We start from the raw sequence: 72089 nt of genomic DNA on the forward strand, positions 1-72089 counted from the left end.
TTACAGCCACAACGTGACGCAGTCTGAAGCAAATATTTCCATATCTTTGTACTTCGTTTTAACCTTACCTGTTGCAGATCGTCTTCGGCAATCTTACTTGCAATTTGGCTGAATAAAATTCCCTCATTTTTAAAGCTAAAGCCGCAAACGATACATTTTTATCGCATTTCTTTTTATTGATTTTCAAAATCCGTCTGCCATTTTTAGGACACCCAGGCATTTTCATTAAGGCTGTGATTGGCGATATTCATTTACAATATTATATTCTCTAAATGTATTTTAATCTAGAGTTTACGAAATAAAGGCTTCTAATGTACGAAAAAAACTAATTAAATCTCTAGCTGTCAGCATATTAAAAAAATTGGAAATCGCGAGCACAGCGAAAAGATAAAAAGTTGCATCGTGATTTTTAACAACACTACGGCTATTTTGGGATGAACCTCGCCATTTTGAACCACGATCAGGTAACGAGGGTGACGTCTGAGACGGCAATCTCTCTTCTCCAAACTCCCACACCATACCACGGAGGACGTTTGGCCCCTAGGATTTAACGTGCACCAGACCACTCACACGACGGTTCTTCGATGGAATCGGGTATCCACCCTGAAACCCTCCGGTTTCCGAAACTCTTTTTTAATCTTGTTTGTAACAGGACATGGTCCATTCCCTTCTTTTCTTCATCGTTTCCATTTATCAGAAGACTATTGCTCTTTTGGAGAAGTCGGCGATCCCATCCACTTTGCGACATCTTGCCCGTTTACTCTTTCATAGCACCGCCAAAAATCCTTATCCTCGCTAGAAAGTGTCTGGTACAAAAGAGTCCTTAATAACTCATCTTCCAAAAAAAAGAATCATAAATGTGATTAGATTATTAATTGATCAAGGAAAACTGCTTCAATTAGATTAATCCTATTCATTTCTTAGGACACCATTTAATTCACCTCGCATTTTATTCATAATTTATTCTTTTAACTCCCTCAAGTTACTAATATTTATAATTCCTTTATATTTTTCACTCATACTGTACATTATAATGCTCATTCATCCAGTTTTTTGTACTCGAGATATTTTTCATTCTAGTTTTTATAATTTCTTGTTATATCGTTTGTTTATGGTTTTTGTCATTTGTTTGTTTATTTCCTTTTAATTGTAGTGAAACTTTTTAAAAATAAAGTTAACCTACATCTATACCAAACCGGAAAGGGGCCACATGAGCTCTAGAAACGGAGGTGTGGTGTTAAGTGTTAACCGAAACTTTAGCACCAGGTCACCACGGTTCCTAAGTTGTACCTTGAATATTAAATAATAGTGTAAAAAGAAGAACCAATAAATATTTATATAAAATACTTTTATTGTATTGAGAAGGAAATCATATGAATATTCTACAAGTAAACTCGACTGCTAATAGTATGGCACACAGTCAAGTTGTAGCTAGTTCGAAGCATTCGGCAAATTCTCAAAATTCGCCAACAGCAGCACAATCACAGTACATGATATATAAACAATGACCTCAGTCTCAAAAATGATACAACTATAATTCTGAAAATGAATTATCAACCAAGGAACATATCCATTCTTAAAATGACTTATCTACAAATACTGTTGGTATGTAAATATATATGCAACAAACCAATTCAACAAGTTAAATATACTTTTTTTATATACAACAAAATTTAAAATGTCAACAAATATTTCGAGTCAATTTTATCAACACATAACTCAAACATTTGAATATAAATTCCACTACTCACTTCAACTCAGAGAGCTGCTGGTCACCAAATGAAACTCAAATGAGAAGCTCTTTTGTATTATTACCAGTTCGTGGGATGATATTTATTTACAAATGATATGCACATACACAATTCACACTCTTCAGAATATTTTTCTACCATCATAAAGTTATGAATTCCAGCAAATCTTTTATTTATCAGACTTCGGTTTCGGTTTAAACTATACGATGGCTTGTTTAAATTTTTTAAAAAAGAAGAAAAAATGACAAAAAGCTGCTCAGGAAGATGAGAAAAACTGTTCCGATGCCTTCTCGGTGAATTTTTCTCAACTTATTGATTACTAATTATCAATTATGAAAACTGTTATGCGATACTCACTGGCTCGCATTACTAGCTTAAAAATCTAAGCCATGCCAATTAAAGTTATGAGTTTATGCATGCGCTGAACCTTACAAAAATTAATAACCAAAAACATGAGAATTCTTTTGCAGTCCATTCGCGAACAAATAAATTACCCCATGTTTCTGGTTATGAAACAATTTACTCTCTTTTATAGGTCCCCCCCCCCGGGATGGTGAATTTTTGACTAAAAATAAAGGAATTTTTCTTTTCATTTGGTATAAATACCTCTTAAAAGTTTGAAAGCATTATTATTATTAATATTTCTTGAACATAATTAAGAGTTTCTTATTTCAAACCAATGTTCGTGACCTCATTAACAGGAAAAGTTTCATCTTTTTCCAGCCAAATTCTTTAAAAATAACCAACGCCCTGAAACAAAATCGATCGGTCTGTAATGCATTTATTTCCAAAAAGCAGATGTGCTTGAATTAAAATCCGTCAATACTTTTTAACACAGTATTATAATGATAAGAGGCAAATAAATCATTTATTAGCTCATTATAGTACTGTGTTTGCAAACAATTATTTCATTTCATTAATTCTTATATTACATTTCATATGTTAATGAAAGTGGATATTTGATACAGATGTTCTAATTGTATAAGCACGTTTGAACACATATTATCGATAGTCCAAAACTAAAAATGATCATGCATTTATTATACTGATGGAAAACTTATCGGCACTTATACCAGTCTTTTCAATTGCGTGTTACCAATGTAAATAAGAATGGCAAAACGCTAACAGTGGTATAAATAATGAGGTGCATATACAAATAATCACCGAATAGTTAATCAAACACATTAAATGGCTGTTTAGATTTTATTTTGACAATCACAATTTGCATGCATATTCATTCATATTTTAATCACTCAAATCAAAGCTGACAGCTTTTCAAAAGTACAATAGACATCAAAATTCAAAAGCAATCACTGAATCTGCTTGAAACCAAATATCTAATGAGCACTTGGGGGGGGGGGGTGTCTTGTTTTACGCGTAAATTTCCTCCTAATTTTATTCCATGCTTCTCAGAATACCAAACCGATTCTATCTAAAGTAGATATAACTTCCCACAAAATTAACATAACATTCTATCTTATACGTGAAATGTACGTAAAATTGCTCACTACTTCCGGAAATATTGATTCTCTTATCAATCAACCTTTGTTTAAAAAATTCAGAATGATCCTGAGACTATAAAAACTATATAATTTATAATTAAATACTTTAAAAAAACAAGTGTTGCTTCATCACCGAAAATATTATACAAAAAAATTACTTCCCAGATTTACAGACTTGTTACAGCTAATTTTTTCTGTATAATATATAGATATTTCTTGAAAAATTAAATAAACCGAATTAACAATTCAGGATCTATTGTTTTTTGGCAAAATTTAGATGGGCCTCCACTCTTCCTTACAATAATGGTTTTCAAACATATCAACTATTATTGTGAGAAAAAATAAGAAGAATAATCAATCTAATGATAATTATTCATGCTATGAGCTTCAAATAGAATCATTTTTTTCAGCTTATAGCTGCTTTTGAAAATTAAGTTAAAAGGGAGAAAAAATCATAAAACAATTCCTTTATAAATTTTTATAAATTCCGGCCATAAAACTATTTGTATTACAAGAAAAATTAAGTTTCGATTCTTGTATTTTAAAAAAATAAAAAATATTTAAAAATGCGCGATAAAAACTTTGCTCATTTATCATTGCACTTTTTAATTTTTCAAATATCACTGCAAAAATTTATCACATTTATTTTACAAAGAATAATTTTATTCTTTTAGAATTTCTAGAAGCTTCTCTTTATATTAATAAAAACACTGAATGAGTATTTAAGAAAATTGTTTTAGATTCAGCCAGGTTTAGAGATATCAATTCACAATTCAGTACCACTAAAAACAAAAAAGTAAACGAAATAAACTTCATCCTATAATTTTTTTTTACAAACTTTGCACAAAATACAAGTTTCCATAGATGTTTCCTTCAATTTTAGAGCCAACAATTTATTCCATAACGAACTTCATAAATATTCTTAAACAAATTTTTAAATAAAATTATTTGTTTTAAAAACATAAGATGCTTTTGTTTACAGGGATATGAATATAATAAATAGGAATTAAAAAATCAACATTTGAACAATTGTATATACACAGCATGAATTATTATATTATAATAAATGGAACTTGCTAGTATTAAATATTGAAATATTTTGGAAGTTAAAACATGATTATTTCTATTAATCTTTATGCGCATGCAATCTTCATAAGAAACGCTTCAGAATATATTTTCGGAAGCATTAAGTTATCACTCCAGGTTCGTAACAACACATGGATATTAATTACTACTAAATTCTCCTAAAAAGTTCCCTTTAAAAAAAATTTTTTTAATCTATAAGAAAAGGGGGTATATTTTAAAACAAACATCAAAACAGAAGCCCAAGCACTTAAAAAAAATTCAAATTCAAACGAATGAACAGCCTTTTTCCATCACACCTCAGCATCTTCAAACCAGGCGCTGTTTTATGAAAGATAAAAGAGATTAAAACATCTTAAAGTTTTCCAAGAGTTTCAAGTCTTGGAACTGCTTGCATTGCATATGTGATAATATAGAATATTTCAAAATATTTCAAATGGCTTTTCTATAATCTGTAAACGATAAAAAATGTCACAAGAAAAAACTGATTTGAAACAGAAAACATCAACAATGAAAGAATACAAGAAGAACATATTCACAGCCTCCGTCATTTCTTTCGTACTTTTGGGGAGTTCGTAAGATGCATAGATCTTGTTTCTGGAGAAAGATTTAGATGCAATGAAAAAAGTTTTTTTTCTCTTCTAAAAAAAAAAAAAAATATGCATTGGCAAAAAAAACTGGTTCCTTTAATTGTTAGCCTGATACCAGACAGACATCAACCTTCATTCTCAGCCAGCCAAAACATGAAAATGCAAACAGCTGGATTTTTGACATTTTATCCTGTAAAGAAAACAATATATCAATAAATTACACGTATTTAAGGAACGGCAAAAAAATAAAAATGAACTTCAAGAAATACTGCATTAAACCAAGGAATTAATTTTTTTTTTTTCTTCAAAGCATATCAGAGAAATTCAAAAATATTAAATATAAAATGAATTAAATTTCAAAATAAAAAGAATAAATGATAATGTTAAACACTGAGCAAACAAGGAAATAAATTTGGCATTGCGTGAATTATTGTCACCATTTTTAAAACAAACAGCTTAATATCGATTAAACGAATTTTTTACCAATTAATTTCAAAACGAATACATTTTTCTAACTCGACGAATAAAAAAAGTGTATATTTGTGTTTCTATCAGTAGAAGCATAATTCTGAATTAAGAATCTTCATTAACTTCAATTAAAAATGTTGCAAAGTTATAATATTTGAAAAAAAAAAGGATTTTGTGAAAATTTTGTGTGGAATAAATGGGGATAATTTCGCGTACAACAAAGAAAGCTCAAGACAAAGGTAGTATTGCTATGGTAACCATAATTGTAGCTTCGTGCTACTGCTACAAAACAGACGGTACTAATATATTTTTTCCCATAACAGTAACCCACTGTTAAAACCGATTACGACAAGTCATTAGGCCAGCAAACTGTACCTTTAGGGGTTTATACATCTTTTTTAGAATAAGAAAACATTAAAAATAAAGATCCATTAATTTATTGGTTAATACTGAATATATTTTTTTACCTACATCATATCCAATTGATTAATAATTTATTTTTAAGATATCAATGATATGTAAAAAGATCATACAATACTCCTCACAGGTTTTTATTATTAAATTCAAGTTATAATGTGTCTAAGTTATTGCTACATTACACGCGAGTATGTAAATATATGTACCATTTAAAAAGACTTGTTTTATTAAAAGAATATACAATGTTACTAACTGATAGGCAGTTAAATTGATGTGGAAGTCGTGAGTATTAAAATTGTTAAGGAAATCGATTTTATATTAATACGTACAATCTGTCAAAAAAAGTATTGGAACACACTACAAGTTCACAGATTTTTACAATATTTTACTTAAATGTACAAATGAAACCAAAACAAAGAAATGAATGTTATTTTGACATATACTAATCATAATAATTTAAACAAAACTCTCATATTGATATAATTACGGTTATAATTGAAAATAAAAGAAATTACGTAAAAAAAACTTGCTCAAAAAAGTATTGGGACACTTCCTAATAAAATTAGAAAAACATTGCAAACTTAAAAGTTAATATCTTTTTTGGCCATATTATAACCTCACAGTCTATTTGACATGGATTGGTTCAATTTTTTGCAAAATGATCCATCTTGGCCCACTCTTTATCAAATGTTTTCTTAAATCCTGCTTTTTAGAAATTTCATATTAATACAGTTTTTGCTGCAAATAATCCCATGCATGCTCAATGGGATTAAAGTCTGTACAGGAGTCTTAATAACACCAGGGCAGTGGTAGAGGACCATTACTTGCAAATATCAACAGCAGGTTTCGGATCATTATCTTGGTATAGTTTAAAATGTCTTAAGATTTCCAGCTTGCTCGCAATTTGCTTTAGATTTCGCTTGAGAATGGCACGATAGACATATTTATTCATTGTATCGTCCATAAAGTGCAAGCTCCCGACACCAGTGCTTGCCATACAACCCTAGACTATTTGATTGCCACCTCCATATTTGACGTTAGGCATAAATTTTTGACATGCATTTCTGTATTTGTTTCCCGCCAAACTTTTTGCTTGCCATCCGATCCGAAAATATTATATTTACTTTCATCAACAATAATTACATTTTTCTAAAATTCTTTTGGCTGATTTACATATATTTTAGCAAATGCCAGCCTAGCTTGTCGATTTGCTTTGCTGATGTAGGGCTTGGAGGTACTCTGCCATGATAGAAATGTTTTACGAAAACATTTCTAACAGTTTCAGGATTTACTGATTTTACGAACTTAATTTTACATTGTCGAGTCTCCAGCTTTCGAATTAAACTATACTTGGATTTAACAATCCACTTCCCTTCACAATCATTAAATGTCCTTGGATGCTCTGCTCTTTGCTTGTTTTTAATACTATTTATTTTCTTGAACCTGTGAATAATGTTAAAAACAGTAGACTTACTCAATTTCAAGATATGTCCTATGCAGCGAACAGATTTTCCATTTTTCCAATGACTTATTACAAGATTTCGCATATCAATCGATATATCTTGTTTCTCACCATTTTTTTCTATAAGAAATCTTATCTATTGAAATTTTTATGTTTAAAATTATAGTCTTAAAAAGTGGTAGTAAATTCAATTCTGTTGATGTGCCATATGTTTGTTGAATTTCTCATTTCAAAAGTGTCCTAATACTTTTTTTTACTTCTATTTGCTTTTGAATTATATTTGAAAAGCTAGATCAAATTATTTCAATAAATAAATCAATAAAATTTTCCTTATAAATTGCACACCAAATGTTAAAATATTTCTTGATTCATTTTGATTACATTTTAATATAATAAATAGTTTTATAAATAGCTTTGTAGTTATTCATGCCAAGTGTCCCAATATTTTTTTTTGTGTGTGTGTAACTGTATGTAGAAAGAAATCTGGCGTTCATCTAGACGAATTTTTGCTTTATATCGAACTATTTCAATGATTTAAAAGTTAAAAATAATTTGTGCTACAGAAAAAAAAACTTATGTCTGAAAAAATTCAGTGATATTAAAAAAAAAAAAAAAAAAAAAAAAAAAAAACACTCTCGTTAGCCAATGACGAGGAATAAAAGTTTACAAAAAGTTATGTTTAATCTCTGTACTGCCATTAAATCTTTACAATCAAATATTAATACGATGTACACAATTTCTTTATTAGCCTTTATTATCACCTTTGTTTCTATGTTTGTCCATTTAACCAAATTTGCAACTTTTTTCATTTTTTTTAAGAAAAAAAATGTAAAATTTTTATAACGAATGACGCAGAATGTATGAATCGGAAAAACCAATGTCAATGCCGAAAAAAATAAAGCAAATGTTAAAAAAAAAGTTCAATGCTATAAGAATATCATTTATTTTTTACGCTGATACGATTCTAATTGTTCAATATGTATTCATAAATTTTGTTGATGAGTTCACTCAAGATGGAATATAGTCTGTAGAAACCGTTGACATCTGAATAAGAGTTAAAAATTCAGACAATTGGTTTGTCTATAATTAAGTAGAAGTTGGAATTGGTCAATCTTTGCAATCTTAATCTTATTGTATTATTATCAAAAACGAATCGTTTTGACCGTGAAATAAGTGCAGATGTACCCAAATCGAAATTGTAGAAAACAAAAAAAAAAAAAAAAAAAAAAAACGTTAGCCATTTATAAATTTAGTCACATGTATAAATCTGCATAAATGTGGTTCGAATATTTCATAAAATCCAATGACTCTCCAGGCATAAAAAACAAATACCATTTAGAGTTTTCCTGTTTAAATTTTAAAGGAAGCTAAATATTTGGCATTTTATTTTTATTTGCAAGGGCAGAACACTTTAGACAGTTCAGAATTACTTGCGCAAGCGGTTATCTTAATCGGTATAGATAAAAATAAAGACATAAAAAAGTCGCAAAAATTGGATCAAAGTTGTATTTAATCAATGCAATGGGGTGAAGTGATGAGGCTAAGGTCAACTGTAGGACATGAGCTCTTTTAACCCATCGTAATCAGTTTCAAGCATTTCATCCAATTTATCGTATTGTCACCCGGTGCTGATTGACAAACACGTGTTGGATGCCGGCGACTCTTTTATCAGTTATCCGTTCCCTCTTACAAGGTCGGGATTCCTTGTTTTCATTTTTTAAGGCATTTGCACAATCTCACATGGGTCATCAACATGCAACATCGAAACGGAAGCTTGCGACGATCACAGAGCAGATATTCAAATATAAGAATTATATTTGACGGCTTATCATCGATTTTTAAATTATATGACAAACATTACAAAGCTGTGTATAAATGAAAGGATCTAATAATATATTTTATGACTTATTTATATTTGTCCAGCTTTTTCACTCCCTATATCCGGATGTTCTCTTAAGCAACGCCAAAAAGGAAAAAAAAATGCAAATTTATTTTTCCAATTTGTTCTTAATGTCTTAAAACTGAAGTATTATATTTAATATGACCAAGAGATTTTCTACGGAAGTCTAAATTTAAACTCAATATTTGTTGAATGTTCAAAATTATATATAAAAAAGAACTAAATAAATCCTTATAAATTTTGTATCGTAGAATTAAATGGAAGATTTTATTCAGCATGGTGTTTTTCGATTCGCATACTTTCTACAAATTGATAATCGTAATCACATGCGTTAAACTTAAAATGGAAATCTGTACAGGATCTAGAACTATCGATTTTAGTATGTGCTCAGAAAAAAAGTAAAAATTTAAATTAGATTAAAAATAATTAAAATATTAACACAGTCATTTCTTCTACTTCAGGGCACACTATCTTGAAAAAAATACGTTTACATTACTTAGATTTTTTTTAAAAAATAACCATTTAGTAATACCAAATTTTGATGCAATTTTGTTTTTATTTCAATATTTTTTTTCATAATTAATCACAATTTGTAACAATATTTTTTTTTTGTTATAACGAAATTTATATCAATTTTATCGTTTCATCCAATTTTTCCCTTGAGCACTTTCACCAGTGTCAAAGTTCTAAAAAAAATTGCTTCTTGAAGACATTGATTCCAACAAAAAAGAATTTCCACTATTGCTTCTCACTGACTTAACAATTTAAGAACAGAAAAATCAAACCTAATTATCGAATTGAGGATGATTGACTCGAATTGAGGATGATGAAAATTACCTTCGGAAATGGTTCTTCAGTGACGAATCCACTTTTCATGAGTCAGAAAAAGTGAATAAACATAATTGTAGAATATGGGGCTCGGAGAACCCGCACGGTTATCAAAAGTCAAGATTTGTTCAGCGAATTTACGAATACATAATCGCCTTCAGCTGAATGCCTACAAAGTGCAAATTGTGCAAGATTTACACTTTAATATCATTAATAAAATTCTTTGAGTTGTAATTTACGAATACTTAATCGGTTTTCGCGTAATATTTTTTATTCGAAAGTTATGAGGTACGGAAACCCCGACAATAATTAATGAACACCCTATATTATGGTATAAAATTTTGAACAAGAGGTACGAGAATTTAAGGAGATTTTTAATTATAGATCTCAATTAGATGAAAATACTATGACAAATATCTAAAACTTGATTGTTAAGTAGTTTTGACGAAAATATTATAAATACTAACCTGAAATTACGAGTGCAAAGATGAAAAATTGGTGTTTCCTTTTCCATCATGAGAACAGCTTTTCAAAAAGTAGTTTTCCTACCATAGTTCAACCATCCGAGTAAGAAAACTTGGAAGAATTTGAACAGATGATGAACTGACGCCTCGTTTGGCGGCAAGAAGATGTATAAAATGGACGATTTAACTTCACATTTATGCTCTCCTACAGGTGCTGATATGACAACTGATTATTTTGGCATTTTATACAAACATATCATTTGCCCGCAAATGGAATGCATAAATATAACTTGGCAAGGTTTGTAGGTAAATGAATAGCAGTCCGAGATCTTAATATTCGGTTACCAATAAGGTCCTTCAGTGATCAAGTGGTTCCAGCTCGCGAACTCTGACCACGAGTTGATATTCACTTGCAGAGCATCAGTGACTTTCTTCGTGTAAGGAGTGGGCGAAGGTGAATCTTTGGTGCTTACTGCAGCAAGTTTATAGTTTTCACCATCGTTATTGTCCCAGTACTCTTGTCCATTACACTTGAAACACACGCAGAACTCAACTGTTTCAAATTTAGCTGCAGATGATGGTATGCACAATGTGAAAGAGAAGGTATCGTACTGTGAGTTGCCGGACTGTATACCACTTGGGGCGTAGGAAGCAGCTATATCTTGACTACTGCACCATTTGTCGAAAGTGACCCTCACGAAGACTTCTTTATCGAATGCGATGTTCCTGACCTTGATGGTCCCTGTGATAGTGTCATCACCTTCTCTGACAATGACATTTTCCAGGGAGACATTGTTTTTCTGAATCTTATCTCTGAACGCCAGATAATCAGATGCTGGCTGAGCAAATTGAACTGTCCACTGGATGTCAGAAGTGGGATTTGGTTTCACACCCTTGATAACTTGTGCCAAGAACTCGTCTGTCCATTTGGGAGGACAGTTTGAAGGTTCTGACATAATCTTAACTTGTGTGAGAGCCAGTCCTTTGTCGTCTGCAAACCAAACACGTTTCTTCCCCTCTCTGCCATTGTCAAAATTGGACTTTTCCATCAAACAGGACCCGAGGTCCCCTAAATTGTCGAAAGCAGAGTTGAGGGTGTTGTTGTGTCTATTGTTATTGTGAAGATCTCTGAAGTGACCGTAACCAAAATCCATAAAAGACGGTGTGTTGAAAATGGGAGGACTGGCAGACAGAATCATCTCCAAATCAATTGGCATGATTACGATTCTTCGGCTGAATGTCGGTTCAATTGAAACCAAGGACGAAGGTCTTCGACCATTTCAAGGATACTGTAAAACGATAAGAAAAAAAAAGATTATAAAATCGAAAAACAGTAACAATAAAAGATATGAAAAGTTCAGTATCCAAGTGTGAGATATGATTTAAACTTCACCATACTAAGATCACTATTATGTCTTAAGAGAACTGATAATAAGCTCCGGTAAAAGGTAAATTTTGAAGTGTTTTCTAATCGAAGAGATGAGATGTCTTAAAGAATCGATTTATTTTTTATTAATATGTTAAGTTCCGATTAAATCATGTGATTCAAATATTTATTCCCAGCACTGCATAAACCAGAGTTGGATAACTTAATGTCGCGGTGGTCAATACATTCATGCAAATAAAAAATAATCAGTTTTCGAAGTGAATGAAGTTTTCAGAAATATAGTATATCTTAGTTACTCATTCTGGTTTCTAATACACTTATTTAAAAAAGAAATACATATAATATTAAAGTATCACATAGGCACAGAAGTATTTAGATTTGATTAGCGAAGGATTCATATCATTACTACATCTTTCAAATCCAACTATAAAATTAAAGAGCATTCTCAATCCCCGTTTCGATGACCTGTACTCGTCTGGAGAGAGACATTTTCCTCTCTTGTGGCTTTCCGGGATTCTTTGAAATCTGTTTAGTTGCCAGATTTATGACCAAATCCGTAAGGCCACAGGTCTTCGGAAAGCGGCTTTAGGGTGTTTATAAAAGGAATTACAGACATAAGATAGTCATAAATATTCGAATGTTTAGTAATTAAAGTCGTATGCTATACACTATATGTACTAAATATATTGGTATAATTAAAAATGAAATTTGAACGACATTCGCGATTATTCTGCAGTTCATGATGGCAAATATATGTATTAAAATAATTAATATTTCCTTATATGAAAATCGAGATTTATTCTTTACAATTTATGAAAGTATTCAAATAATGTACAGAATTTCTTGTGTTAACTTTTTCAGTCGTCTAAAGCTTTGTGTTCTGCAATATTAATTTCAAAACAATCAAGTCAATGTTCTCAAACTTCTAACAGACAATTTCACCGAGATTATATAGTAATCGGCATATCTTCGGGAAGTGTGAAGAAAGCGGAACGCGATGATAACTAGTAGAGCTTCCGCAGTTATTCTTGGCGGGAAGAGAGCGCCCGAGTCAGGGAAGTCCTAATAAATAAGCTGTCACACCACAGGAAACAACCCAATTTTCTTCCTTATCGAACGTCCCACATTCATCAGGAATAGCTCTGCTTTCCTTTCTGAAGATATACAACAAATATATCCGAAGAGGGGGGGGTATATATTCTTAAAAAATTAGATCATTCGACTGAAATCGATTTTATTAACTACAACGATATAAAAAGACTATTTGGATGCATCTCTGCAGCTAAATTCTTACGTTTTGAAACAAAAACTTTACACTTATGACCCGTTACATTATTATATAAATATTTAATATTTCTATGGAAATATTTATATATGAAATTAGTATACAAGATTATTTAAAAGTTTGTTTTTCATTCTATTTCAAACTCCGGGCTCGTGCAAAAAAGCACCAACTTCAAAATCGTTCTCGAAGTAAAATCACACGATCTTCAAATGTTAAGAACTACATATAAATTAGGTTTAGTTCAGTTATATTAACGTCCCGGTTTCAAAGCATTACTAGGGCTATTTTGGGATGGATCTCAAAATTTTGAATCACAGTCGAAAGACAAGGACGACACCCGATATATAAATTAGGAATGAAAAGTATTTAACACGGAAGATATTTAGCATATTAAAGCATTACCTAGCATAAAAAAAAGGGCTAAAATATGAATGAAGAATTTAAATAAAACGTTTTGAACCACGAGATAATTTTTTTTTCGAAGCGCAGAAGATTACAACCCAAGCATGCACTGAGAAGGGGGAGGGAATTATTCAAGAAAATGAAGCAATTTCTTTTCAGTTCCAATTTTACCATTAAAACTTTAATGAATCCTCAAATATACGATGTCTCGTATCCTTATTATATAAGGAAAGGCATTCGTTTTTTTTTCTATTAGTCCTTAAAGTATGTAAGCAAAGCTTTGTATGATCCTGCCAAACCAATGAATAAAAATTCACTGCATCTTTCATAAACTAACAGTTTGGAGAATAAATATATTTCAAAAATTTTAAATATCACTATAAGGTAAAAGATGCCTTGAAATTTCCAAATAAGCTAATTATGTATTTAAAAAAAACATATGTAATACAGATTTAAATTTTTGTAGAAAAAATATACTAGACAACTAGATATTAGGGCACGCGCATTATCATTACAGGTGTGTCACAGCGGAGTCTCATACAAGAAGCTACCCACCGTTTGAGAATGTTATCACCAAGATGTTTCCGTTTCATTCATCGAGTTCAGCTGAACAAAGAGACCGACATCTGGCATTTATCACGAACGCGTTTCGCTTTCAGATGCACTGAAACGAATGAAGAGTACTGTCAAATGCAGATTGACATTATGCGTGTATGCTGGAACCGCGATTTTAACACTATGCTGTCCAACGATACCACGTTGGTGCCCCACGAATTTTTATTTCATTTTAATTGTTTATTATTAATTATTATTCTTATTACATGGAAGGTATTATTATTTTATTTTATAAATATGATATTCAGAAAATCTCAAAAAACGATGACGGCAGCTCTAAACAAAAGAATCTACCCAGATCTGCGAATGGTCTAGTGTTAAACTCTCTTTGAATCATGGAATTACAAAAGAGATAAGCATTTCCAGAGGACTCCGTGCGAAATTTAAAAAACTAAAAATTAAAATAGGTATCAAGAATTAAATAAAATTATGCGAGATTAGACGCTCAACTTTTATTTTTAGAATAAAAAAACTCAAATTTGTCGATTCTAATATATTTTAGCTACGGGAAATGGCGATTAATCGGTAATTAATAATAACAGCTAATTAATAAATAACCGATCAACGTGATAAATCGATTCATCATTTTACCAGTCATTAACAACCGATTAATCCCATTAACCTTAACATATAAAAATTTAATTAAATGAACTAGCATAAGATGCGTAGTTCAACCCAGTCTCGTCACATTAACTGCATCGCATTTGAAGTGAGCCGAATGTAAATTTATCAGTTTCATTTAGTAGTTAGGAAAATAAGACAGTTTTAACAAAGCAGTTAAACAATTTCGTTAGAATATTCGAATCCTTTCTGCGAGAATCATTCATCATAATCAAGATTGGATAGATCAATAGGTTTTAACGTATTATCAGTTCTCAGGAAGAACAAACACTACAATTGTCATTTCCATGTTCACCAAAACCACCACTGCGTCATTAAGCTATGCTCATCATATCTATTTTCAACATATATGAGACAAATGGATTCAAAAATTAAACAGGCAGGGCACATTAGATGAATTTTACGCAGTAGCGGATTTCCGCAGTAGTTGCCTAGAGCCGCTGGAGTGAAAAGACGTTTGACCAAGTAGGTCCATTAAGAATATATTAGCGTAGTTGACGAATAATTTTTTTTAATTAAAAATTAAATTTTTGGATGTTTAAAATTAATTATTAAAATCTTTACTGCACACATTAAAATATAATTATTTATAGTATACTGATATATTAATTATTCGTTTACTGGTTATGTTCTATTCCATTCGGCAGGTCCTGTAAAAAATTGAATTTAAAATTTATTATTTTCTTATAATATATCAAAAATTAAATGCTTTTATTTATAAGTAATGAAATCATTAATAATTGCGATTAAATTTTGTCTAGTATTTTATTACTTTAATTCATTTTTCCGATGATACACGTTAAAAAAAATAAAACATTTTTACAAAATTAAAATAAAATTTGTAATTTAAATATATTATTAACATGTTGATTAAACTAGAAATAAGTTGAAATGTAATATTAAATTTCCAATTTATTAGAAGAAAGGCCACATTATGTGCATTGTATAGGACCTCGAACTTGATCTAGTGAAAGCATTCTTAAGTTTTAAAACAACTAAAGCATTCTTTAAAATTGTTATGCATCATTCCGCTATGGATTAATTCGTTTCTATTTTTCTTTCTTTTTTTTTATATCTTCCTATTAAAATTAGTCTTGAATAGTAACTTTTTTCCTCATAAACCTCAGATTCAAAACTACTGAAACCAAATTGACACCTAGAAATAGAAACAATAACTATCAGAAATATACACTGAACTTTTAATAATTTATGCATTATCGTTCATTCTGACAAGAATCATACCTACTTATAATTAAATCTTAACGTTTTGGCCGAAATATAATGAAATGATTTTGAAGACAAATAATCTTGCTAATTTTCTGTCAACTTTAACACTCCAGTTGTGTATCCCGCGATTTTCGCGAGTTGCTAATCGGTCCATTTTTCTACTGCATCTAGCGTTTTTTGCAGTTTGGAGTGTTTATTTTTACGATTACAGATTATTTTTTATTATATCATATTGTCGTGTAACATATAGTATCACTTCACTTTCTTTGAAAAATATTTGAACTTATTTGCAAACGCATCTAAATAGTAATTTTAAAAAATTACTCGGTCAGAGGGTTAACTCGACAAATATTAATATTCCTTGCCATCTGTATTAATATATCTTTGTTTTTAGTTTCGAATTACCAATTAATTTGTTCAATGAATCAAACGAACAAAATTTCAAAAGTCAGAATCGAGCAAGATGTTTATATGGCACGCATAGCGAAACAATTGCAACACTCAAAAAAGCACGTGGTGCGATGGATCAAAAGACAAGTGTCCAAACGGTTAATTGAATCTTTTCCCGATAAAAAGATTACACCTATAATATAAACTTTACCGATAAACAAGATCTAAGAATGTTTTCTTTTTAAACTTTTCTCCAGCCGCTGCGGAAAAGAGGGGGAAAAAGTCATTGATAACAAGCAATAGATAACTTATCCTATTTTTTGATTTGGAAGTTTTGTTTATTTCGATTGTTATAGAATTTTTAGGATAAACACCAAAAAAGGTAATTACGATATTTTTGTTGACTGAAGGTCAATTTCGTGGATTTTCTTTTAGCAACACATTTCATGTCCAATTCGTATTTTTATCAAAGTTTCAACATAATTTTAACCGTTTTTATTTTTAAAATTCCAGATTTAACCTTTTCATAAAATCTGCAAACTTAAGAAATCGTCAAAAAATTTAGTGCTTTTAATTTTTCCTCAATTGAACTGCAGATTATTCTATAAAACAAGTTGTGAAAAATGGTCCCTTTTTTACCAATTGTTTCCGATTGTTTCAATTCCTTTCGAATCTGTCATTGACATTTAAAATTGTTTTAGAAAGCTGGAACGATATTTCTTTTACTGCACTTTTTTTTTATCAGAATTAAAATAATTACATTTTACTAATGTGTTTACTCGTCAAGCATGCTTACATTAAAAAAAAAAAGATTAAAACACTGTAATGAAACGATGGTTAAGAAAAATGAACACATACACAAAAACACGTTCTGGCGACTGAATCAAATGTTTTGAAGTTGTTTTTGATCAGCACATTCACCTCAATGGTTTTAATTATCTTGACAATTACATCCGAGTTTAGCAAATTATTGGCTGGCAATTTAACGGCGACATTATCATGCAACCGGCCTATGTTTGTAATTTATAAAAGTGAAAGTTAAGAAAACACGAGTTAACCCTTATAAGACTATAACGAATTAAGTATTTAGGAAACATCAGAAATGAAAAGTGACAACGAAATTTTATTGAACTTTTTCCAAATAAATTCTTAAGCATCAAAAATTAAGTAGAATTAAGGAACATATTCATTTCATGAATGGTTAAAAACTACCGATTCTAATATTTTGCAAACAAAAAAAGCCTTAAGCTATATTTCTTTTAAATCTCTTTGTATAGGGCAATGATACAATTCTATTTTGATGCGACGCTTTTTGAAACCTTAAAATTAATCCTTATTACAGCGGTTGTCAAAGGCTAATCCTTTTTTCTCTTTCTTCCTCTCCTCGTGTATGCGAAAACTGCGACAAGAACCGTTTCTTCTAGATACGTACTCGCCTGACCTTTTCAAGGTTGACAGTGGCAGCGAATTGAACGGAGGAAATAAACAACTCACTCCAATAACTGAATGGATGATGAACTGACTCGATTCCATCAGTACGGGAAATGCAGCATCAACTTTAATTCAGAAATGATTCCAAAAGCGGAAATGTTTGATGTACTGTCTTCGATTAAACATTCTTATTTACGACAACACCATTGCATTGCAGCGATATTTTTCGACCTTATTTCACGTTTTAAATGGTTTGTTTGGCTTTTTCTTTGCATCTTAAATAAGATATTATCTACAAATGACGGATGGTTAAAACGGGATGTTGAAATTTCGTAACTTGATTAGAAGGTTATATAATAGACATTTATCAAGTAATTGTTTCAATACGTTGAACAATTAATACAAAGATACTGTTAGCTTAAGATAAGGAAATTCTCTAAAATGACTCATTTAACATTTGGATTTTGTTGTTACCGTTTATATATTAAAGAATAAGCAAAATTGTGCTATTTTAAAATTCCTTCAAATACTACATTATTTTATGTCATCTCTTTAAAAGATGCCATAAAAGCTATTAAGCGATGGAATAAATTTTGAACTGTAACATTTAATTTCCACAAAAGATATTAGGTTTACCAAAAAGCGAGGAAGGTTACTGCCAAAATTCTTTACACCCAGATCATATTTCTATAATTTTTAAGCGAGATAGATTTCATTGATAGTCAGATTTTTGGAAAAGATGGCATATTTGTACTAAAGATTCAATTATCTGATACAAACTTCAGAGGAAGAAGGTTTGTTTTTACGAAATGTTTTTAAAATAGAAATAAACTGGATAATTTATTAAAAGCGCAACAACTTCGAAAACATTTCAATTTTCGGGGCCATTCTTACATTACGACTTGAACCTTTCCTGAAAATATTTATCTAAATAGCCGATTATAAGGCGGCTTAGGATTATGGCAGCAACTAAAAATTGCTTTAACAGAAATAAAATTGAACAATTAGATGAACTGTAAAATAATTTGAAATTTCTAGGAGAACTTCATAACATTGTAATGTTACTTAGGCAATTATATCAATACTAATTATAGTAAAATGTTGATATAATTAGCTATAAATCTACAACAATCACAACTAGATAGAATCAGCAGCACAAGTTGACAGACGTTAAAAGCAAGGAGAGACTGAATCAAAGGCGAACGATATAATACATACTATCACCCGATTTTCGGGTTTTAGAAAGACTTCCATGAAATTAAACTATCCATTTTAAATATGAATTTTTTTCTAAAAGGGCATTCTGCAGCTAATTTGTAAGACTAAAAATAATTGATATATTTGAGCAAAATTTAAATTCATTAGAATCATATTTTGGGTTTAAAACTATCCATTATATACCCCATAACTTTTGCCGTTTTGTCATCTTCGAGTTGCCAGTTTTTAAGTAACTTACTACTAAAAGAAATCAGAAAACATTGTCAGTTTTCCTTGCATCTCAGATCAGAAACCTCAGAAGGGTACCTTACAATCAAGAGATTTAAAATATTCAGGACTGGGAGCATAAGAAACAAAATTATGTTCCAATTTCCTGTACAGCAATAGTTGTAGCGATTGACATTGAAATCCTTGCAGGAGACAAGGGACAACCTTTGGAATTTTCATTATGACTCCTGATTACATAAAGGAAACAAGTACGTCATAATGTAGAGAGATAAAGGCAATTTTTAAAATTAGACACCATTATCTGCGTTTTTCTTCGATGGAGGAAGATAGCGATACAAAAAGAGGAAAATATTTCCGCGATTTAAGGTGAATGCGAATTCCTGGATGATAAATTATATTTTTATAACGCAGAAGTAAAGCTTCTGCATTTAAAAGTATAAAAATTTATAAATGGTGTTGCAACTTCTTAAGAAAGTATCGAAAGAGATATTACACTGAAACTCTAAATTAAAAATTTTAACTGTAGATATCATTTGCCCGAAGAACTTGCCACTGCATTCTACTTTTCTGCATTGTAGCAGAAAAATTTCACACCCGCAATCATGATTCAAACCTTACATTTAATATTAAATTATTTTCATTGGATACTTTGCCACTCTTTTTAAAAAAATTTTATATAATTATTTCTTCTCGGGCTCTTGCCGCTGTAACTTAATCATCCAAAGAAGTCCACAAGTCTCCTATTGAAAGCTACTGTGCTCAAATGACGAGTTCGAACAAAACGATTCAAAATGAGTCAATAAATCTTTCAAAATACAAAAATATAATTTAAGCCACTAAATTACACGAGCTAAAAAGAAAATCTAATGCATTCATTCATAAACAGGCAAGTTTGGTTTTTATTTAAATTCAAGGATAGACAGAGCTACTCCGATGTTTCGTGTCAGTCCATGATGAATCGAGTTATTTGTTCCGCTAAGCAGAAGACAAACAACAGTGATATTTCTGTTAACCATTTATCAAAATCGAATGAATAGATTCGATTCAAGAATTTTTCAATGCAAAATGGTTACACGGAACGAACATCTATTCGCTCATAAAAGAAATAACGTCTTAAAAATAGAATGAATTATCGACCTCCGCTTCTCAGACAAAGTCCATAATAATTCGCCTATCAAACAAGAACTATATTTTATGATATATTTTCCTAGAAGTGCACTGCCAGCTTAAAGGAGCAGATAACGAACAAATCAGCAAAATGCCCAAAAATCAAAGCACTCTAGAAACCCGAAAATCACTTTCAACATTTTCCAGTCCGTTAATGATACGAATTCCGACATTTCAAAGAAATTCCTACAAAATCGAGACGTCCGAACTCAAACATAAATTGAATAAAACTCAAAAGTTTAATTATTGAAAGGCGCTAAAAGTTGGTATGGAAACCAGCGGAAATGGTTCCCCCGAAAATATTTCGCATACTCTAATAAAGATTCGCCTAAAATTGCGGACCTTGAGTAAGACCGCAAATGCTTTGCATGGCTCTGGCGATCATTGGCAAAGAAATACAGGTGCTTGGCGTGAATCTAGCATTTTTACAGCATCTTGCGAATATGTATTTCAGACACCTTTACCAATCGACAAACCAAAATTTGACACGGAACTGCAGTTGTAATCACATAATCGCATGCCGAATTGCATTGATTTAAGTCATTGTGTTTACATGCATGCGAATAGAGATCGATAGATTGTCAAGCCTTCGACAAATTTGGTTCAAAATTTGATATATATTCTTATCTTAAATGCTAAACTTGTGTGCCAAATTTTATCTATCTTGCTCTTTCTATCACCGCATTCACTTAACCTCGAACAACTAGACTTCCTCAGAATGGATTACGTTCAAAATTTGATTGTAAGTCCATATACCAACTTTCACCCATTTAGATCAAAGCATTTTTAAGCTATCATGTTCACAGACAAAATGCCAAAGATGTTTTTTAAACCTAGACATTTCTGAAACGTGGAGAATAATCAAAATATCGTGCTCGAATTTTTTCACGATTACAATATTTTCTCTACACTTTGTAAACGTTAAAGTAATTACACATAATCCACAAAAACCAAGTATTAAATAAACAACATGATAGGCTTCAACTAATTAGAAAATAAAATAATAAAGAGTTAAAATATTTAAATAAGTCATTACTTAAATTTAAATAAAAGCATAGTTAACAGCATGTTTTTGAAGACTTTTAAACAAAATAGATTGTTATATGAAAGTTAAAAAACATGGATAAATAAATAAAAATTAATACTTTCAGAAATATTTTACAATTTATAAAATATTTCATAGTTAACTGAATTAGCATTAAAAATTTCAAACTGATTGTTTTATGAAAATCAGTAAAAGATTTTTTAAAAAATGAATAGCTATATGATAAATATTCATGAATTAAAACTAAAGTACGTTAAAATGCCCTTCATCCCCCAAAAATCTGATATATGTGCTATTCGTGTTATGGTAATAGGCTTACAAATCGGAGAAGTGGGGGGGGGAGGTGATAAAGGAACATATCCTGGGTGCCACTCTAAATAAGCGCAAAGATGACAAAATATTATTACGATTATGCCCTTTTTAAAGTAGAAAACAATAACACAATCCAAACACGATTTACTCCCGTTATACCATTGCTCATGGCATTCGTGTTCCACCCTTGTTTACTTTCTATTTTCTGTTGAAATTAATGAAACTCAAAACAGATATAAATGCTTAGTTTAGTTTAATTTGGTTTAGTTATATTGACCTCTCATTTTAAAGCAACAATTGGGGTAACCTCGTAGGGGCAGAGCTCGTAGTTTTGAACAGCGGTTAATGACGAGAACAACACCTGAGCTGGGAACCTCCCCCCCCCCTCCAAACTTCCACACTACAAAAGCGAGGGGGAGTTTGGCTCCGATGGATTTAACGTGCACCAGACCCACTTACACGACGGTTTATCGGTGGAATCGAGTCTCGAAACTGAAGCCCTTCGGTTTCGAAGCCGAGACCTTACCACAAGGACACCGCGACCTCCAGATATAAATGCAGGAATTGCATAGTTTGTGTTGTACGGCACAAAAGCCATTTTTGGCTAAGCTGCGCCACACTCATGCAGGAATTACGTAGATGAAACATTACATTAGCGAGATATTTGAATAATTTCTGAAAATAATTGCACGCAAAGAAGAAGCTTGCAGAATAATATCGAAAATTCAAGCAACAGCAACGGGTTCAAAGGACCAAAAGCAAAAACAAAACTATAAATTTTGGATGCAGTATGTTCAAGATATTAACAATGATGAAGCAAATATCATAAATGTGTTGTTTTTTTTAAACTAAAAGCGCATACAGGCGGATATATTGGCACCGTAACGAATTAAAATATTCACACTACGGTCTGCTACATTTTAATCCTCCTTGTTAATACTAAATGGTTACAAACACCAAATTGATATTAATTGGCTATATACGTCAAAATAATTAAACCCTCGTAAATAAATCATATGCCAGCTGAAAGCAATGTTCTACAAGGAATAGCAAAGATTAATGAGACCCTCTATTGCAAGTATTCTTTTTAACATACTGATAAGGTTACAATGCTAACAAAAATTAATTAGTAAGACCGAAATCTTTGATCTGTACGCGGAACCAATTCAATGGTACATCACGATTTCCACGGCCATTCTGCAACGAGATATTTCGTACTATTTCATGCTGAAGTAAGATGTTTTTTGACCAGTCATAGAAAAGGGCAAGTCACGTCCTTGAACCTTATTTGCGTTTTGAGTGAGCGAGCGAGCGAGGACTTCCGCCACATTAAAAAGAAGTTTACCTTCCGACTACGGCCGGCTCTTTTTCAAGAACAGCACGTGGATGACACGAGGGATTGACAGTTGAATGGTTGGTTGGTTGATGAAGTTTATTGGCGCAAGAACCATTTTTGATTAAACTGCGCCAAACATACGGTAAGATTAATCCTATTTTAAAGGTTTAAAAATTTCTTTCTAAATTGCATCATTTTCCTGAACTTGTCAACCTGTACAATCTACAAAACGTAAGAGCATGGTAAAACAGAATCTAAAAGTTATTTAAGAATCAAATCAAAAAGTAAAAGCCAATCATTTTTAAAAAGGTAAAAAGGTGGGGATGGGGTACTTTATGAAGAATATCTTTTAATTTAATTTGAGGAGAGTGAAAGTAGCGAATTCGTTCATTGTTAAATTGTGAACATTCTATTAAAATGTGAAGAACCGTCATAGGACACTGACATGCTGTACATCGGGGTGCGGGTTCCCCCAACAGCAAATGTTTATGTGTGAGCCGTGTATGGCCAATTCTTAATCTGGTAAGAATGGTATCAAATTTTCTACTAGGCAAACAAGGCCAACAATCGATTAGATGTTTTATTTATAGATGATGACAGTTGAATGGAACTTCAATTTAAGGAAAGGCCTATTAGTACAAGAAGAAAGGTTACCAAAGTTAACAGTGTTAAGAGGTATCGCAGAATTAATATTTTAGCGACGAGCTTTAGTGATATTAACTCTCCATACTGAAGCAACATGAGGGCTATTTTGGGACAAACTTCGTAATATTGTGCCGCAGTCAAATGACGAAGATGGCACTATTATTTACACTTCTTCCACCGGCGACGACTTAATATTTCAAAACATTTTTGTACGAAAAATTCTCCCGCGATTTTTTAGTTGGGAAATAAATATGAAAACAATGCATTGTTGTTTTCTTGGTTGCTTTTACTTACTTAATACCTAAGAATTTAGTGAAATGGCCTGATAATTTTTATCATTCCAATTTCTATGTAAAACCTCTACTCATGAGAAATTTAATAAGTCGGTACAAGAGTCATTTCGAACAAATAAAGGTTTAATATTCTTCTCGGATTTTATTTCTTAAAATAAATGAAAACAAATAAATGAAATTAATGAATTAATCAAATGAAAACTAAACAAAATAATTTAAAGTTTATTATAACTTGAATTCCTATGAGAGTCATAAACAAACCGGAAAGTTGAATAATTGCTCCTTTATGTTCAACTAAAAAAAAAAAGGACAGAAAATTCGAATGGTTTAGTTTTCTTATTTCAGTAAAATAATATTCTATTCTGATTTTAAAAATCACATCATGACTATTATACCTAAACATATAATGCACTCAAATCAATGGACTCTCATTCAAAACTGTAAATGTAATGCAGTTAACTTATCACATATTTAATTAACAAATATCTTGGACAGCAAGTGTTATGAACTCATAAAAGCCAAAAGATATTATTTTGAAAAAAGAGGTAATTAATATTACCAATCAATTATGATTTTCTTCTTAAATTTTGGATTTAAAGATAGGTTTTCAACAAATGGACAATAAGAACCAAATTTCCTTAAATTAGATCAAACAGAAAAGCAATGAAAAGAATCCTTTAAACTTTTTACGATAGCTGTCGACTAAACTACTGAATGCAGACAAAGCTATAATACAACAGTGAATGCGGCAACTAGAAATGAGTGCAGCTACTAAATATTTGCGGCACGTTAGAGGTCAAAACCCGAAGCAACCAAGAAAAGCTTTCCCGACGCAGAAAAACCCTCTGAACGTCTTTCTTCCCTGGCTGTTTCCATCTGAAAGAATCGCAGAGTGCCTCTCAAAACATCACACTTGACCAGACGAGAAAAAGAAAACGTCACATACTATTTAGAAAATTTTATCTAAAAATATGCGCTTACATTGAAAAAATAAAGTGCAACAAATATCAATAAAATATCACCTAAATTAATTTAAATTAATTTTTTTTTCCCTCGTGTGAGCATATGCATATTCAAACTTTCTCAATCTGTAATGGTGAGAAAATGCATTGTACAGAATTTTCAATGTTTCAGATGCTGTTCGATGTATATATGTTACCAAAGCAATTTTTAAATCAAGGTGAAACGTATTTCAAAATTCTAAGAAAATGCATTGAAACAATTTAAATTTCAGTATTATACTTAGACTTCCAATAGTTATATTTAGGCGAAATGAATAAATCAAAAACCCAGTTAAGAACGGTTACCGTTGTTTTAAATGACGCACGGAAAAGCGATCAATAGTAAGATCCAATTTTCTTTAAATGAGGCATTACACAGAAATTTTATCTGTAGTTATTTTTAGTGCACAATATATTTCTGACCACTTCCTCAAGATTAAAAAACATGAGATAAAGAAAACATGAATAAGCTCAATTTTATATTGAAATGGTACCCACAGTTCTGATAAAGAATTTACCTAAAAGCGTGCCAATGAAATATCTGTTCCTTGAACCAAGCTGCAATGACGGATTCATTCGTCACACCGAAGCCAAATCAAATAAGTTTATTCCGCAAAAAAAATAAAATCCTTGCCTTTATATCAATAACATCCTCATAACGAAACTAATCCATATCAAATAGTTCTGCTTAATCATTTGGTATTGTATTTAGAACCATATTATACAATGGAGTTGTAACTTTACCTGGATTTTGAATTCAGTAGATATTTCGCATGAATTCTTTTAGAAAAATGTGGAACAGTAATTTCAAAATTATACTGTCGTGTCATATATATTATTTCATTTTTTAGTGCATTTCAAATGCAAAAGTTTGTTTTAATATTTTACAGCATTTTCTACAAAGCATTAATTAATATTGAAATTTATTAATACAAAAAAACCAAATCGTAGAATTCGTACATGCAATACAACAGTTCAAATTGAATTCAAAGACCAGACCGTGCTGGATCGAAAATTCCTTTAAACAGATTTAGACTACAGATTTGATTTCATTTTTCTCCTGGCCTAATATCTTCAAATCGAATTAGCTACATTGAAAATTATGAATTAAAACTAGAACCACTAATATTAAAAATCCAGTAAAAAACAGCAAGATGAATTTGAAAAGACTAGAGCAACATAAAACTAAACATTATGGAAGATATCGGTGCCCTTCAAGTACATGAAGTTAAAATGTGAATTTTTCCAAATAAACAAAAGTTAATATAGATGAATTAAAAATTTATTGTCTGCATTAATCTTTATTGTAGATTTCAACATCGTTCTTTGCTTATACTGAGATTTTTTCACCTTATATCTACCTGATGGTACATACAAGATTCCACGGCTTTGCAACAAAACTTAATCCTTTTACACAGAGAACAGTGCAACGACCTTTGCAAAGGTTGTGCAACATTCACGACCAAAGATAGGCGATTTGGGTCATTCAAAACGAAGGAAGCAGTATTTCATTGCGAGGAGAAAAATGGGATATCAATGAATCGAGCACGAGACTAGTATCGATGATTTAGCGTAAAATTCTTCCAGCTTGTTGCAACATTCAGCAAATAGTTTATTCAATGGCGACTTTCAAAAAGAAATGAAACAGCCAGGCATATTAACTGACTAACAGACAAAACTCACAATTATGCCGATTTTCGAAAGGTCGGATTTTGTTAGGGATATTCTACGGCTATTTATTTAAAAATATTTGATAAATATTTTTATAAAAGCTATAAAATCCAATATATTTTAAAACAAAATTATTGTCCTTTGGATATTTTTTATAAAATTCAGTTAAACACTTGTAAGAAAATAGTAGCTGAAACACCCTTCATAATAAAATGGAAAATATTTCGATTCCATAACATTAGAATTTTAAAATCTTGGTCAGAACAAGATTCGAATTTAGCAACCAATTCAAGGCTTGATGAGTCCTATTACCACTTTGTAATTAAACTACAATGTGGCGAATTAACGAGGAAGAGACCCAAGATTGTTATCTAGTCTGCATGCCAAATAAATTGAAGACAATTTAATACTTTTAATCGGACTTCGTCTGCTAATAAAAAGAAATACATACTAAACAAAATACTCTTTCCACTTAATGGTTGTGCACTAGAAATATCAAAATGTGCTTCTTATATAATTATTTAAACGCATGTAAATAAAAATTACGCGCTAATACAAATTTATTTTTATAAGACAGACAGTCCGTTTAGAAGTAAATCCTATAAATTATGAACACATTTTTCAAATAATCATAGCTAAAACAAATTATGAAGGCAGCTAAGGCGATATTTCAAAGCAAAATAAATAAAAAAATGTTGTTGCATAGCAGAGCAGAAAAATGATCGATTTTTGATACGAACAGACAGTAATTGTGTTGTCTGAGAATTTCCAAAATATTCATGACAATTTTATGTCTTAAAATCTTTAATTTGCCTGTAACTTTTATAGAAAAAAAACCTTTAAAAAGTATAAACCGATTTCAAATGTTACATTAATATAAATATCTTCATAAAAACTAGACAGCTGGAACTTTTGATGTAAAATTGAAAGAATTGTCAAACCAATATATATTATCTTTCGTTAAAACCAATATTTATTATCTTTCGTCTATTTACTTTTCTATATTTGTTTTTCACAAAATACTTGGATATAATTTCAACATTCTTTCAAGCACTTCGAAGATGAAACTAAATGTCCAATCTTAGTTAACTTATTCAAGTATAACTCAAAACATTCGAAACCATAATAAAAAGGACCTTAAAACATACTCTACACTAGGTCTAATTCAATCCATAGGTAAATACAGCATGTAAACACAGAAGTAAAGCAAGTGATCACATGAACAAAAAATATTGCCTGAAAAGCATCACGTTGCTATCACGATCCTAAAACCATTTTTGATATGTGTACACTGTTGAACAAATAAGAATCGCTGCTCAACAGAAAGACACTGCCCAGACATGCTCCACAAGAACAAATTCACTAAAAAGATAATATACCGAAAATTGAATGATATAAACATAATAATCGAAACGATTACATCAGAATCCTTTTATTATCCAGAAAAAAACTATTAGATAATTTTCGAAAAATGAAAATATATCATTACGGATGCTTCATTTTTTTATATTAATCCTAAGTAGTTTGATAAAATATTATGAAATGCAATCGCTTGGCGCTCCATTTGAACAATTCGCCAACGTTGATACGTGCAAGGATCTTAAAAGAAGTCAGGGTCGAGAAATTCCGCAGACAAAAAGCAAAAATTTTATGCCAGTCACATAGAGGGGTTGGGTGAACTTTTTGACCCCAGGCTCAGGGGCCCGAAAAATATAGCTCTGCTGACAGTAAAAAGACTAGAATATTCTGGGTGTAGTTAGAAAAGTGAATGCGTTTATCGGGTTTGAACTAATATCCCCCCACACTTTTTTTTTTTTTTGTAAACAGATGTATATTCTACGATTTAAAGAGTATGGTACTACAAAAGGATGTTAGTTTAAAAAATTAAAATAATGAAACCGTTTTATTATAAATGTTTCCTTGTAGTGTGAAGACTTAATTATCACTCACGTAGACTATTTTTATGGCAACGAAGCGGCAAAAATGCAGACTGCCTGAACAAATCCAACTTGCCGGTGCCTGCGAATGACGCAAATACACAAAACCCATACGAATAAAAAGTCTTAGCAATCAGTATTTGGGGGTATCTACATTTGAACAAAATTATACTTGTACTGTAGTCAATAGGTACCAAAATATGGAAAATATTTTTTTTTTTTAATATAACTATTGAAAATAATTGTATAATGTTTCATAATTCTTGGATTTTATATTTTATCGATATTTGTTCGTTTAAAATCACAAGCACATTTTGTTATTTAACATAATTTTTAAAGCATATCTATTTTTTTTATTGCTCAATATAGAGAATAAATATACTTCCTAATTTAGTTATTAGCTTTTCTGTGCACAAGTTATATGGATTCTTGTTGAATGACAAAAAACGTTAACACAGCAATCTATTTTAGCCACTCAGTTTTCAATGAACATTACATAAAGTACATGCTGCCAATTATTAAAATTTTTCAATGTTATAATTTGATAAAACGATTGTTTAGTTAGTGTCGAAAGCAGGAAAATTTTTCCTCTCAGACTGCATAGAAAGGATTCGAATTCCCATAAAAATTTAAATGTTTGTATTGCTTTATAATTGACTTTTTGCACTGACCTCGAATTCTTGTAGCCAACTCATTCATTATTAGACATTCGATGAAAAAATTACAAATAATAAAAACCGGAATTTGAAATTCCGAGCACCTCTAAGTCATTACATCCCGGTATACATCGAAGGTAATCAGACTTCTATCATTCAACAATTCACTGTAAAATAGCTCAGTTCATTTACTAAAAATCGTGTGTGAATACATTATTCTCAATATGCACATTATATGTCATATACATAGAATAGTACATTATTATATACTTTAAATAAAATACTCAAAAGTACCTCTTAAAAATCCACAAACAAGAAATATAGGTTATTTAATAATTATAGAACTCAAAGCATAGAAAATAATTCTCACTATATGAATGAATTGCATAGAGAAATTTTTTTATAGCTTAATAAAAAATATTCTGATCGCAATAGACATTTCACAGAGATGTATTTAAAGCTATACCGTACAAAAAAAAAACGTGTCTGTAATCAAACCACAATAAAATAATTTGTATAATAAAGATAAATTTAAAAACATGATTTAATAATAAAATGCTTACGCCATTCTGTAAAACCCATATTTTCGTACTGTAAGAAGAATTCTAATTAACTGAACAACAACAATCTTTGATCCATACTGCTCAAATCTAATATTTTTTTTAAATCAAAATTTCCCAAAAATATTGAATTGCTGTCTTGCCATATCATAGTATCGGCACATCACATAAATTCATTTAGCGAATTCTCTTATGAATATTTATGAGTACGCTTGAGATGATCAAAAATTATTTGCACCAGTGAAATGTCATGCCGGATCAGCAACTTATCAACGTACATTACATCATCAAACGTGTATGACAACATCATACATAAATCCATAATTATAATTTAAGAACTTAATATCAGAAGTCAATACTTAAAATTCACTGTCAAAGCAGTATTTCACCGGGAACTCTCAACGCATGTAATTTTATTACAAAATTACGAATGCGGATATCGGGATTCCTTTACCTGATTAGAGACTGTGGTAATTGCCATGGCGTTCGTATTCCTTGATATATGCAACTGATACAGCAAGCAAACGATTATAAATTTATAGCTATTGGATTCCACAGCTGAGTGTCGCAGACGAAATTTGCAGCCTGTGTTCACCGCGCACTGTTTCAATCAGAGAATGCTACTCTCTACCTGATAGCATGAGATGGGGATGGTGTCGCACCATCACCTCGTGTTCACGTGCACCCCACCTAGCAACCAATGGGAAGAGGGAAGCGTCGAGTGTCGCTTCCATGATCGCCTGCTCTAAGGACGCGAAGATGAAGATCAGGTTTGGCGAGTTATCGCCCTTTCAAGTCGCCAGATCACAGTCTCTATCATCGGGAGATGTTACTAAATTTAGGAAGTATGAAAGACACTGGGTGTTTCTGCTGCAATAAGAAATTTTGAAGGGAATGACGGATGTATCCGTACAGAATTTTAGTCCCGCTCTCCTGCTTGTTTGTGTTAGGTGGCAAGAGATTATTTTTAGATGGAAATATTCGTAATTTGGAGAAAAGTTGAAGAACTTTTTAGCAATTGATTCAGTTTATGACTTAGACCAACGTTTCAACCAAAGACCCCTTGACTTATCATTATTGTTTCATGTATCACAATTCCATTCAATTTTGAATAATTACCAATATTAATATACATATCTCTCAATGTCCACCATCACATCGTTTTTTCCGCGAACCCTGAGTGAATTTATTTCAAGTACCTCCACCTCGAGGGGGGGGGATATGCGTACCACTGGTTGAAAAACGTCCACTTGTAACTTTGCTTAACTCCCAAAATTCGACTTCAATTTTGTCTACTAATTTTCTATAGGGGAGCCTTCATTAAATACATGCGTAGGAAAATAAAAGCGTATGAAGTGAATGTAGCAATCCAAATTTTTAAAAAAGGAAGAGTTTAATTTAAAACTTTTAGTTAGAATTAACGAATATAACATTAATTTTATTAATGGAGATTATTTTTTCCTTATATTTTTGCTTCAGAATTTGGAAAATATATTAGCTGTGAGACTTATTCGACACGTAGTTTTTAAGCTGAAGACATTTCTTGAATACATTATATTGCTTAGGTTTCTTCTTGGATAGTCTTAATGGTTATAGCACCTTTATGAATCCACTGAAGGTTTGTTATGCGAGAAAATGCATTTAAAATCTGTCGAAGCAAGCAAAAAGTTCTGATGTAGTCTAGAAGTTGCGATATTAGGGTTCCTATTCATATGTTATTATTGTCATCTGACCACAGATAAAAACTTTGTGGCTCGTGATTAGTTAACTTCGTGGTTTAGAAATGAGCGGTTCAAAATTTTGAATTTCTTTCCAAACAGATTTCCAGCGGTTTAAAAATGAAAAGTTCAAAATTTTGAGATTTATCTGTAATAAATTTCCTTGGATTTTAAAACTGACTTGATCTAACATCGAATGCGATTACATTATCAATACTTGCAGTTTTTCTCGTCAATGGAAAAATAAAAAATATATACCATATCTTAATTGAGTATTTATTTACTCCATCAAGAAAGAGTGGATATTGGAAACAAAAATCCAAACTGTAAATGTTTAGCAAATTTTGAACGGGCTCTTTTAACGAAAAAATTAAAAATTGAATTTTTAAGTATATAAACGTGAGGTGAAATCGCAACAAGCTAGCTGAATAAAAGTTGGTATGTGGACTTGTTAATAAAAGTGTAGATGTATAAGATTTTGTTAAGAGCGAGGTGTTCAAAATCATATTTTACGCTCTTTCACACGAATGAACAAGCACATCGATAGACAGCCAATCTGTTGACAAATTTGGTAATATCAGCATTTGATGTATAAATCTTTAATTTTAGTGTTAATATTTTATATCAAATTTCATTTCTGTAGCTTTTTTTTTTTAGTTATCATGTTCGCAGACAAGAGGTTCATATTTTTTTCGATAGGTCTAAAAAATGGAAAGTTGTCAAAATTTTTCAGGATTACACTTCTTTTTATTTTCTATACATCGCACATAAGACTGTGTGTGTGTGTGTGTGTGTGTGTGTGTGTGTGTGTGTGTGTGTGTGTGTGTGTGTGTGTGTGTGTGTGTGTGTGTGTGTGTGTGTGTTTAGAAAGAATTTAATGATGCATTGATTCCGAAAAAAATGGTAATAAGGAAAGGAGCGAAAGTATAAAGTTCATAGTGGACATGTGTCGTCAGTCATGACTAACGCAAATTTACCCCATATCGTATTCTTTTTTCTTGCAAAATCTGTAATGCGTTCCAAAATTGAATTAAGACGATACATTTAACATGTAAAGCATAACCATAAAGTGACACTAATTGATTGCCAATATTCTTACCACTGGCTGGCAACCTTTCCCACTAATCAAATTTTTGCCTATTGTTATGTTTTAGTTCTCTTCGATTATTTAGTCTCAATATCTTATGCTAACGAGATGAAAAGTTCTCGAACATTTACTAACGGCATTACATTCACGACATCGCTGAATACATTATACAACCTTCAACAGATTTTGTCCCGGTGATGATGACTCAATCACGAGATCTTGTCATTTTTCTATCTTGATTTAGCTGTCATACATTATTTTTCATTTGTATTTAACTGAAATTTAGGACTTTGTATCTTTTATTTTGAACGTTTAAAAATGGTAATAAAATATAAAAGATTCAATAACTTCTGGATGCCGAAAAATAATTCCACTTATTTTTATTTAAAGCAAAGCTTTCTATTCAAACTTAGTTTCTAATTTCTACTTTCAAGCAAAATATTTTAGCGATTTTATTTTTCGTTTTAGTATCCACTTCAAATGTTCAATCTCTAACGACCACAGTATGTTTTGATCCAATGTAAAAATTTCCGTTCTTTTACACTTCACTAAATGTAAAAAAGTAAAAATAATAATTTTTAGAAATTGTGAGGATTTATTTACGAATCTGAACAATAGACTGACGATTTATGAAATGAATCTGAACTGGGTAGTCAAAAATAAAATACCATCGATGACCTTAAAACTTAATACAAAAGGACTACTAAAATTGATCAATTAATTTTTTTTAAAGAAACCTCTCGTTACACCTACAAATTTCCCTTATTCCATAAAACAGCCTCTAATTGCTCAGCAAGCTACATTTAAATGAAAGTTATTTATATTCTGCTTAAATTTCTAGCATTTTAGTACAATTGCATTTTTTTTTTTCCTCATACGAATTTTATGAATGGAAAATATTGCAATCCACAAACAAGCGATTGTGTTTTCCCCCGAAACTTCCTCGCATGCCCTCTAATAAATTAATGCATTTGAGTATTATAAACTGTATGCTATTAACGATTAATAGTTATGAAAAAGACTATAAGAGCAAGATTTTAATGGTGATTTTTTAGCAATTATTCCAGAGATGAGGATAATACAAAATTACCAGAAAACTGAACGTGTGTTTTGAACGTCTTTTTACAGATCGATTCAAACTAAAATTCGACGCAAAATTCCAAATGTGGTAAAAAACCAAACACCATATTTCATAGATTTGCTTCATTACTTTTTTGATTTCTCGCGTTTACGTGTCTAAAGTACAAACCGACAGACGGTCGACCCCCACACGGCTTTAGTTTCACATCTAATACCAATCTACATTTTAGATGGCAAATCTTTATATCAAATTTTTATCCATCTAGCTCTCTCGGTTTTGCAGTTACCTTTTTAAATTATATTCGGACAGCCGAAGAGACTTTCACTGAATGCATTCGTTCAAAATTTGATAGAAATCCACAAATTTAGAGACCTTATACCAAATTTTATCCGTCTAGCTCAAGTTTTTATTGAGTTAGCGTGTTTACAGACCGACAAATTCAATTAAAATAACATATTCTATTGGACTTGGGGAGATCTGAAGTGTGGATATTTGCAAAATCACAAGTCTGAATTTCTTAAACGATTACAATACTCTCTTCTTGTATATTTAGTACATGAAAAAGTAAAAATCGAACTCGAAATTTTGATGAATTGTAAAGATTTAGATCTTCCTAAGTCCGAAAACGCTATTTTTAAAATTATATCTTTTTGTAAACACTATAACTTATATTTTAAAAAAAGCTAAAAGATTGAAATTTGGTATGTGGTCTTTACACCACAATTGCAAGCAATTATCAAATGCAGGAATAAATCAATCAACGGATATACTGTCTGTCCCTCTGCCCGTGCGCGTTTCAATACGACAATTCAACAAATTGGAACGATGAATTACGCACTTGACTTTCTCATCAGAATTATAATTGCAATTCAAATTTTTTGACAATTCTATTAAAGCATTGATTATGTTTTTGTACTTATGTGAATACGACAATTTATGCAAACGCAAAAATCCAGATCGATTCATTTTGGCACATGATATTTACATCTAAACTAGACATCTGTATCAAATTTTAGATCTAATCTCTTCAACAATAAACTGTTTATTAAGAGTCTATATATGTTTATTTAAGAATACAACAGCTTAATACTAGATGGTACTTGATATGCTATTTTGACACTCGAATTGTTGATCCGAATTGAAGACCGTGGTGGCCTAGTGGCAAATCGGCTTTGGAACCGGACGGTTGGAAGTTCGTGATCCGATTCCACCGAAGAACCGTCGTTTAAGTAACGCTAAATACATTGGAGCCAAATATCCTTTCGTTAGTATGATGTGGAAGCTAGGAAAGAGCGATGCTAGCTCAGCTGTTGCCCTCGTCATCTGTCTGCGATTCAAAATTACGGGGTCCTCACAAAATAACCCTACTGTTACTTTAAAATGGAAAGTTAATATAATAATCTAATCCAAGCTAATTGTAGATCCGCATGAAACTGTACATCTAGTCAGCAGATCCAAAATACATATTTGAATCTCTTCAGTGTACGAAATGGGCCGGGCTGGTCTGGTGGTAAGGTCTCGCCTTCGGAACCGGAGTGTTTCAGGTTCGAGATCCAATTCCAACGAAGAACCATCGTGTAAGCGGGTCTGGTGCACGTCAAATCCATCGGGACCAAACGTCCTCCCACTAGAGTGGTGTGGAAGTTTGGAGAGGGGGAAGCTGGCTCATCTTCAAAACTCTCCGTCTTCGCGTCAATCTCAGACCTCGTCATCTGACTGCGGTTCAAAATTACGAGGTTCGTTCCAAAATAGCCCTAGTGTTGTTTTAAAAACCGGACGTTAAAAAAATTAAGCTTATCAGTGCATGAAACAACTAATCATAAAAAGGTTTGTAGTGAGGCAGACTCCCACTGGTTTATTTGCGATTTCATTCACTTCAAAACTCGCATATTATTTTTATTTTCGCAATCACCAGTTTGGAAGGAAACTTATTTTTTTGACCCATTTAAGGCACAACGCGTGAAAATGACCCAGTAAATACAGGCTATGAAATTTGTTTTCTCAGTCTTTGCAGTGAGGGATGAAAATTATTTGTAACGAAGATATATCCTTGTTTATCTTTTGAAAAATGTGTATAAATATTTATTGTATATTTCTGCTGCTAAATACCCAAATTTTAAATTTCTTTTTCAGTGCCTTACTTAAAAGAACAGAAGATATTCGTACACTTTGATATAGCGAGTTTTAAGAAAATTTTTAATAATATCTTAGAAAATTTTTTAAGCATCATTTGATTTAGATGGAATTATTCTTTTCTGCATAATGGTGTTTGGATTTCGTCTTTCAACAGTGTAACAAATATCACTATAGTAAGAATGTACTTGCAAAGAAACGGACCGCTGGGATTTTAATAAAACACGATTGTCTTTTTAAAAAAACGTATCGAATTTTATGTTATAACAAATCGCCTATAATGACCATCTGGTCTGCCGTGGATATTGGTTATATTGAATTCCGGTTAAATCGTTTAGATGTAACATCATACCCATGTTTCCATCAAACTATCAAAAGACCATTTATTTTAATGGTCTTTTGTATGTTCTCTTCATCGTGAGCATGAATCTTCCTAATGGAGACAATCCCGGGACATCATAAAGCTATTAAAAACAAAATTGTGCTGATCATCATCTATCTTCTAAATTGTAACTTCATTTTTTTATTATTATCTGAACTACATGGATATAAACAGAATCCTTCTTCCTTAGATTTCAGAAAAGGAGTAAAATCACGTGATTATTTGATGAAACAATGAAAATAAATTTGAATTTCAGGGCAACAATGTAATTTATAATAGGAAATTAGGTAAAAAAAATATTTTTAAAAAAATTGCATTTCAGAAAAAAATTTTACAACTATAGTATTAATATCATTAAAAAACAGTTTTTCAAATTTTGAAATGCGAGTAAAATTTATTTTTGCGCAATAATGTGTTCTGAAGTTATCGGAGAAAAATATCAAAATTTTAATGAATAAAATTTTAAAAAAATCCTCCTACGTGCATATTTTTAGGTAAATAAGCAGAGATTAATACATTAATATAGTACAATAACTTGTTGATAGAAAAAAATTCGGAACTGCGTGAATAGTTCATTAAATGAATCACAAATGATGTAAAAATTTAATAGAAACATTTTATAAAAATATTGCCTATTTTTATGCATCCTATTTAGTATAATTTGTTTTTTTTATTTATATACAACATTATATAAAGTTAATTTTTCTGATATTATTTTATAGATTAAAATTTTAGTATTCTAAATTCTTTTATATTTACCGTATAATCGTAACATCACTCGAAAAGAAGGGACTGTCCTTTTTAGAACTCGGACTAGGAAGGTTTGCGTTTTCGACATTCCAGAGGCGAGATATCTAATCTTGGAACCAAGGAATTTCATTTCCTGATTAGCAAACAAACGCCAGAAAATTGAGTAAAAGCTTTGCTCATCAGAGGTTTGATTTTTAAAAAAGCAGTGTTAAATCTTTAGAGATAATATGAATGTAATTAATATTGAATCTTGAACTAACGAGTAAAACCTTTGGTCGGGGTGCTTCAACCGAAATTGTAATACGGATGGATGGATGGAGATTTGTTCTCCAGCATATGCTCCAGAACGGATTCTTGGCTTGTGCAAATGACACTTGACATAACATAACGCCATCCTGTGCCCCCGGTGCCTATTACACTGAGTTATCTCACCAGCTGGATGAGCACAAGATGGAAAGGGGGGAAGGAAGAGGAGAAAAGAAAGAAAGAAACGACAAACCATCCAGGGATCTATAGAGAATCCCATCTGTGTCAAATCCTACACGACTGTATTTAATGTTTTGCCGAAGTAATAACTAATTGGAGGAAACAAGAATACCTAAAAATAAATGTTGGCAATGGGTTGAACTTGCAGAGAAATGAGATTACTAACTGAAAAGGAAAAAAACTGATAAATTACATTGAAAACATCTATATGACATGCATAAACATGTAAGCAAACATTGTAGAATCAGTAATCTGTAGCGTCTGTCTAGGTCTTGTGGTTTTCATTTCCTTGGTGAAATCGCGGTTCATTGGTTCTGTAGGGTATTACAGTTATGAGGGAATAATTTAAGTTGATTTTGACGAGTGGCATTTTGGCCTTAGCTATTGTGTGGTCTTGAAAAGGTCTTGGTATTTATGAATATGATTTTCTATATCGTGAATCTTGCCGTGTGTAAGGATATTCAATGCAAATCTCCTGTACCATTTCTCGAGACTTGTTTCTGGCTTTCTCATGTGCAATGAGAGAGTCAGCAAGTATACTTTACAATTACTGATCTCTATCAAATATTGGAAGAAATCCATCAAGGTATGTCTACCTGTCCGTGTACACATGTGCATACGAGATTCGAAACGTAGTGAGCTTATATCTATGCAATTTAAAGCCGAATTTCATCACCAGGATTAATTTCTGTATCAAATATCGGTCTGAATCCATTAAGTCTCTTTGAGTCTGTGTATTCATGTGGAAATGAATGCGATAATACAAAACTGAAAACAGCTAGGTGTATAAAATTTGGCTTACTAGGATGTAAAAATATTTCTTTGACATCTAAATTACAGATTTGTATCAAATTTCGGATCTAATAAATCAAAAGATCTTAGTTTAGTTTAGCTTAGCTTAGTTTAGTTAAAGCAACACTAGGGCTAATTTGGGACGGATCTCGTAATTTTGAACCACGGTCAGGTGACAAGGACGACACCTGAACTGGCAACTCTCCCCCTCTCCAAGCTTCCACGCCACACCAGCGGGAGCACGTTTGGTTCCGACGGATTTAGCGTGCACCAGACCCGCTTACAAGTCGGTTCTTCGGTGGAATCGGGTCTGGAACCTGATACCCTCCAGTTCCGAGACCTTAACACCAGGCTACAGTGGCCCATCAATCAAAGAAAAAATGGTTCTAAATGCATGCTTTGTTCTTTTTGCTATAATCTGAAGTAATCACAAACCGTGCCGCTTTGGGGAAGAATCTGATAAAAGAAAATAGTGTTTTTTAATTAATACATTATTATTACTGTGCTAAAGTTTAAAAAAATGTATATTATAAATAAAGTAAAAAAATTTGCTTTGCTTCTTGAAAGATCTAGTTAAAGAGACAACGACATCCACTAAAATACGAATGAATTAAGGCACGGAAAAACTCTTTAGTTTTCTTTCAGATTCAACACTTCAATGAGTGACTCAACTTCCGCGATGCATTTGTTTAATTTCTTTTGCCTTCTTGTTTCTTAAAAATAGGAGATCTCATTTAAAATAATTTAAGAGGTCATATCAATAAATTAAGAAAATATTCAATTAGCATTCCAAGAAACATAAGTGACAGCATTTTGAAAAAGATTTCTTGAATTACAAATTTGCTTTTCTTATCATAAATATTTTTTACAAATATTAAAAAATTTCGAAATCTATTTATATATTTAAAAAAATCAGACAGTAACTTAAAAATTTTTGTGGACTTTTATTCACTTGTTAAGTGAATACATATGAATTCCAGACATTAAAAAGTGCCTTACTTTAATATCAATAAAGATGAAAAGTGACTTGAATTTTGTCATCATGCTTATCGTCTGAAGATGCTGAATATATGTCCATGTTTGGTATTTCATGGAGAATTTCGTTCAATTCCATTGTTGATTCAGTGTTAGTGGACCGAAGTGTATTATTTTGTAGCAGAACCATATATTATACGAAACCAAAGTATCGCAACTGTAAGAAAAAAAATTAAACTTTCTAGCGCAGATTCTGATGAATTACTGAAGTGCAAGAAATACATTTTTTTTTTTTTAATTTTATCTGCCAGACGGTATGCAAAATTCGAAACTCAAAAATGAAACAAATTTAACGGAAGAATGAGTTATAACAGGAATAAAAGAAAAGATGTATAGTTTTAACATCCAAATGGTAATTCCATAACAAATTTTCTAATCTGAAATCCGTGTACGGAAAGTCTGTGTGTCCATCCGTTCATGTATATGTGAATACAATAACTCAAAAAGGCATAAGTTAATTAGATGAATAAAAGAAATTACTTAGAAGTCAGATGAATGGTTTTATTACCAGGATTGAAGATATATAATGAAGTTTAGTGTTCTATGGCAGTACTGTCTGCCTATCGGTATTTTCGAATGCACTTGAACGTGATAGCTCAAAAAGGCAACACACTAGACAGATGAAGCTTTGTGCATGATTTTTGAGCCAAAATTGCAATTTACCAAATTTTAGTCTAGAGTTTATACTCATTTCTCTTCACCGTACGATAAGCTACACACTGAACACGACAAACTACACACTGAACTGACATGTTTTGTGTGTACCAATACCGACTACTCCGACCCACCTGAGGCACATGGTTAAATATGAAGGACCAGACGCCGCGGCAGTAAAGGCGGAAACTATGCTTATAATGGCCATCATCGACCAAGGTACACTCCCCCCCCCCAAAAAAAAAAGAGCACATCCCCTCATCGATAGGAGGTAATCACTCCACACAATTTTTGTACCCACTATATGGCGAGAATCAACCATCACACTGGAAGTTTCTCATTTTCTTTAGCTGAGTGGTTCTCCAGGGAGGCATATTTTGTATGTTTACAAAAAAGTGGAGGGGAGACACTCCTGCTAGTTGTGTCGAGAATAAGCTCTTCACTACAAAATAATCGCAGTAATCTTTTCAACAAAAGTTGCAATACAACCATTGAACAGCAAGAGATATCAAAGCAGCTCAGTTTCTTAGGGAAAATAAAGTTTTCAACGGATTAAATTATTGAGATGAAATCGAACAAAATGGCTTAATTTGAGCAATGGAAAATCACACCAAAAGTACTGTTTCATGTATTTGGTGCAGTATGGTCCATGCGTTTGATGTGCTTGATGCAGTACAAAAATGCCACATGTGGCATAAAACTGAAAAAGAATACAAAATGATTGGAAATTATTTGAATTTCAAGGCGGCGATGTAATCAATTGTTGGAAATTAGGCGAAAAATATTTTTTAAATGATGTAAAATTTATTTTTATACTATTATATTTTCGGAGCTTAAAGTCCAGTATAATTTTTAATTATTTCAAATTCTAATAAAATTTTTAAAAAATCGCTCTGAAGTGCACATTACAAGCCTTTATTATGAGGGGGGGGGAATACGTATACTCAAGAGCTTTTAATGCGTATCAATTCTGATTACATAAAATCAAAACTGTTGTTACTAAGTAGCGATGCAAACATCTAAAAGTAGATATTTTTATCTCTAATTATGTATCAGCAGCTATTGAATTTGTCTGAAAATCTTATAAAAATAAATTTAAAAACGCAACTCTCCATCTCAGATTTGACATGCACACATCACGCGGGTCGAAGCGATTTCTTGAAGGTCGGTGAATGAATCTATTATCTTTACTCAATAATCTCAAGTAATGCTACGATAATTTTATCAAAACAGTAAGTCATCAAAGTGCCTTAATTGTTCACACTTTGCCTCCGATGCATGCTGTAGTTGAGTGGCTATTGATTCATTTCATATGCGGCACGAGGAATCGATAACAGTTCTTGTGTGAAACTGATTAATCGAAATTTGGAGAATACGAGCTTTTTAATTCGAATTCTTTGGTAATTTGAATTTTTCTATTGTCTCCCGAATTTCTTACTTAATGTATTATTAATGGAATCCAATTTTCTATAATCCGAATTTTTGGATGTTTTGAATTGTTATTTACGTTCTTTCAACTTCAAACGATGCAAGTACCATTAGATAAGATAATATTTGAGTTGGTGATTGGAATGTTAGTTCTTTTTAATCTGAACACAAATATTGTAATGCGGAGTAAGTGCGTTCCAATCATAACAAAATGAATTGATTCTGTGCTTTTTTTTACTGTTTCTACTTTTATAATTTTCTTCTCATACACATTACTAGTTGATTTATCCAGTGGTGTTCGGGATGGAACTCCTTTCACGTCTAATATTTTTAATGTAAAAACTAGTTAATTATAAACTTATTTCACATGTTGTTGAAACAAAGAAATATATTTTGTTTTTATAATAAAAAAACTGTTACTTAAATTTTGTAATAAATTATATTAAATTACGTTTTCAATATTTTATGTATTCCCAGATGGAAATTTTATGATAATTCACCGAAAGATCGACATGCGATCTTTCGGTGAATTATCACCGGTAGCATAGCAAAAAAATATCTTTTGCCAAAGAGCGATAAAAATAAACATTTGGATAGAAAATGAATGAAATAAACGTGGAAAATTTAATATGTTATGGATTTGTAAGGAGCTATTAAAATTTGGAGTTAACAACTTCAATAAAAACAGTACAAATGACATTTAGGCGCAAATACATGTAAAACGAAACATCCACGTAATATTGCAGATAAGAGAATCATATGGAAACTAACCGCTTTTAGCGACCAGTTTGTTCGCACAGATTACTGATTTTTTAAATTGTCAAATAATTTATGGAATGCATTTTTTTAAATAATATTGACGTTTGATATGATTGAGAAACATGAATTCAATTGAATCTGCTTACTGCAAATTAGAAAGTGTCTGTAAGTGAAATAGAAATAGACGTGAAAATCCTTTTACGGAATGAATGATCGACAAAAACACGCGATTGTTTGTTTTGATGGATGAGTTTGAACTCCATGATAGCAATTAAAACATTGTCACATTTTGTGAATAAATTTGAATTAAAAATATTATTAAAATTAAGTATAAATTCTGCCTAAATAAAATTACTGCCATATAAAGATAATTCTTTGAGTCTTATGATAATACAAAGACTATTTTTGTAAGATAATTTCTTTGGTAGATAAGAGCATCCATTTTTGTAGGTAAATCATGACTGCGTAGGTAAATCATTTGTGTTCGTCTGCGTATGAAGTCTATTTCTTGATTTCTTTTACATCTTCTTTAATTTGGCTAAATGTACGTTTTGGTGACGTGGGTAACCATCTCCAGAAAGCCTCTAACAATATTTTGCAGCTCCATTAATTAGTTAAGCGAAGCGTTGAATTTACTGCAATTGTCAAAACGTTCCAGAAGCAGTCAGAAATTCGCAAAATGGTTTGTTTACATTTAGCTGTTGCCAGAACCGCTCTATATAAATAATAATAAATATATAATAATAAATGCGTTAATGCTACACGCACCTACATATATTGTTTCTGTATGAGGAATCGGAGAAAATTATTTGACTTTCATAGAAAAGGTTAGAGTTCTTCGATCCTTTTTATTTTTTGTTATATTTACCGAAATAGATCATTGCCATTATTTGATATTTCAGTAAATGTTATTTGATTTTTGTTTTTCTGCCCGTTTCTGAACAAAATAAAATGACTTCCCATGTGATATAATATTTTAAATGGTGAAAAATTATTGTTTTAAATCATTTAAGAGGTTAAAAAAGGCATATTTGAAGATTTTTCCTTCAAATGGTGAGTTTTCTTTCGAAACATGTTGCAAGCTTTCTTTTGAAAATACAATTGAGACCAAACATTTCGGTCGGACATCGGAGGATAAACTTCCAGCTCACATAAAAAGCCAATAATTTTTTTAAGGGATTCTTGATCAGCGTTTATTTTAAGAAGCAATGGGATCACAGATAAGACATCATTTTCAATATTTTGAAGCTAAAAGAGAAGGTTTCTATAATTTGGAAACTGCTAAAGAAAGGATTGTACCGTGGCCGGTGATGGCCCTTAGAACTCAACCACAGTTCCCACCAGTGTTGCTGTAGCAGCGGTCAGCTCATTTATCCGTGTGCCTTCGAAGTGGATCGGAGAGTCAGTGATATGACTTTCCGTCTCACAAACGATCCAAACTACGAGAACTAACTTCAGATGAAAATGATTTATTTTTTAATGTATTTTAAATTCTTTGATATTAAATGCATCATTTGATACTATTACATTTGTGGCAATTATTATTATGTTTGTAGTTATGTAGGTAAGTACATATTCCGTATTTATTATTAAGTTATAATAAATATTGTAGACTTTTTTTTTTAGATAATCACATCTATGCCACTGGGTGGGCCGCAACACCTTGAAAAAATTAGAACTAGCCCATACCCTAGAAAAGTCTACTCACCTCTTCACAATTCCTTCTAAGATGCTTTCCTTTTCTTGATGAACGAGATTTACAAAATGCCGAATAATAGAGAGACTTTTATATCAGATGTTGTCTCTCACTAAATTTCCGATACGGAAAAACGCGTTTTCTCTGGTGATTGAAAGAAATGAAAGTAATTGCACCTTAAATTGTTAATAGTTTAAATATTATGTGCAAAATTAAATAAATTAGTGCTTATATTCGAACAACCCATATAGAGAACACAAACGAGTATCCGGCTTCCGTACTACCCGGCCTAGTTTCCTTTTATAGTAAATAAATGTGGAAGGCAAGGCGTTCCATTGGCAACATTACCAAGGCATTGGAAGCAGGCGTCTGCTACGATCCTAATACATGTCGTATGCAAAATACAAGTTGTGACAGGAAAAGAGCAGCGTTCTGCTCGTTGTTCATTGTTTCGTCGATGTGTAACGGACCTCAGTTGTTGACATTGTTCCTGATTATAACTGATAGCGGGTACAGTATTCTTAAATTGTTCTTGGGGTATACCTAATGTTTTTTAAATGTACTACAGTAAAGATTTCAAAATGAGTAGTAAACGAAAAAAAATGTAGTGACTATGGAGGAGAAATCACGCGCTATACAGCGACTAGATTCTGGTGTAACAGCAAAAATAATGCTTCGAGTTAGGAGCTGTGATATGAAATGTGAAAACAAAATGTGAACAACTCATATCCTTTAACTTACTTTTTCTCTAATCAATTCTTGAAACGTGAAGAGCAGTATATAAACATATATAAACTACCAGTACAGAATCCTCTATTTTAACTGGACATATTACCAGCAACTAGTTCCATTTTTCGCCGAGCCACGTTCACATTCTATTTGGCTTAAGATAAATTTAGAGCTCAGTACTCAATAAGAAGTGAGAAAGTACGTATCAAAACAGTGAGTTTTGGTATAAAAACTTTGTCTTCTGGTATTGGTGAGCAAAGAAACGAGTTTATAGAACTCCGGCTTATCCGGCTGTTTTATTATCCGACCTGCCTTTCCGCCACATTAGGCCGGATACTAGGGAGTGTGCTGTGCATCAATGTCATCATCTTGCAATGACTTTTATATTGGCTATGCTGAAGCGTTATGTATACGAGTTATTCATCTTCCAAACAACGTTTATCAAATCATAGCATTTTTCATGTGTTTTAACGCATAAAAGTGCGATTAATTTAATTAACATAAAGTTGGATGTCATCGTAAATATTGTACTTCTCAAAACAGTAAATAATTTGGCTATCAAAAAAATATCGTTATCGAGTTATGTACTTTCGACTGTTTCTGTTAAACAGAAATGAAATTCATTCAACTTTTGCGAATCTGGCGATAAAACGAATGAAATCGCTTCCGCCCTCGTCGAAATAATATGATAGCCTTTCAGGAAGGTCAGACACACAAAGGTATGTCTGTGCATAGCTCTTTCGTGATTGACAACCAGCGGGCAACAACATTTCATATGTTGAAATAAATTCACGTCTATCTATCTCCCCTTCTTTTTTCTTTTTTTTTTTTTCCTTCTTTATCAGTTTATTTTACAAATGCAAAACATAAACTCTACAATTCCATCTCTCTTTTTCTTTTCTATGCTGGAAGCAGCTCTGTAAGTTTCACCAGCTTTTCGACAATAAGAACAAAATAGATGCAAAAAAAAAAAAAAAACTTGAGAAGTCTTTTTCAAAACAAAATCAATGAGTTATCAAATTTTCAGAATGGTTTGCATTTACTATCATTCTTAATTTTTTGCTGTAATCAAAATATTGCTATGTGCCAAACAGCTGTATTGCTTTTTAAATTTTATTAAAACTTGGAAAGGGAAACAATTTTATCGAACAATGCATGCATGGCAGTGGAAGCAATGAATGACGTGAAACAAAAGAACTAAAATATAAATAGATAAAATACTAAAATGTTTTACTGTAAAAGAATATAAATAAAAATTTAAAAGAAATAACATACTCTAAAATCCTAAAACAACTTCTTAATTTTAAATAGATTATTTATTATTAGTTCATAACTTATATTTTAGACGGAGCTGCATCCAGTTTTAATAAAATAATTTAATAAATTTAAAATTCCACCCACACATCATAGCAATTACTTGAAACAAAATTGTATCCTGATGAGATGGGGATATGTCATTACTTTTTCCTTCTTTCTATATAAACTATTTTATCTTAATATAAATAAATCAATGCATATACAGTGGTGGCCAAAAGTGTGGACATTTTTTGAAAGTTTCATGTTTTTCAACTTTGCGTGCTTCTAGAATATATTAATTTTCACTTAAATACAAATGTTTATATATAAAATTGAAGGTAATTTAATGTAAAATTTAATAACAAAAACAGTATTGCAATATCTGCATTACAAAAAAAGTTACGCTCATTTTAGTAAGATCTATCTTAGATTTGCATTTTTTTAAAGTGATACTTACACAATCAGTACTTAGTAGGATAACTCTTATTTTTTAAGACAGTTTCACAGCGTCTTTTCATCGAGTGAACGAGTGTTTGTAGTTCATCTTTCGTAATCACATGGTGCCAAGAATCAATTATAGATTCAATAAGTTGTCTTTTATTGAATGGACGTTTTTTTCGTACAAGAATTTTCAAACGTCGCCACTAATTTTCAATCGGCTTGAGATCAGGGCTGTTTCCTGGCAATGGTAATACATCTATGCCTTTATTTTGAAACCATGCTTTGCATACTTTTGCTTTGTGGCATGGAGCTGAATCCTGCTGAAAAATAAATGGTGATTTGTTGGGGAAGAAATCCCCGATGGAAGGTATCAATTTTGGTTCCAGGACAGTTTCGATGTATTTTTTGGCATTCGGAATGCCATCAATCACTTGAATTCGGCCCACACCATCTGCAGACATACATGCCCAAATCATGGCATTTGTTGTTGTTTTTATAGTTGCTTCAATGCAATCAGGATGAAGCGCTTCACCTACTCTACGTCTCACGTATTTTCTACCATCACTACCAAAGAGCGATATTTTAGTCTCATCGCTCCAGATTACTAGCTTCCATTGATTTTCTGACCATTTAATGTGTTCTTTTGCCCTCTTAACTTATTTTTCGCGTTGCTTTTGATTTAAATATGGTTTTTTCCTTGGAATTCTAGCTTGTAGTCCAAATCCTGATAACCTTTTTCTTATTGTTCTTGAACTTACTGCAATACCCGCTGCATTCATTTAACATCTAATAGCATCTGATGAAATTTTTCTATCTTGAAGGCATAGCCGTTTAATTTTTCGATCGGCGGTAGCACTTGTGCATTTTTTTCGGCCAGATTTGGCCTTATTTTTCACTGATTTCGTTTTTTCATAACGAAAACAGAACTTTCGTACACCAGAACAAGTCACTGAACCAGCAACTTGTCTTGCAATTTCAGCATAAGAGAGGCCATTTTCTCTCAATATGACAATTCGGCTTCTTTTTGTAGATGTCCAATCAGTTCTTCTTGTTGGTGACATTCTTTAAAATTAGTTTAATTAAAACAAAAGGACTTAAAATATTCAAAAACAACAATACTCTATTTAATTGTACTAGTATGCATCATTCCGCAAAATATTTCCACAACAATAACTCTTTTACCATCCAAATAACCTAAACTATAGTTAGAGACATTTGATTGATCCTCAGAACAGTGTTTGTGATTAGTTAGTACGCTTTTATTACAAAACACGTCATTATTCAAAACGATTTGTGTTTGTTTGTTCTACTAAAATGAGCGCAACATTTTTTATAATACAGATATTGTAATACTGTTTTTGTTATTAAATTCTAAATTAAATTACCTTCAATTTGATATATAAACATTTGTATTTAAGTGAAAATTTATATATTCTAGAAGCACGCAAAGTTGAAAAACATGAAACTTTCAAAAAATGTCCACACTTTTGACCACCACTGTATGTGTGTATGCTTGTATGTGTTTCACGTCTGCACCTAAACAGTTGGGCCGAATTATCACAAGAAAGAATACTATCAATTTTCAAAGTACAAAAAATAAAATAGTCCTTTAATTAGAAATTAATCAAAATTTTGCCTTTTTATTATTTTAATACAACTTTTGGCAATGCTTTTTTTATTGATTTTACTAGACGAAAATTTTTAATGTTATTTTTAGTTGATATTTACTGCTTCATATTGAAAATACGCACTTCATGTTCTTTCAAATATTGTTAGAAAAAAATAGTCATATTGTGAAGATGTCAGCCGGATTTCAACGGTACTTGAAAGCACCGTCGGTAAATAAAGGGTTAAAGTAGTGATTTAATTGTGCTTAAAACAAAGCTTACTTCAACAGCTCAAATGAAAACAACCTTTCTTATATTTCAGAATTCGTGAACAAAATTTGCAGTACTAATATATAAAATATTAATAAATTATAGAGAATATTAGCTATAAGTGGTTTTTAAAGATCAATTAGTTCTTAATGTAAAGAATGAAGCAAAGGACAAATACAAAGGACTTTGCCATGGACACTGTTCTATAAATGAGCAGATAAATTCAGCTTCACGTATTTTATATTAAAATAAGAATGTATTAGAAACTTCTTGTTATATCACTGAATACAATCATTTTACCAGGACAACTGTTCTTCAGTTCCGTTTTTGTTATTATTATTATTATTTAAAAATGTAAGAGTCAAGAATATTTCACTGAATGTATTTCAATGGACCGAAAGAAATGTATAAACTTTTATTGATTGAAACAAAACAAATTGCTATTAATTACGCCATTTAAATCCTTTTGAAAGTAAAACTAAAAACTGAATTTTATGATGAATCAGAGAAATTTTTATTCAACAATTCTTGGGACATTCCACTAATTATGAAAATTATTTTGTAATGCATATTATTAAAAAATAGAATTAATAAAAAGTAGAATATTATTTTAATGCCAAATGATTCTTCATTCTGTTATTTATCCAAATTGGAAGCTTAAAAATATTTTGCTGAAAAAGCTATTAAGAGAATCTATTAAGTTGCATTAAATATTTAATTGAAAATTTCCGTGTATAAATGTCGGCTAATCGCCAAAAGCAGCTAGTTATAAGTAAAGATTGAAGAAATTAAAGCTGGTTCGTGGAGTCTGATTTTCGAGTTTCAATAACCGGTTAAATTATTATTTTTAAACCGTGAGTTTGATCAGTTCATCTTTACTTCCGGTTACAAACAATAGGAACACTTTTGTGACAAACTGTAAAATGTGAAGGCCTTTTCTTCATTGAAGTTCGATTTAAAAGAATATTTCAAAATCGGATTCGAAAAACAAATGTAAGTTTGTAAGTGAAGAGAATATTGAATTTCGAAGGAAAAGAATCGAACTATATGGTACGATGCTTACGTTCAAAAGTAAAGATTTGATTTGTGGGTCGTAAAAAATAAAGGAAATAAAGGAAGTAAATTCTAGTTGATAGTTTTGAGACAGGTACTTCAGTTCTTTATAAATAGAAAAAAATCCTTGTAAATAAAACTCACTTCTATTCAGAACAGCAACTGCTTGGATTGAGGGAGGAAGACATAAACTCAGATTCTGAACGCCATTTTTTCACCTTTTTTCTTGAAATAAATAATTCGGTTATAGTTTAGATCAGATACCGATTCCCTGAAAGTCCAGGGCCGTGTGTGGCTCTTTGAACGCTTATATGGGTCTCTATTTAAGCTAGTAAATAAAATGTGTATAATAAAATAAAACATTAAAAATAAATATTGAAAACATTCTTAACAATAATTCATTGTTTGTATATCTTAATATTGTTCTTTAGGTCAATTTCTTTCTTTTAACGACAACAATCTCTAGCCTCCCTGTCTAAACAGCTGCCTAGTTGAAAAATAAATAAATTTATGCAAAAATACAAATTCAATGAACTTTAAAATATTAAGATAATTTTTGTGATTATTAAAATATATTATTAATTATTATATTAGTAATGATTTTAGTGAGAGATTTTTTTAACAAGTATAATTGGTCAGCTTTCTATATATTTCACTACGTTCACTTAGCTATTATATATTTTTATCCTGATATTTGCCATCTTAATGAACATCAACTTAATCAGAATTATATCAGCTTAAATAGAATTGTGCACAAACGTAGATGTCGGGAAGTCTTGAGCTACAATAAATAAATAAAAAATATTTATATTTTCACGAACTTCACAAGATTAAAAGAATTAAAACCTAAAAAATAAAAATATAAAATAATTCAACAATATGTTGGTTAAGTTAAAAATATGTTGAAAAGTAAAACCAAACTGATTAATTTATTAATAAAGGGACTCATAATCTAGATAGTTAATCCGCCACCAATCTAAATCCGCCATTGTATGGAAGGCTTAAATTTGCACCTTAGATCGATTTTTAAAGTTTTAGTTAGAATTTTAATTCATTAAAAAACATGTGAGATTTTAGAGCCTTTTCGAATAATTCCAAAAAATTGTATTATACAAAATTGATCTTTATATTTCTTTAAAATTAAAAAAAATGATCCTTTTAAAGAAACTAATTTAAATATTGCGCACTTTTTTCTCTAAATTCTAACATTTTTTTTTAAATTTCTTTTACATAACTTTTAAGAACACATATCATTGTTGCAATGAAATTCAAACTGTTTTCGTTATTTCGTTACATATTTTATAACGTGATTTTTTTTTTCTATCACGTTATAAAATATGTAACGAGGGAAGATTGAATTGATTTCGGATCAGGCCAGTTTACATGACGAATAAGAAAGTGATGTTACTGTACCGTAGAAGACAATGTGCAATATATATTGACAACATATCACCTGGACAGTTTCATTTTTAATGGCTTTATGACGTCATGAGACTTGACTTCATCATGAATTTTCACTTACATAATAAACAGAACAATTAAAATTGCGCTGCTTTGATTTCTATTACTATTCGATGCCTAAAAACATTATTTTATTAGATAAAGAATATCTATTTATCAATAAGGGCTTTAACTGAAATTAAACACAACTAAAAAACTCCAACGAACCAGATGATCACAAAATTCGGCTAATTAACAAATTTGTTATAAGCAGTTTTAAGCGCACATTTTTATTAGAGCGTTAAATAATAAAAATTTCTTTATTTTAATTATTTTTAGTTGTTACCGCTCACTTTCATATTAGTTAAAAAGCTTTGTGATCCCTTTGTTTAAACAAGCTAACAATTTAGCGTCGTGTAAGCAAGTCACGTCATTTTTTTTTCTCATATGGATTATTCCATATTGATGTTTGTTACTATATGGTAAGCACAAGTTTATAGTATCGTTAAAAAGTACGCAACAATTTTGTAAATATGTAATAAAAGTTGGAAAATAAGATAGTTTAGTTTTGAAATGGTATCGCATACAGTTCATATAATCATCACCAGTTTTTCCTTTTCATTTATAATTCATTGTTAAAAATATTATGGAATCCTGTAATAAATGCGATCTCAAATTCACTATCCTTTAGCATCAGTTCCTTTATGGAAGGAAATTTTAGTTAAATAATCTATTGGATGATAATTAAACTCTGAAAGCACTGAAATATAGCTCTATAATTGAAAATATTCCCAATTATATAAAATTCATAACTTTAGCATGTCAGAAAGTGCATGAAAAATCGATTGCAAATTACCATAATCACAAGCATGAAATATGTTAAGTTAAAACAAAATATTTTAAATTGCGTATGAACTTCCAACGATCGGCGGCAATATTACTGTTTACACGGAATTCGGCGACTGAGATATGTTTCTTTTTTATGCTTGAATTCTGGCTATGCCTGTTAAAAAATCATATAATGCGTTGAAATTTTGCAAAAATTAATATAAATGACTTGAGTTCTTTGTATAAATAAATTTTGTCTTAGTCCTCTTTATTTTACCTCCTGCAATCGACATAGAGTGCAAAGCATAAAGTTTATTTTGGATAAGTTCTTATAAGAATCTTCCAAACAATGGATATCTCTGGAAGTAATGGCAACTTATAGGTATACAATTCTTTCGTTTGGCATAGATAGCAATGCCGATTGATTAATTATTGCTCGATTTAGTTTTTTTTTTTTTTTTTTTTTTTTTTTTTGTAAATATGGTTATTTTCATATGAAGAATGAAACACAAATACCTCAAAAAATGAGTAATAAAATCTCTCATGTAATATAATGATTCGGAGCAAAATTGATTCAAATTTGTAACTTTGAAGAATAGACCGGAAGCGTGATGTGGATAAACCAACTTATTCCAGATTCAAAGTCGAATTCCGCAGAAAAACACGATATGCATAGGCCTGATATACGTCAAATTTTCTTCTTCCAACTTGTATAACGTGGAAGCTTGGAGACAGGATACCAGGCCAAGTGTTACCCTCGTCAACTGACTACGGCTCAAAATTATGACAAAATAGAAATCTACAAATAGAACTCGTGATATTTTTTTTAAAAAGAAAAGTAAATATAATCAACTAAATAATTAGAGGATCGCATGCCACGTTTCATGTCCTAGCCCTTTTCATTCCTCATGTATTATGTTCTTAAACACAAGCAAAAAAATACAATGTGACAGAAACACAAACATAATTCCCAAAATTACTCTTTGAGATTCGAAAGGATCTAATACAGAGATTTTCGTAAAAATCATAAAAATCTCGAGATAGAATATTGTGATGATTATTCCTCTATGCATGTAGGATGTTACAAAAAACATCTTACAAATTGTTGGGAGATTGAAAGGATAAAAGGATCAAGTCACAATCATAAAAAAGTGCATTTATTGGAAACGTCAGCCAAATAAGGCTGAGGATAAGCGGAAATGCACAGAATGATAAATGCCAGATCTTTATTTGGCGATGCTCTATGTTTAAAGAATATCTGAACATTCATTACTCAAGCTATTGACCTATGTTAAAAATTCTAGCATCAATGCCAGCATATCTATGATATCAGCATTGGCAAAGGGTTGCAAGTTCTCCATAAGAATTAGAAACTTCAATTAATTAATATTGCAATTCAAGTACAGAGCTGGCGGAGAAAATCCTACTCATCACCCGTTTGTCGTATCCAGCCTTGCTTTTCTGTATTATTTTGGTTTTTTTTTTTTTTTTTTTTTTTTTTACAATTTTTACCTTTGTCAAATATTTGCAAGTTTTATTTTGAATCACCCTGTATTTCGTATATGATAATGTAAGAATTGCCACTTGCTCATCTATGAAATCCATTACTATCGGCAGTAGAGACCCCCCCCCCCATATGCAACACGCAGCTTAGTAACCAATTTCTCAATTACTCCCAGCTCAAAGTTTCTATCTCTCGCTTCATTTAATCATCTTCCACGGTTTCCCTAAACCTGATCTGAAAGGAGAGGAACTGAAACAAAAATTACTTTCTTATAACACTTAACATTTTCAAGATTTTCATTCAGAACCAACCATTCTGAAACCAACTTTTTCCAGTCACCGTCTTTCAGACGTATGGAGCCGGCATTTGTGACCTTCGTTCTTCAGGTCATTTTATTCCCTCACCCCAAACTATCCGTCAAGCGACGTGAGTTGTGATCAGTGTCCAAAAAATCTGCTGGGGGTAGAATGCCGTCGCTTTTTTTTTTTTTTTTTTTTTTTTGTTCGGCGTTGTTTTTTTTATATTCACTTTTTTCCCCTGTCATGTAAGAAAAAGCTATATATAATAGCGGGAGAAAAAAGTAAACACAATCATACCAAGATTTTTTTCTTTCTTTTTGTGCAGATTTTCACACAGGTCTCGTAAACAGTTCCTGCCACCAAAGCAAAATAAAAGCGCGAGACTGAAATGGTCGAGAAAAATATTGTAGTTTTAAAAACAGGAAGAAAGAGAAGTATAAATGATTTTAATGGTTTCAAAAATATTTTTAATGAAGGAAGGAAGGATAAATTTACCTATGCTTTTTGTTTGTGTGTTACGAGCCTACCACTTTTTGACGATTCTACCTCGCTAAGTGGTGAGACATGGAAGGATGAGCGCATTTCCGGAATTCTTGCTCATTCTTTGACCTCAATTTCCGCCCTATTAGATACTTTTTTTTTTTCCTTCTTTTTTTTAATTTTTTTTCCGTTTATGTGATAGGCTTGCAGTTTCTAACCGCATTATTTTATTTAACTCCTTAAAAAACTTTCAGAAGTGGCACAAAGAATATATTTTATATAAGATTATGAAATGCGACCGATATTATCTATCTTTTTTAATCTCCAAATGTTACCAAAAAATTCAATAAAAAAAAGTGTTTTAAAATAGAAAATTATTATTATTTCGCAAAAAAGTGAATTACCAAATTTTAAAAACACTATCCTCTAGCTATTCCCCATAGTTTAATGTTTAGGACCCTTAAAGTAAATAAAAATTACTCTAAAGTATTTTATTGTGAAATAGCATCTTTTTCAGACAATATTATGAGCTATTCGCAGTTTTTGCACCTCCTAAGTCCGCATATAATTTGAATTCACCTTGTTGAATTTGAATTCACCAGTACCCGCAGTGGTATTGTCGCGACTTGGAGGACTTTGTGGCAACAACAGATTTATACGTGCACCAGCCACCATGCACATGGAGAGTCTTCGGCCAACGGGATCCAACGCCCAGGCCACTTTGTTTTCGAATGCAATCATAATTGAACCTTCTTTCAGGTATATATTAAAAAAGGGAAGACCATTTCAATTCGTTATGGTAATTAATCACTTGGTTTGGAGTTGGAAAAACAAATTTACTACAGTTAATTTCAATTTTAATTTAACTGGTATCATTTGTCACTAGCGCAAAACAGGCGTGATTCTCTCGGCGAGATATAGAGTTTAAAAAAAATGACACCATTTTTTTGAACTTAAAAATGATAATAAAAAGCACCTATTGAAATTTAATTCATTTATCGGATTTTTCCTTGAAAAGGAGCGATAAAGATACTAAAACGTATTGAACTTAAGATAATAGGGAATGTTTATATAAGATGATTATTTTTATTTTATTGCAATTCATTTCATATAATGATGAAGGACATTTGCTAATAATCACCTTTGGCAACCAGCTTGAGATATGATTATATTTCATTTCAGTTAAATCTCTTAGATATAACTTCAAGTCCAGCATTTTGCTAAATTTCCAGATATGAAAAGTCGTGTTATTTTAATTGTCACATATACCTTCTGTCCTTTGTATACTTTTCTAATGGATACCAGTCCAATAACATTATAGCGCTTTTAAAAACATGCGTTATTAACAAACATTTATTTTCGGTTCACTTCTAAATTTCGGAATATCGTAACTCTACTTTTTATTTAATTAGTCTAGTAAAGAACATGAATATTAAATAGAACTTTTCTTTTTTCAGCTTTCAACATTGGAAAAAAATCCCCACCAGAATAGTAGTTTTTGATGGAGAGCCTGGGCGATTAGCCTATAATCTCCGCTCCCTAAAAATGCTATTGAAAAATTAACTGTGCAACAATAATATAACATAATAATGTAGTGCATAGTGAAATAGAATTTTTAAGAACTTGTTATTTTTAAGAACTTGTTAAGAAAAAAATCCCCGAATCAAGCATTTAATGACACAATGAAAACTGTTTGAATTTCAGGTCAACAATGTAATGTATTGTTGGATATTAAACAAAAAATATTCCCTCGGGGGAGCTTGTAACCCCTAGAGGGCGCGTCCCCAGGTGGCGGATTGGGGAATGCCTCCATTGGTTTTTCCTTTGGGTGGTAGAAGGGAAATAAAATACCTTCCGCGGACCAACAGGTAGAAGTCCAACCTCCCCGGAGGCCCGAGAAAACCCTCCACTTTCTTACAGCCTGACCCTGACTGATGCTGACGCAATAGCCAGTCGTAGACTACTTCCTGCTTCTTTTCAGAAGCACTCCATCCCTGCCCTAAATTGTGAGCGTACTATATCCACGACCATTGCTGGATTGAGGACTAAACACTTCGGGGAAATGAAAATATCTTCCGATGGCCATCGAAGCCACAGAAGTCGTCCTCACTGCATCGATACAGAACTCTCCCCCGACCCTATCTTTGACTGCCCAGCCATTTTGGCGAAGCTCTTCAAGATCCATCTCGATTCACCGCATCAACTCCTCTACTCTACTGAGGTTATTGATGCGGCCAAAGCCGTTTTAGACACTTTTGGACAGATCTAATCCTATTGCACTACTGGACAAGACAACAACAACAAAGAATAAATAAATAAAAATTCTCAAAATGCAGCAAAAATCCGCATGTCTATTAAATTGGTATCATTAAAAGGGCAATTTTTAAATCTTGGAACGATATAAAATTTATTTTTGTGAAATAATATTTTTGGAAGTTATTGCGAGAACCCACAAGCTCCAGCATAATTTTTATATGATTAAATTTTTAATTAAAATTTCAAAAAACATCACTCCGAAGAACGCGTTGCCTTCCTCCAAGATACATATGTACCAAATTTAGTTGCTATAGATCAAACGGTCGAATCTGTAGAACGCCAACATTCATCTTTATTAGTAGATTAGTGGGAACAGAAATTTCGACGTTCAGTTCACTGATTGATTTTTTTTTAAATTTTTTATATTATAACTAAACTATAACTATATAACAGTAAAATAAAAATAATTAACCTACAAATAATTAAAATGTTAAAAATACGTTGAAATGTGTAATTTATTGAAAACCGAGGAGGGTCTCATATTGCATGCTGTTCAGAACGCAAAATACTTTAATTCCGCAAATGTGTCATATCAATGCAATTCTTGTGCTTTGATGTATTCGTGATATCAAACTTCTGTCCTCCCCTCCACCTTCGCCAAAATGGTTCTGCCTTTTGTTCGGTTGCGGTAATTTTTAGGTTAAGTCGGCCAAAGTGAGGTTAAGTCCCGTGATTCATATAGATTGCCATTTTTAAAATAGAAAAAAAAAAGTTCTGAAGAAGCGGCCTGTACAACGATTTAGGATGCTTTACTGTTTTTTTTTTTTTTTTTTTCAACTTAAATTTTAAGCAAGCAGCAAGCATTATGTTTCAATAGAGATATCATATGATACAAAAATATTCAATCGATAGAAATTTTTCTTATATATTTGCTATTACTTATTGATGGCTCCAAAACTATTGTCTGTCTTTTTTTCTTTTGCATTATCTTAAAACTCAAAATAGTAACTTTTTTAATAATACCGATTTTATCTATGTACAATGTTTTTCTTATTTTTAATAATTTTTAATGTAATTTACAAATTTTAACGATAGATTTCTATTGCTAAGAAGAAATACAAACTCTTCCACTAAAATATTCAATCGAGTGATTTTGTCAGTGTAAAAATTAAGATTAAATAGATGCTTTAAATATTAATTAAAATTTTCACTTTGCTTTTATTTCGTAGCATACGCACTTTTTAATTTACACGCAATATCATTTGCTTCGATTTAGAAAGTTAAATTCATGTTTTTCGACCTTATCAACAAGGTTCATTTTTTTAAATTTATATTCCTCATTAATATTTAACAGCCTAAAAAGTCAATAATCTAGGCGGACAAGTTGGTCGCTAATGTATAAAATCAACAATAAGTAAAATCAATCATAACGACGTTTCTACTAGAAACAAAAAAAAAAACAAAAAAAAAACAATCGAAAACGATTTATTTTGAAAAATCGATCATCGCCAAACCAGCAAAATAGATACTTCTCTTTCTAAACGCTCATACTTCCCCGCACTGATGCTGTCCCTCACAACCATCTCTCTCTTCATCAGGCGATTTTCTGCCGCTCCTTGGCGAGGAAAGCAGTCACCATGGCAACCATTTAAACTGTCGCCATCCGGACGGAGTACGGCTGAAAAAAAATTTTCCTCCTTCTTTTCCACGTGCTAATTGCTGACTCTTTGTCTGTATCGGACGAATATTAATTTTAGATTTTCTTTATCAATACCGGCATTTGGAAAACAACACGATATTTAAAGAACCCTCGCCCTCTTCGCCATAACACAGTTTTGTCATTGTTGGGAGACCTCGCCGGTGCTGTAACGGGACACTTCGCGAATGTGAAGAGGCAGTTTTCTCTGGCTTATCGCGCAAAGATCTTCTGTATAGAAAATGTAATCAAACCCAAGCATTAGTTTTATGTTATTCGCCTTACTAGCAAAGCTCACGTGTTTATTGTATCCCAATCCTTTAACGGTCTGTTTCGGCACTGTACAGTGTACACCCATGAATCGTGTAGACGGACAAATCCAACTGTTGATTCTTTTTACTTTCTCGTATAGAAACTTTTACAAGCGCAACAAATTTCGATTACCACATTTTGGTAAATATCAACTTTTGAGTCCGAGGAGGGACCTATTAATTAGAAAGGCCCATTCGAATGCGGGAAAAAAATCCTCTACTATATTCAGACGAAATCCGTCTTTGAGAAGTTCGTCTGTTTATGTAAACACAATAGTTTAAAAACTGAATCAAGCAGATGAATTAAATTCGGCAGACGGTTTTATCACCAGAATTGTATAACAGATTTTGGACGAAATATATTATGACGTTGGCTATTAGTTAATGTTTATACAAAGGATCAAGAGGATCTTTATATATGTTACAGAGAAAACCCGAAATCAACCAAAACCCGAATTAACTAGGGAAAAGGCGTTTTAACTGACAGCGCTAGGGAGAACCCGAATTAACTAGATAAAACGCATTATAACTGATAGTGCTAGGGAGAATTCGTTTTATTCGTGTTTTGACTGATTTTTTAGACAATATTATTTGCATCTATCCAAAATTATTGCATTAAATTTTTCTAAATAAAACAGTGTTGCGGAAAGAACCTATCATTGAAGGGAAAAAATACTTTATTTGGATATTGTTTAATACAATACCATTATTACAAATTACTTATTTCGACAAGAAAAACCACTGTGACACTTAGAATTTCAAAAAAAAAAAAAAAAAAAAAAACGTTTATCCCACAGAAAATTTTTTTGACGAACAATCTTTTTACAAAAGCAGCGGACGAACTCTTGTCCAGTTCCTAAAGCTCCTTTTCTTGGGGTTGTTCAGGGCAAAATTTTGATTCAATACTCTTTCTTGAATCAAAAAAATTTGCCTCAATACATCGAATTCAGATCTGAAAATCAGCGAATATGATAAACTTTTGTCTCCAACTTGTACCCGGATTAGCTATACAATAATTTTATATAGATACAAATAATATTATCTAGAAAATCAGTCAAAACACGAATAAAACGGGTTCTCCCCAGCGCTTCAGTTAGAACGCCTTTTTCCTAGTTAATTCGGGTTTTGATTGACTTCGGTTTTTCACTGTAAAATATACACACAAATAAAAAGGATCAAGCGTCCTTTCGTCTGTGGCAAGAGGACATTTTTTTCTCGAAGTATTTATGGTAAAGAGTCGGTTCCGCCATTGGTGGAAAGCTGATTCGAGACTCAAGAGGGGAGGGCACAAGTTGGAAAATTGAGTTCGATTTAATATAGTGTGACTGGGTGAGATATGGTATAATGGTATTTTCCTTAGGATGTTTATTCATGGAAATATTAAAGCGCAATAGTCAGCCAATTTCGAGAAAATGGCCCTTAAATTTTAAGCATAGCCTATATGTTAATAATATGTCGCCATCATTGAGCATTCGGACGGCGCAATCAGTAAGTTTTTGGATTAGCATTGACGAGACCTGGATTCGTTCCTCTCTTAATATTCTTTTTTCGATTTTTTCCCCTTCAAAATTATTTCAAATTAATTTACAATTTACACATAGTTTTAATTAATGTATTTTTCATTTTTTAAGCAAAAAATAATTATTTATTCCCTTAATTCTTGGATATAAGAAGAAAAATAATTATAAATGTATATGCGCGTTTTAAAAAATATGAAATATATCGCTTTTGAAATGAAATCTGACAGAGGAGAGAAATCAATTATTTCGACGTCAGAAGAAGATGCGGCCATACTAATATAGGTAGGGACGAGCAGAGGTGAGCAAATATGCAGTGCACAGATAATTGTCCTATCTTTAGACATACCATTGAGCAATTTCCACACAATTTTACGCAATATCCTGTATTACTATCCATACAAAATTTCTCATGTTCAGGAGTTCCTGCCACCCTGCCAGTAAGACACATGTTTGCTCTAGGATTCCTTGCTCGCATGGAAGTGGACAGTGAATGGACATGGAACATTTTTTGGACAGAGGAAGCAGATTTCTATCTCCAAGGCTTTGTCAATGCACAAACTTGCAGAGTAGGAACAACAGAAAATCCATTCGCGATTTTACGAAAGGACTTTTTTATTCTGCAGAGGTAACTGTTTGGTGTGCGGGTTGACGGCATCCATTAATGTAGAGTCACTTTTTTCGAGGAGGTGGGTCCAGCGAGTCCTATTATCTGTACCGTCAATGATAAACGTTGCGTTAGCCTTTTGCGCAACCATACATATAATTCTTACTGAATCTATAGTGCAAATATATATTTGGGGGGTCTTTATCCAATTCATGAACCAAAATTTGGCATATAATTACAACTGTACCCACAAGATGACGTAGCAAATTTCATTTATTTAAGTCTTTACTAATTTGAGTTGTTTTTACTTGCGTGCAAAAGTACAAATCGGCAAATAGTCAACCCTCAGTCGTATTTTGAGAATTTGATACAAATCAATCAAAATTTTAGATGCTAAACTTGTATGCTTGTATTCCAAACTTCATGTATCGAGCTCTTTTCGTTTTGAATTATTGAGTTCCTTTATACAGCAGACAGACAGATTTTCTCTCAAAGGATTTCGTTCAAAATTTGATATAAATATATAAATTTAATGTCAAGACCATATACCTAATTTCATCCGTTCGACTCAAAGTAACTTTGAATTATCGTATTGATAGACAGACACAATGCCAAAAATGCATTTTTCGGAGATCTGAAATGCGTCAAATTCCCGAGTTAATTTTCTCACGATTGCAATAATTTCTCTATATTTCATAAAATTAGTTTAAATTTTGAAAGTAAAAAAAAAAAAAAATCACATTTACTTAAAATGTTTCATTGAAAGTTGTGAAATAACTAATTCATTTATTTGTAATGAATGCTTAGTTGTTGTTGTTTTTTAAATTTTAATTTCCTGTTTAGCAAGTGGTAAAAAAAACAATCTTTCATAAGATATTCATGAGGTAAGGTAAGGTCAAAAAGGAGTAATAAGAAAAAAAGTTACGAACTCTAATGTAGAAAAATCTACTTTCCATTAAAAAAATGTTAATATAATGAAAGCAAAAACATCTTCTGTATCCATAAAACAATTTTTTCTCAACAATGAATGCGATGAATGAAAAAAAAAATTCATTCGTCGAATTTCAAAGTTAAACGAATATGATTGTTGATTTTCGTTCAACATTTTGATTATCATTCCATGTGCAAATAAATTAAATATGTAAAAACTGCTTACTACTATGCATTCGCAGGAAAACACGCATCTCATATCTTTGGACCACCCTGTCAGATTACTATTTAAATAAAAATCGTTTGGAAGTTGCGAATAATAAACTCTGTTTGAACTGTGTCTCTCTTACTAGTAGATGTTTATTGGAAATAGATAATATCGTCTGCGTTTCGTTAAATTTTTATTATAGTTTTTTGAAGCTCTTCGTTAATCGAAATTGCTTGAAATCTGAACAAATCGCCTGCTTGACCTACAAATAATTTAGTAGAGTTCGGAAAATTATATTTACGTGTTTCTCAGTGTGCGGTCTTTCCATGAATTTTCTTTGTTTCAGTCACGAGTGAAAAATTATCCCTCGGAAGTTCTTCACGGTTTGTGAAATTTAAAAGAAAGCATGTTTTATTTATTTTAACATCGTCACTCTATTATCCTTTTTTCTTCCAATTTTTTATTTCGAAAACTATCAGCATTAGTGAAGATCAAAAATCCATAACTATGGTAGATAAATGGGAGAATAATTGTGAAACATCATTAAAATACCTTAATCGATATTTGATCACGAATTTCTGATCATGTTTTTAATGCATGCTTTTAATTTTAATCGCTTATCATCGTGATCACACAATTCATGATCCATTGAAATAGCCATCATTGCGGTATCTCATTTATTGATAGTTTAATAGTATTCATTTTCAATTAATTTTTATGATATTAATTATTTGGGAATTATTCACAACAAGCTACTCTCTGTTTGAAAATTAATGAGCAATCAAATTTGACGAGTTCGTTTTTAAAGAGAAATGCATGTCAGTTAAAAAAAAAAATCTAAAAACTTTTATTAAAAAAATGTAGGCTTTGAGGTTTCACGATTGAGATATTAGCTCTAAACACACACACACACACATATATATATATATATATATATGTGTGTGTGTGTGTGTGTGTGTGTGTGTGTGTGTGTGTGTGTGTGTGTGTGTGTGTGTGTGTGTGTGTGTGTTATTATTTTAACATATATATATATATAATAATTTTTGAAGCAGAGTCGTGCCGAAGACAGAGAAGACACTTTGAATTCTACACTCCTTTTTTATTCCATCCCGGGAGGCATGATTTTTGTGCAATAAGCGCTGACTAGCATCCGTTCACTAGCGATACAAGAGCAGAAGAGCGAAAGAGAGGGAATATTGTTCCACTGTTTAAATACTATGAGATTCAGATAGGGATTTATTTACACATGTCGATTTCAACAAAGGGAATTTAGATATCTTTTAGAAAAATTTGTTTAGGTCAGCAATTTTTTTATCCCTTCACTCGGAGCGTGGAAACCGTTGACTAAAGCATTTTTGCAGAGATTTTTGTTGCATTAATTAAATAGAAAAAGTAGGATTGTATTAGGAAGTAAGAGAATAGTTTAGAATGAAGTTAATATGGGCTAAATCAAAACGAAACTTAAGAAATTAATTAATTAGAATTGAAATTAGATTTTAAAATATCATCTAATGTATAAAAATCTCATGTCATGGTGTTTGTGTTCGTACTCCTCCGAAACGGCTCGACCGATTTTCATGAAATTTTTTATGTGTATTTGGTAGGTATGAGAATAGGTCGTAAAATGTATTTCACAACGCTGGATAATTAGGGTGTTCCTATCCAAATTCACCTTACGATGAGGAGATCAACGTTTGCTTGAAATCATCGCCACTGTGACGTAATGTTGAAAATGTCCAGCTAAAAATAAACATGCGCATCCAAATGCTACAAGATCTATCTACTGACAAATTCTGGGATCAACTGTTAGATATCGGCGATGGAAAAGTTCTTGTCTATGAAAATACTGGGTGCATAAAATGGCCCACTAATTTCTGCACTATCGTTGATTCACAAAATGTTCTCATTGACCGCATATTTCCCGATGTACGCACAAAATACATAAATCATGCGTGTCTGGCAAAAAGAGCCATTTTGGCAGCAAAACTGTGGACGTCGACGATTTAAACTTCAAGATACAGCAGTCATTGCCAGGCGACTTGGTATCATACAAATCGATCGATATAGTTTGCGATGCTAACGAAGTTTTTGAACTCACTGGATTTGTCAGGCATGTCACCACACTTTCTACGACTGAAGTTGGATCTCCGGTTATTTTACTTCGGAATTTGAATCCAACACGACTGTACAATGGCAAGCGATTGGTCATTAAAAAATTGATGAAAAACGTTATCGAAGCCATCATTTTGAATGGCAAATTCCGAGCGGAAATTATTTTGCTGCCACGAATTCCAATGATTCTCACAGACGTGCCAATTGAATTCAAACGCGTTCAATTTCCTATTAAATTGACATTCGTAATGACAATCAATAAGTCGCAAGGCCAAACGAACGAAGATTGGACACACCATGTTTTTGACACGGACAATTGTATATGGATTGTTCTCGCGTGAGCAAACCATCGAGCTTATTTGTGTTGGCTAAAGACGGACTGACAAAAAATATCGTACACTCAATTGCTCTTCGAAATGAATATTGATTTTCTTTATTCCATTTTTATACTTTAGGATAAAAAATATATTACTTTTTTCACTTTACGTTTAATTTTTAAGAGATCAAACAATGTATGTGTTCGTTACGTTGTTGAAATACATCGTATTGAGAAAATGAATGGTTGGTGTTTTGTTTTGTTTTTATCCGCGATCATCGTCTACAGCGCTCCATTCCTCTTTCTGTCATAGATTACCATCTCCACACATTTAACAATACATTCGTTATTTTTTAATTAACAATCAAAATATTCACTAGAAATAATTTATATGTCAGAACAATGTTTGCCGGGTCAGCTAGTTACATATATATATTTCCTTCTCCTTTTATGCTTTACAACACCAAATAATCATGTGGAAATTCTTTTAAAGTTACTGTGGGTATAACAAAATGATTTCCTTGTTTTAAAAAAATCAGCATCTGAAGAATTTTTTCTTCCCAATTTTTGCCAAACACGTTTCTCTAATATAACTAAAGTAAATGAACCAATCCGAAGAAATAAGCAGTGAAAGTAGTCTCCCAAAAACGTTCTCATATACTCTCTAATAAATATACTTGTGTATAATTAATCACGTGGTGTTAGCAACAACAGTATAATAGTTAGAGCGATTCATCTCTGGGGTGCGATTAATGCACAGGCAACCAAAAACCCGAAAGTGCATTTTGGAAATCTATTTTTCTGACCGATTGAAACCAAATTTTGACACAGAATTACAATTGTAGCCACAAAATTACATATTAAATTTCATATTTTTAAATCATTGCATTGTCGAGTTATCGCGTTTACATGCTTATGAAAGAACAGACCGACAGATGATCAACCCCTTGATGCCTTGGCTTCAAATTTGAAAGGAATCTATATTTTAAATCTTAAATCTGTTTGCCAAATTTCATACATCAAGCTTTCTTTGCTATCATGGTAACTCAGACAATCGAACAGACAGACTTTTCTGAATGGACTTCTTTCGACATTTCATCGAAATCTACAAAGTCTATTGTATCAAATTTCATCTGTCTAGCTGAAACTATTTTTGAGTTTGAACTTTTTAACAGATAGTCATAATTAGAAAACTCTGTTTTTTGAACTCAGAGAGGCCTGAAACAGAGAGGTCTCAGAGAGATATATAAAAAAAGTAATAAGTAAATCAATAACTAAACTTAATAGGGCTTTTTAAGAAGTAAAGAAATTGGAATATTTAGATTTCTCTCAGAACTTTTTTCTTTCTGCCTGGATTTTTCAGAAGCTATAGTACCGAGAAAGGACTCCAAATCTTCGAAGCTAATAGTGAAACTAAATAGATTTTTACTGATAATTTCAAGATCAAGTTCTTCCTTGCAATCTCTATTTTTCAAGTAGTTTGCGATATTCTATTGCACACATTAGTGACAGAATTTATCAAAAATCTGATTTCCATTTTTTTTAAAAATTAAGATACAGGCTTGTGTCTGAAATATCAGAATGTAAACTCTGGTAAAAAGGCATGTTGTTATTCACTATCTTTCATCTTTGTCAATGTTTAAAAAAAGAGGGGGAAGACTTTGTTCACTTTGACAACTTCCATTTTCTACTTTCAACCAAATGTTTAATTAATTACTTTTCAATCAAAACATTTCACTTCATTCTTCAGCCAAAGGCTATCAACAGCTTAATTACTATATCAAACATTAGTAATTAGTTAAAAACTGTTTCAAAATGTATTAAAAAAACTGTGAAAGTGCTTGAAAAACAGTAAAAACCTCTGAATGTTGAAGAAAAATTTGATTTTCACTGAATGTGTTAAATTAATGTACCCAAGAGCTACAGATGTCGAATGTCGATATTTTGACTCAAGCAACGCTGAATTTTTTTTTTTTTTTTTTTTTTTCTGTCTTCAGAAGAGATTTGTTGGGCCTTCAATAAATCGAAAGTAGGAGATATTATGTCAATAAAAAAAAACGTGACCTTTTACGATTATTTCTATTAGAACGTGGAAAATTTATCAAGAAGAAATCGCTTATAAAATATTTGAGTCATTTCGGTATTTCCGTTGTTTTATTATAAAATTTTTGCATCTCATTATAATATTTAGACTAAACTTATTCCATTTTTGAATTGCTTTAAAAAGTATTTTTTTTTTTTTATTATTATTATTCACAGAATACTTAATAGAAATTCATTGCTGGAAAAAATTTATTTCAACAAACTTTTGCTATGATTTCACAGAAGAGTATACGCAAACGCAGACATTACGAGAAGCTGTGGCTTTGCCTGAAAAAGAAATATTTGTCTGTCTGGAAATAGGTTGAGGGAAGGCAGCCCCTTCTGAAAACAGTGGGGAGGAGGCGAGGAATATCCGGTTTAGGGTGTTCAACTTCTCCCAAGGCTGAGCACTGCAGATGGAAATTGTTATTCCTCTGACATTCCACTCAAAAATCGTTTGGTGAGTTTGGGTGTGTGCGGAGAGTGTATTAACGAAAAGAATTTCTTTATATTAGTTGTACGACGCTTATATGTAGGACTCCCAATTTAGAAGTTGAAGTTTAGAAGAATTATCTTTTAGATGGACTTAGATTCTTGGAATTATGATCAAAGTTTTTTCTTTCTTAAATTAACCAGTTCTTTTTATTTCCTCCTCCGATACAACTCAGTAAAGAAAGATAAAAATATTTAAAAAAATATATAAATTGTGTAAAAGTAGTTTTTAGAAACTTATTTTTATTAATGTACTAAAAAGCAGATTTTTTTTTTTTTTCCTTATTTTTAATGGCAAAATATTTTTTTTTTCTTTTATCAGTTGTTTCATCAAGTAGCATCACATGCCTGAAATCAAATTTCTTTTGCATTTATTAGTTAACTGATTATATAGAGTTTTAAAAATATTAAAATAGTAAATTGTTGTTGACAACTGATAAAAATAAAAAAAATCCTGAATTCTAGTCTTTTAGGAAACTAGAAAAAAATCAATTACAAAATTTCATTTTTACAAACATGAAACAAAGCAAACTAAATAAAAATAAGTAAAAAAAGAATTGAGCGCACCTTTATAACTTTTTTAATTCTATGTAACAACAGCAAAAAGAAAGTTAAATAGAAATCCAGTCTTCTGAGTACAATCCTTAAAGTTAACTCTTAATTCTGAACATAATGGCGACTGCAAAGTTTCTTTCACAAAAAAGCTTGGATCTAATAGAAAAATCGAAGCTTGAATAAATTGCTAGCAATCAAACTTGAATCACACCCTGATGATAATAACGACACTTTAGTCAGCTAGCTACTAACTTCCTGAAGAATTTGAGCCTGTCCGACTATGACAGTATCAGTTTGCAATTTCCTCTTAGAAACTCATGGTTATTCATATAGGGCTTGCTTCTTCGCAGAAAAAATATTTTTTCTTAATAGATTTATTCCTTTATATCGCACTTAAATCGTTTTAAGTTTCCAAATTTTCTGAACTGCAACAGTGAAAAATTAGAAGATACAGATCAATGTTTTTTATAGCATATTTTCTACAAATAATAACTTGCAGGGACACGATCCATTCTTAAACCTGAAGAACGCGCTTACCAAGTTTTCGAGATTATTCCTCATGAATCAATGGTTGAAGGGCAATTCCTTTTTATGTACGTTTTATTTTGATACTTGTATGTGTGTGATATACGTTATTAATGTAATTGAACTTATAAATAGTATTATGCTTTATTAGTAATAGTATTATGCTTTGGTAGTAATTAGTCATTCTAAATTCTATTATTATCATACTATTTATGTTAATGGCTTTTGCTTTCCTTGTTAGTGAACATCTTTATTTATTATTATGAGATTCTCAATACCGTATTTAATATCTGTAGTGAACAGAGATGGAAGTTGGAGACTGGATCCATCAACTTTTGTTGTAGACAGGAACAGGAAGCCAACTGGACTACATCATAGGCTAAAAACTTTCCTAGAGAACGATATATATATATATATACAAAAGTATTAGAATCAAGTTAATAGGAAAAACAAGAATCAAATAAAAATTAAACCAAAAAAATTATTAAAAAAATATAAAAAAAGAATACAGAAAAAATCCCTTTATTTGAATCCCTGCCTGAGGGTGACCCTTGAAAAAGTCTTCAGGCCGGATTCTTTTTTTATATTTTTTTTAATAATTTTTTTGGTTTAATTTTTATTTGATTTTTGTTTTTCCTATTAACTTGATTCTAATACTTTTGTATCAATTCATCTGTATTTTAGAAGTAGCAGCAATTGCGCTCTCTAAATACTATGAAGTTCCTTTTTGGTTTTAGTTTAAATAGGTAATAAATTTTAGTTGCGATTTCGAAACTGTTTTGTTTCGTTTTCATTTTAGTTTCGTTTTCAAACTTTTTCTTACTTTAGATTGGCTATATATATATATATATATATATATATATATATATATATATATATATATATATATATATATATATATATATATATATATATAGCGTCAACATTTAGTAGGTCTGCATATCAACAGCGGTTATCGTATAGATCAGGAATACGATTCCGATTAAATAGCTTTGAATAAAGATGTCAAATGAAATGATAAACTCAAAGCAAAGACACTAAACTTCGAATCTTATTGTAAAAACTATGAGAGATAATATGAATTTAGAAAAGAATACATGATATTTCATTACTCAAATGTAGAAATTTCTACAATATCATTTTTTGTTGTATGTTTTTTTTATTTTCAAATATATTTTTATGCCATATGTTTTTCAAGTGTATTATTTATGATGTACGTTTTTCAAATATATAATTTATGTTATAGATAATCTATTCTGGCAGTTTATATGCCCCTTACAGCTTTTGTGCTGCTATTTAACAGATAACTAAATAAAGCTCACAGTAGATCTACGATGAAATTCTACCTTATTTTACAATTAAATCCTATGTTACTACAGTAGCAAAGAAGCCAACACGGAGACATTTACGTCATGAACTTTTCATAAGATAACTCGGTCCTCATAACGGCACGTGCGTGCTACTCTCGATTCCCAACTGCATAAGTAGATGAGAAAACAGAAGCTTCATCCTTCAGGACTAACAAGTCGCTAACCCTTGTGTCAAGGCTAATGAATGGAATAAGGGTCCAGGCGCAAAAATTGGCGACACCGCGCATTGAGTAAATCGGTCACGGTCGCCAAAAACGGCACACGCTTCTGCATTTCTGGAGTTCGTCGAACGCTAAAGATGCGTTTTGTAATTACAGATTCATTCAGAAATGACGGGCTATTAGGTTGAATGTTTGTGTCATTCATTCTATAGATTATTTTCCTGATTTATAAAAGGGTCGAAATCAAAATAAAATAATTGGTAAAGATGAAATTCCAAATTCTTTTTAAAGAAGGCCCCCCCCCCTTTCCCCGCTTACATCAGTAATTCTGATATTACAGCAAATGAAACTGTAAGATCAGAAGACATGGAAAAATAAATTGTCACCTCTAAAAAAAGGCCAATGCATGCAAGAAACGGAAAAGTTTCCTTTTCTTTACAATTTAAAGCTTTAAAACCAGTTTTAAAAACATTTTACGGTTTATACTGAAATATAGAGTTGGTAGAACATTATTTCAAGATGTTTAAGTGATAATTTGTTGGCTGGTTTATTATATGTAAATTATAATATGCATGGTGAACATCTACAGAATAAACCTTTTGACCTAGAGTATATAGCAAAATTTAGCATATATTTATGTAGTAATGGTCCACTAAGAAAGGGTTCTTCACAATTTTTTTATTAAATATTTAACTAAAAATTAAACAAAATTTTAATATATCTTTGGAGCATATTTCACACAAGACATCTTTATATTGCTTAAAATTCAAAATAATAGTAATAAATAAATAAAATAATTTTTTCAATTATATCAATTTTATTTCAGTACAATTTGTTCTCAAGTTTTACTAAATTTTTTAAAAATATTTTATGTATATTTGACAAAAATAAGCTCATCGTTTCAGTTGTTGAATTCATACTCAAGCTTGTCGAGATGATATTATAAGCATTTTTAATGTGTGTGTATATAAGTGTATGTGAGCATGTTATCATACTAATTACGGTAATTCTATTTAAGTAAGAGTCTATTTTAAAATTAAAATAAGCCAGCGGATGTGGTCTCACCTGAACCGACCATGCCTTGCATGGTATTCGCGAACAAGAGTTACGAAATATTGATCTTGTCGTGAATCTAGTATTTTTATCAATCTATCTTGCGAATATGCATTTTGGAAGCTTTTTTATTCGAAAAATTCAAACCAAAATTCGACATAGAACTACAATAATTGTCACAACTTTTAAAATAACAGAATTTAACTTATTGACTAACTCTTTGCGTATTTTAGTTATAGTGTAGTGTTTACATGCATGTGAAAATACGGATGGACAGACGGTTAACCCCTCAAGAGATTTGTTCCAAAATTTGATATAAAATTTGCATTTTCGATGTAAACTTGTGTACCAAATTTTACCTATCTACAGCTCTGTCAAATTATTGAGTTCACTTGTATTTGAACAATCAGACAGACTTCCTCTAAATGGATTTCGCTCAAAATTTGGTAGACATTTATAAATTTGGTCTAAATCCAAACATCAAATTTCATTTGTTTCGTTCAAAGCAATTTTTTTTTTTTTTTTTTTTTTTTGAGTTTTGTGTTTTTCAGACAGATAATCGTACAGACAAACAAACATAATGCCAAAAAGGTACTTTTTGAAATCATTGAGGTCTAGAGATTCGTCGAAATCCCGAGTTCAAATCTTTTGGCCAATGCCGTACTTTCTTTATGCTTCCGAAACGAAAAAGTAAAAATAGACGAAGCAAGTTTAAAACGTTATCATGCTACGTTTCGAGTCAAGATTTGAATTCTTTACTCGAACTTACTTTTACTTTTTTATATATTGCATACATTAAATTTTATCCACCTAGCTGAAAGCGTTTCAGTTATCCTATTCATAGACAGGCAGGTGTAATCCTAAAAATGTTTTTTTCGAATTCGGACCTCAATATTTTCGAGATTTTTCAAACTATTGAGTCCGATTTTTTGACGATTACCCTACACACTCTCTCTCGCTGTACATTGCGGGCGTGAGGAAGTAAGAAGGATGCTAGACATTATATAACGATTATGGTGCCAAGCTATGATGGATTTCAGATCAGAAAGTCGCGAATAGTTTAATAACCAGTTATTATCGTCAATATTACAAGATGGGTATTCTGTAGCGACCACATTATCCAGAGCATTTACTCTAACTGTTACCAATAGTTTATTTCTAAGGTCTTGGATATAGGCGCATGCTTCTAATGCTTCATGCGTCGAGAATTTATTTTAAAATATTTTAGTCAATAAATGCACTTTCTGAAACAAATCACGAAATATCTTCACTAAAGATGATGGAGAGGATGAGTGAAATCTCAAGAGATATTTGTGAAGAAATTCAGAAGAGGATGACGGATCTGCGTCTTGGGTTGTTTGCAGTCCTGTCTTAATTGACTCTTTATTTATGAAATTATTCTAGCACAGCTTCTAGTTGTTGTTTTTTATGTAGGATTATAGCTATTAAAAATTTTGTACGTTTCTGATATTCTTGATTTACCATCTGGTGGTGTTTTTTTATGTGTTTGTCATGTTAGATCTGCTTTGCATTTCCACCTTGTATTTGTATCATTGACTTATTTTTCACTTTAAATAATGAGATAGATAGATGATTTTAGATATTGGTACATTGTTTGATATTGCTGTACGGAATGGAAGATTGAAATTGCTGTATGTCTTCCATCCTTTGGACATTGTGATATTATTTTTAAGTGTTACTGCTTTCTCTATGTACTTTTCAACTTTGTCTCCTGAACCTAGAATTGGTTTGTTAACTATTTAATTTAAATATTTTATTTTAGTCAAATGAACTATAATGTATACCCTTATTTACCGTCCACATTCTGGCGATGACTGTAAGTAAATAAATAATGGTTCTGACATCCTTTCGAGTAGGTGGATCGTCGTGGGGCACAGACCAAGACCAAATCACGAAATATAAATGTTTATACACTGCCAGGATCTTTAAGTTATAACTATTAAAATAGCACATTCATGCTTTAAACAAACATACAAACAAAGCCTAAAACATTCTACTGCGACCCATCTAGCCGAATTATGGAACTTAAAACCGATG

The 72089-nt window shown here is 31.4% G+C and overlaps 1 protein-coding gene across 1 annotated transcript; it reads right to left on the reverse strand.

The window, feature by feature from the left end:
- Positions 1 to 1331: 1331 nt before the first annotated feature.
- Positions 1332 to 30594, reverse strand: LOC129958102 (protein phosphatase 1 regulatory subunit 3B-like). The gene is made up of 3 exons (XM_056070299.1): positions 30347 to 30594; positions 10469 to 11754; positions 1332 to 5116 (listed from the first exon to the last, which is right to left on the reverse strand). Exon 2 carries the CDS (start codon positions 11680 to 11682, stop codon positions 10807 to 10809), a length of 876 nt encoding a protein of 291 aa, XP_055926274.1. The 5' UTR covers positions 11683 to 11754; positions 30347 to 30594; the 3' UTR covers positions 1332 to 5116; positions 10469 to 10806.
- Between the last annotated feature and the right edge of the window lie 41495 nt (positions 30595 to 72089).

This window comes from Argiope bruennichi, chromosome 2 (genome assembly GCF_947563725.1).
Source record: "Argiope bruennichi chromosome 2, qqArgBrue1.1, whole genome shotgun sequence".
Classification (NCBI taxonomy): Eukaryota; Metazoa; Arthropoda; class Arachnida; order Araneae; family Araneidae; genus Argiope; species Argiope bruennichi.

What these genes read in the sequence shown, in the direction of transcription:
- LOC129958102 (XM_056070299.1), bottom strand. Translation starts at nt 11,682, where the DNA reads ATGCCAATTGATTTGGAGATGATTCTGTCTGCCAGTCCTCCCATTTTC.